The sequence below is a fragment of the Lathyrus oleraceus genome, chromosome 6 (genome assembly GCF_024323335.1).
Source record: "Lathyrus oleraceus cultivar Zhongwan6 chromosome 6, CAAS_Psat_ZW6_1.0, whole genome shotgun sequence".
NCBI classification, from domain to species: Eukaryota; Viridiplantae; Streptophyta; class Magnoliopsida; order Fabales; family Fabaceae; genus Lathyrus; species Lathyrus oleraceus.
Genome location: NC_066584.1, coordinates 93,687,838 through 93,759,926, shown reverse-complemented (window position 1 = coordinate 93,759,926; position 72,089 = coordinate 93,687,838). Strand labels below are relative to the sequence as shown.

General features: G+C 37.2%; 1 protein-coding gene across 4 annotated transcripts; it reads right to left on the bottom strand.

Annotated features, from left to right (window-relative positions):
• Positions 1-41,944: 41,944 nt before the first annotated feature.
• On the bottom strand, positions 41,945-57,277 carry LOC127098611 (nuclear pore complex protein NUP214). Of its 4 annotated transcripts, none has more exons than XM_051037247.1 (17): positions 56,820-57,277; positions 56,538-56,731; positions 54,982-55,150; positions 54,430-54,576; positions 53,650-53,774; positions 53,184-53,296; positions 52,458-52,606; positions 52,083-52,251; positions 50,793-50,928; positions 50,030-50,680; positions 49,555-49,707; positions 46,757-46,814; positions 45,935-46,068; positions 45,738-45,862; positions 44,725-45,067; positions 44,333-44,495; positions 41,945-44,232 (listed from the first exon to the last, which is right to left on the bottom strand). In XM_051037247.1, exons 1-17 carry the CDS (start codon positions 57,004-57,006, stop codon positions 42,164-42,166), a joined length of 5,085 nt encoding a protein of 1,694 aa, XP_050893204.1. In that variant the 5' UTR covers positions 57,007-57,277; the 3' UTR covers positions 41,945-42,163. The 4 variants fall into 4 exon arrangements, with proteins under 4 accessions (XP_050893204.1, XP_050893206.1, XP_050893203.1 ...); XM_051037249.1 differs by having other exon boundaries at positions 41,945-44,235; positions 50,087-50,680; XM_051037246.1 differs by having other exon boundaries at positions 41,945-44,235; positions 56,820-57,276.
• Positions 57,278-72,089: the final 14,812 nt, after the last annotated feature.

Here is a 72,089-nt window from a genome sequence, read left to right as displayed (position 1 = left end):
ACTAGGGAATATCTTCGATTCAATCACGATGTTGAACTCCTCGGAGTAACACCTCTTCACCTTTGGGCAAAACCACTTCTCGAACAGTAACCACGGTTTGAGACTAGCTTATGCTTGCAATGATGAATGATCGATTTTTCTCTGCGTAATGCTCCATAATTATGGAAATGCTACGCGATTATTATTTTTCTATGCAATATGCCATGCTATTTTTTCATGATGAATGCATAAAAAAGAAATATCCCCCTCAAGGGACTCCTTTGGGGAATACGAGACACTCTGCTGAGGAACTCGCCATTACTCCAACTCCACCCTGCTGGGGAATCACTGCTGCTGGGAAAAGGCAACCCTTGTTGGGGAAGAACCTTCTTTGCACCCAATCCACTCGAGAAGCCGCTGGGGATAAGCACCACCAACACTCTGTGGGGATACAACAATCTTGACTTGCTAGGGATATCAATCCCGACTCCGCTTCGGGAAGACCCTCACAGATACCTGCGGACTTCACTGGGGAAATGCTCACAGATACTCCGCTGGGAAATAGCAACCTCCAGGCTCAACTGGGGATGCATCACTCTATCATCTGCTGGAGATAACCATCCTGATCCCGCTAGGGAAACGCATACCACTCCGCTGGGGACAACCCATGCCATCCATAGGTAGAACCTACTCAGCTGGGCATGCAAAATCCGTCCACTACGGGAACTTGTTCAATCCACTGGTGGGATGAACACCGCTGGAGATATATTTCTTCGAAAAAGACCCGCTCCACTCGGGGAATAACAACCTTCTGGCCTGGCTGCTGAGGAAACACCGTCTTAACCTGTCCGGGATAACCATCCTGACTCGGCTGGAGCAGTCCACAGACCTTGTATCTGCTGGGGAGCTAGTCCTATGACTCTGCTTGGGGACTTAGCTGGGAAATGAGAAAAGTTGGTACAGAACACCCGCCGACTCGTCGAACCATGGTATCCACCTCCCAATCTCGTATCAGCTTTCCACTTTTGAGAACTCCCAGACTCGTCTGGACCTTTTCTGCTCCATCATCTTGTATTCCAACTCGTTCCGCGCTCGACGAGAACGTACTCCTGGAATTATACAGAAATTTCAATTTCTCGATTTTGAAGAGTCTTCTTGGTTAATTTCAAAGGTCATCGGACATCTCTCGTCGTCTCTCCGTCCTCTCTTTTACCCATTCATCTGTCCCTGATCGAACTCTGCGGGGAATTACATACTTTCAAGCCTTTCGACTTTGAAGAGTCTTCTTGATTACCATCAAGGATCGTTGTACGCTGCAACGTCTTCGTCATTCTTTCATTCATTAGTTCCTGAGCGAACTCTCTGGGGATCTGCTACAAAGCTTCCACATCACAACCTGCAAGTGAGTGAAAATATCCAACAGTTCCTGCAAAACAAATCATTAGATAAAACCGTGCCCCAGGCGTGTCAAGATTTCAACACTTGGGTCACTCAACCTTCCAAATAAGATTTCAGCTTCCAATCTTATAAACATGCATTGGAAGGGACCTGTATGTCTTAAAAATGCAAAATTCTTTATCAAAAATCTGGATGTTTTTGCAATCAAAGCGGTAATGAAAACAAAAAACAAAATTATTTGACTGAATATGCATTTTATTGATTTGGAAAAGTGTGGCTCAAATGAGCAATACAAAGGAAGCAATTCCTGAAAAGAGGTAACTGCACAAAAGGAAAAATCTATCCTAATGGCAATGTGAAACCCGTAATCTCATCGAGTTCCAACTCGGTTACACCCCATATGTCCTCAGACTCTCCATGCTTTCTGCCTTCTGAACAAGATGATTCCGACTGATCCCTACCGGGTATTATCCGTGATGCTTTAACCAAAGCGCAAACGATCATGCTGGACGCAGTTGTTCGTTTCAATCCCTCTTTTGCCTGGACCGCCCTTTCGGGTTTTCAGTCCACCGGGATACCCTTTTTTGCCCAAGTCGCCTTCTCAGGTTTCCGACTTGCCGGGTGTACAATTTTCTCATTTTATCCCTAATTTTTGCCCGAACCTTTTTCTGTTTTTGGTTCGCCGGGATGCCCATTTTTACCTGGACTATTTTGTTCTTTTCGTCCAGCGGGTCTCTTTTATACGAAGTATTTTTTAACTGCGTCCGCATTCACAGGGGATGGAAAATCCTCGCCATCCATGGTCGTTAACAACAAGGCTCCGCCAGAGAAAACCTTCTTGACCACGAATGGACCTTCATAATTCGGCGTCCATTGGCCCCTTCGATCGTTTTGAGGAGGAAGGATCCTTTTCAGCACCATATCACCCACGTGATATACCCGAGGTCGCACCTTTCTGTCAAAAGCACGCTTCATCCTTTGCTGGTATAACTGCCCATGACAAATGGCTGCTAGCCTCTTTTCCTCAATCAGGCTCAACTCTTCATACCGGGTCCTTACCCATTCAGCCTCTTGCAATTTCACATCCATCAGGACTCTCAAAGAGGGAATCTGAACCTCAACGGGTAATACAGCCTCCATCCCATATACCAATGAGAAAGGAGTTGCCCCAGTAGATGTACGTACCGACGTTCGATACCCATGCAATGCGAACGGCAACATCTCATGCCAATCTTTGTAGGTTACCACCATTTTCTGCACAATCTTCTTTATATTCTTGTTAGCTGCCTCAACCGCCCCATTCATCTTTGGACGATAGGGAGAAGAATTGTGATGCTCAATCTTGAATTCCCAGCACAGTTCTGCCATCATCTTATTGTTCAAATTAGAACCATTATCAGTAATGATTCTCTCGGGAACCCCATATCTACAAATGATGTCTCTTTTGAGAAACCGAGCAACGACTTGCTTCGTCACGTTCGTATAAGAGGCTGCTTCAACCCACTTGGTGAAGTAATCAATAGCCACCAATATGAATCTGTGCCCATTCGAAGCCGTAGGCTCAATCTTTCCAATCATATCAATGCCCCACATAGCAAACGGCCATGGAGACGACATTAAGCTCAAAGGATTTGGAGGTACGTGCACCTTATCAGCATAAATCTGGCATTTATGACACTTCCGCACGAAATTGAAACATTGAGCCTCCATTGTCATCCAGTAATAGCCTGCCCTCAGCAGCTTCTTCACCATTGCGTTCCCACTGGCATGGGTACCGAACGATCCCTCATGAACCTCTTTCATCAATTGGCTTGCTTCTGCATCATCCACACATCTGAGCAAGACCCAATCAAAATTTCTCTTATACAAGACCCCGTCCTTATTCAGGTAGAATACCATGGCTAACCTCCGCAGAGTCTTTCTATCTTTCTTGGATGCTCCCTCAGGATACTCTTGCGTCTCAAGATAGCGTTTGATATCATAATACCACGGCTTCTCATCATCAGGTGCTGTATCAACAGCAAACACATAAGCCGGCCTATCCAGACGTCCCACTTCCACACTGGGGAACTGATTCCACCTCTGCACCTTAATCAAGGCGGCCAGAGTAGCCAAAGCATCTGCCAAAGGATTCTCCTCTCTAGGCACATGATGCATCTTCACCTTGGTGAAAAACGTCAACAATCTCCTCGTATAATCTCGATACGGAACCAAATGAGACTGATGCGTATACCATTTTCCGTTAACCTGATTTATCACCAGACCTGAATCTCCATAAATGACAAGGTTCTTGATCCTCAAATCAATCGCCTCCTCAATCCCCAATATACAAGCTTCATATTCAGCTACGTTGTTGGTGCACTCAAATGTTAGCCGAGCAGCAAAAGGAATGTGGGATCCTTTCGGCGTAACCAAAACAGCACCAACACCGCTTCCATTCACGTTAACGGCCCCATCAAACATCAGAATCCATTCGGATTCAGGGTCAGGCCCCTCCTCCGGGATCGGTTCCTCGCAATCTTTCGATTTGAGAAACATGATGTCCTCATCAGGGAATTCAAACTTCATTGGTTGATAATCATCAATGGGTTGCTGGGCGAGGTAATCAGACAATACACTCCCCTTGATCGCTTTCTGAGAGGTATACTGTATATCGTATTCAGTCAAAATCATTTGCCACCTCGCAACCCGTCCGGTCAATGCTGGCTTCTCGAAAATGTACTTAATCGGATCCATCTTGGAAATCAATAAAGTGGTATGAACCAGCATGTACTGCCTTAGTCGGCGAGCAGCCCAGACCAAAGCACAGCAAGTTTTCTCGAGCAGTGAATATCTTGTTTCACAGTCGGTAAACTTTTTGCTAAGGTAGTATATGGCATGCTCTTTTCGACCAGACTCGTCATGCTGCCCCAATACACACCCCATAGACCCCTCGAGGACTGTCAGGTACAGAATTAACGGTCTTCCCTCCACAGGAGGCATCAGAATCGGAGGCTCCTGCAAATACTCTTTTATCTTTTCAAATGCCGCTTGGCAATCATCATTCCACCTGACCGTTTGATCTTTTCTCAACAATTTGAATATCGGTTCACACGTGGCTGTTAGATGAGATATGAACCGCGAAATGTAGTTCAATCTACCTAAGAAACCACGAACCTCCTTCTCTGTCCTCGGTTCAGGCATTTCTTTTATTGCTTTTACTTTTGCAGGATCAACCTCGATTCCTTTCTCACTTACAATGAACCCCAGCAATTTACCGGACCGCACTCCGAACGTGCACTTGTTCGGATTCAACCTCAGTCTGAACTGTCTCAGCCGGTCGAACAACTTAGCCAGATCTACCAAATGCCCCTCCTCTGTTTGGGACTTTGCTATCATGTCATCAACATAACATTCAATTTCATGATGAATCATATCATGAAACAAAGTCACCATGGCTCTCTGATAAGTAGCACCGGCGTTCTTGAGACCAAATGGCATCACCTTGTAACAAAAGGTACCCCACGGTGTAATGAACGTTGTTTTCTCCATATCATCTGGCGACATTTTGATTTGATTATAGCCAGAAAAGCCATCCATGAAGGAAAACACCGAGAATTGAGCTGTATTATCTACCAACACATCAATGTGAGGTAGTGGAAAATCATCCTTCGGACTAGCTCTGTTCAGATCTCGGTAGTCCACACACATTCTCACCTTACCATCTTTCTTCGGGACTGGCACAATATTCGCAACCCATGGCGGATAATTAGTGACAGCAAGGAAACCAGCATCCCACTGCTTTTGCACTTCTTCCTTAATCTTCATCGCCATGTCGGGTCGAGTTCTGCGCAACTTCTGCTTCACTGGAGGACAATCTGCTCTTAATGGTAGCTTGTGCACCACAATATCGGTATCCAACCCTGGCATATCTTGATAAGACCAGGCAAAGATGTCGACATACTCTTTCAACAATGCCACCATTCTGCTCTTTACACTTTCCTCCAAAGCAGCCCCGATTTTTACCTCTTTCTTAATCTCATCGGTACCCAGATTCACCATCTCAATCTGTTCTTCATGTGGCTGAATCACCTTCTCCTCTTGTTTTAACAACCTGGCTAATTCCCCTGGCAGTTCACAACCTTCTTCGTCTTCTTCTTCAGCAAGATAGAGTGGATTGTCGAAATCATACAAGGGTGTAACAGGATTGTTATCAATGAGATCCAGAGAGGAATCGCATCTGCATGAATGTTGATTCATGCATTGCTTTAGAACCGGTGTGAAAAATTGAAAAAGAAAAATGAAAACATTGCCATTTTTATTTGTTTTTATTTTTAAACTGCAAAAATAAATGAAAAACAGGGAACACCGCTTTTTGACTGAAAAACATCCATTTATTAATGATGCAAAATTCTGCAAATTTAAACATGAGGTGGCCCTTACAATGGACCATTACGTGTCGGGCAACACGCACGGCTTTCATGCATATAAACTGAAAACAAGAAAAATATTACTCTTCAAGGCGAGTGACCCGGATGATCTCTTCGGCCTTCCAGTTCTGGATTTCCATCCCTGGTGCGCACGGCTTTATCCATTGGTCGATGTCGCAGTCACTATCAGAATCTTCACCCATCATACAGATGTGATCCGGATCCAGCATTCCGGCGCTTGTGAAGGTTACCGACGTACGACGTCCTCTTCCTTGCCCTGAGCCTCGGTCGGGCTGATATCCAACTCCAAATCTGTCCTTCTTCTCAGGAACCTCCATCATTCTGCCCCAACTAGGAGCTCCTCCACTCTTAACCACCTCAGCAGCCTGCTTGTAGGAAGCAATGGATGGTTTCTCTTCCTCTTGCTTCGCGAACAGAGCGTTCTCCACCTTAACGGTTTCGAATGCCTGGCTAGGCGTCTCCCATATTTCACCATCCATCTCCACGTACTTGAATGAAGACAGGTGGCTGACAAATATATCCTCCTCTCCACAAACGGTGACAACTTGACCTTCCCAGATATACTTTAACTTCTGGTGCAAAGTCGATGTAACTGCTCCCGCAGCATGGATCCATGGCCTACCCAACAAGCAACTGTAAGCTGGCTGGATGTCCATAACATAGAAAGTCGACTTGAACACCTCAGGTCCAATCTTCACCGGCAATTCAACTTCCCCAAATACGGCTCGTTTTGACCCATCAAATGCCCGCACAATCAGATCAGTCGGGGTCAAAATCAGCCCATCACAGTTAAGCTTTGCCAAGGCTTTCTTTGGTAACACATTTAAGGAGGAACCGGTATCAACCAGCACATGCGAAAGCACGGCTCCTTTGCACTCCATAGCGATGTGCAGCGCCCTATTGTGCTTCCTTCCATCCACCGTCAGGTCCATATCCGTAAAGCCCAACCCATGGCTAGCATGCACATTGGATACAACCGTCTCCAGCTGATTGATGGTGATCTCCTGAGGAACATAAGCCTTCTTCAAAATTTTCAATAAGGCCTCCCTATGCCCCTCTGAGCTCAGCAGCAATGACAGAATTGAGATCTTGGACGGAGTTTGCTGCAAATGATCAACCAGTTTATACTCCGACTTTTTGATGATTCTTAAGAACTCTTCAGCCTCATCATCAAATTTGTTATCCGACCCCGCAGGCGCCGGTGTCATCACAGGAGTACCACCATTATCCACCACAGCCTTTCCCTTTGCCCTGGCTAAAGCCTCGGCCTTTTCTTTTTTATCTTTTTCTTCTTCCCCCCTCCTCAGAGTATCAGGAGCAAACAGCCTACCACTACGAGTGAAACCACTGGGACCGGCATTATCCACCTTTAGCACGGTGGTTTCACTTGCAGATTGCTCTTCCACCTTCTCGCCGTTGCAATACACCTCCCCACCATAATGCCACGGCACGGCATCATCTTTGTCATAGGGAATTGGCCCAGGTACCGTGATGGTAACTGGAGCCTCCTCCACAAGGTTTGACAAATCCACCGTGTCATAGTAAATGGTTATAGTGGAGACCTCCTCTTTCTCTTCATCAGTCCTTTCAATCAGAATATTACCACTGTCCATCAGACCCTGGACACACTTCCGCAGAAGCTCACAACCATTCACAGAAACAGTGCACTCAGCACACACACGACCGCAGCCCGGATAAACCCCATTTTTCAACAACTGCCTCTTGACCTCAGCCAAAGGCGTCTTCAGCTGATCAACATCAGACAGTCCGATTCTATTCTCCGCAGAAATGGCATTTACTCCCCTCTGACCATGCGCAGGCATGGGGTTTGCATTGACATTGGGAGATGGAGCAAAATTAATGGCCTTGGAATCCACTAAATCTTGAACTGTGTGCTTAAAAGCTTTACAGTTCTCAATATTATGCCCAGGCGCACCTGAGTGGAATTTACACTTCGCGTTCTCGTCATAGCTGGCTGGCCTTTGATCAGGTCTCAAAGGTGCCAGAGTTCTGGTTTGCACTAGGCCCAAATCCTGCAGCTTCTTGAACAAGAAAGCATAGGTCACCGGAGGCCTATCAAATTATCTGTCCTGTGCTCTGCCCCGAACTTGATAACCAGCCCTTTGCTGTCTCTGCTGAAAGGGTTGTTGTCTCTGTTGCTGTTGTTGCTGTTGTTGCGGTGCGGATTGCGGCTCAGCAGGGATTGTTACCGCAGCAGTGTGCTGAAAGTAACGGTCCCTACTGGGTCCACGTTGAGTATAAACAGCGCTGGTGTCTCCTTCCTTTTTCCTCTGCCCACCATTACCGAATGGCTTCTTTGAACCGGAAGAAGACGCAGACGCAGTACCCTGAATCTTACCCAGCTTTAACCAACTTTCTATTCTTTCCCCTGCCACCACAATATCAGAGAAATTGGTGACAGGACAACCCACCATCCTTTCCGCAAACGGCCCCTGCAGGGTCCCCATAAACAAGTCAGACATTTCTCGATCAACGAGAGGAGGTTGAACTCTCGCAGCCAATTCTCTCCACCGCTGAGCATACTCCTTGAATCCTTCATTATTTTTCTGAGACATACCCTGCAGCTGGGTACGGCTCGGAGCCATGTCAGCATTGAACTGGTACTGCTTGAAGAAAGCATCCCCAAGATCCTGCCAATTCTTTATATTGGACGATTTCAGCTTAGTATACCATTCCAGGGAGCCTCCGGACAGGCTGTCCTGGAAGAAGTACATCCACAATTTCTGGTCCGTTGTGTATGCAGAGATCTTGTGGACAAAAGCTTGTAAGTGAGTTTCCGGGCAGGAACTACCGTTATACTTGTCAAAACTGGGCGCCTTGAACTTCTGTGGGATCACAATCCCCTCCACCAGCCCCATGTTAGACATATTCACCACTCCAGGAGTGGCATAGCTCTCGAGCACCTTTATTTTCTCAGCCAGCAGCTGAATTTCCTTGTTCTGAGGAGGAACGTTGTAAGGCACAAAAGGTTCGTTCTGCATAGAGAATTGGTCAGCCTCTCTATCTTCCTCCTGATCTTCGTCAAAACCATAAAACGGAGGCACAAAATTGTCTTTCATATTCTGACCCGGCTGGCCACCAGCACCACCAAGACCGCCAGTATTGTTCACGAGACCCACAGTCGTCCTCTTTCCACCGTCTCGAGACCCTTGCCCCTGGTTGGAGACTCCATCCAGGTTAACCCCACTGTTTGCTGCAGAAGCCCGCTCGAGCTTTTCAACCTTGTCTGCCAGAGCCTTCTGACCAACTGCAAAGCCTTGCATTATGTTGATCAACTCATTCATTTTATCTTTTAGCTCAAGCATATCTGCACTGGGAAGCTCCATGAGTCTGGGTGTATTCCTTCTGGTATAATATCTGTGAGGGCGTGTTGAGTGCAAAGGGATGACTCTACGAGCGCGAGCAATGATTCCTGTAGCAAACAAGCACGTTAGTAACAGTTACCTGCAAAATAAAACACAAGTTATTATGATCAATGCATGAATGCAGTGTCTATCCATATGAAAGACACTTTGTCTCTCGATCCTGGCATCATTGAGACAGATAATAATCCGGCATCAATATTCTGATGTTCAGCATCTGATTTTGTCGTGCAGATCGGAGATATGTGATTTAGCATGATACCCCCAACCATGTGTGTGCTTGTGTGAGTGCATACGGTAAAGCAAATAAAGCTTGAAAACCAATCACTGAATGAAAAATCACCATAACATAACCAAATAGGGCACAATCAGTGCCATAGTCATACATCAAGTCAAATAAAGTCAAATACAATCCTCCAGAATAGGAAAGAAATACAAGCAAGTGAATTCCGTCAACAAGCCTGACGGTAATCCAAAACACAAATGAAAGATCTAGCTCGATGAGGGTCCCACAGATGGCCCTATCTCATCTTCCATCCTCGCGAACTCTGCGGCGAACCTGAGCTCGGTGTTCTCCTGCTGCAGTCTCCCCACTTCTTTCTGATGAATCTTCATCTGCCTGAAGTAGTGGTCTCTCTCTGCCATGTAGTGATCTCTCTCGGCGACGATCTTCAAATTTTCTGCTTCCTTGACCTTCAGCTTGGTCTCCCACTCAGCAATGAGACTTCTGACTCTGTCGTCCCTCTGATCCTTCACCAAGATTTGCCTTCTCTTCTCATCTTCAATCACCTTTGATGCTCTGAACAGCTTATCCTTAGTGATGTCATGCTCCCTGTTGGATGACGCCAAGGCTTGGCTTATCTTCCCATAGTAGGCCGTATCCATCTCAAAGCGTTTGGCTTCCAAGGCATGTCGCTTGTCTTGATCTTCCATCTTCACTTTGATCTCTTGATTAGCTGCCTGAAACCGAGCAACACTTCTCTCCAATTCAGCTTTCTCGGCAAGTAACCGATCTCTGGCTCTCTTCATCTCAAGGAATTCCTCCATGCTGACAGAAGCACTTGGACCCTCAATCATGGGACACACAGGATCACCTCCAGGAAATGGTAGAAATGTAGCCTCAATCCTCTTCCGCAACCAATCCTCGAACAAAGGAAAATACCGACTGTTGACTTTGCCAAATGGAACCTTACCCTTCCTCTGAATGTCTCGCCACTCATCCAATATCTGCCTCAGTTTGGTCTGATTACCATCAATCGGGAAATAGAAGGACTCCTGAATCTCTCGCTCGAGAGGAGGACCCTCTACAGCAAACCCCATCTGTCTCCTGAGAAGCGTTGGGTTGTAATTAATGCAACCCTGAACTCCCACCAAAGGCACATTAGGTAAACTCCCACAACTACATATAAAATCCCTTCCAGCCAAACCATTATGAGTCCAAGCAATATCATCAGCCCGCAAACCCATCAACCTGAAGGACCACTTGACACTGGGATCAATCTGAACAAAGGCACCTCGAGAAGGCAAATACCCCTTAAACCATTTGAAAAGCAACTGAGAACAGCATCTGATCAAACCACCACGCCTCTTCTCATTCCTATTATGCACCGAGTAGTAAACATCTCCGACCAGAGTAGGAATAGGGTTTCTCTGCATGAATAATCTGATAGCATTATGGTCCACAAAATTCTTCTGATTAGGAAGCAGAACAATCCCATAAATGCTCACAGCAATCAGAGCACAAACAGTCTTCCAGTTACCCATAGCAGCATGTTCCTTGGCATTAGCCTCCAAGAAACTCAAATGAAACCCGGGTAGCTTCCCCTTTTCCTTCAATCCTTCCTTGACCATTTCCGGACTCAAATAAAGAGTACGTGAAATTCCAAGGACATCTGGCTCTGATCTAGTGACGTGGAAAGGAATCTGATCATGGATCTGAATACCCAGGATGCTAGCATAGTCCTCCATCAGAGGTCCCAACAGATAATCTGGAAATACGAAACACCTCAGCCCCGGGTCATAAAACTGGAGAAGAGTATGAATGGCGCTTCTGTCACTATCAGTGAGTCTGAAAACCATCTTCAGGATACTACCGTATGCCTCTCTGAACATCCCCACATGGTCGGGAGTAATCAATGCTATCATCTCCTTCAGCACACCAATCTCAGGATCGAAGAAACTGTAGACAACATCGGGCTTCAAACCGGTCCTCATCTCTGAGCAAAGAAATCTCTCAACCAGGATCTCGATCAAAAATGTCCCTGCATATGGGTAAACATGTGTTAGATGCAATTAATGCAAAATGTAATGATGCTGATGAATGAATGTAATGCGTTGCCATCCCCCAAGCCATCTGATCATCTGCACTGAATCTGGCCTCTGAACTGATCATAACCATCTGAGGAATGTACAATCATCAATCAGACCCACGGGTTCCGAAATAAACGGAAGAAAGATACATCATCATCATCATCAGTCTCTGAGCAGACACCCACAACCATCTGAATCGGCCCGGGGAATCCTGAAATAAACGGATCCCCACTGATAAATATCTCGGCCCGGGGAATCCTGAAATAAACGGATCCCCACTGATAAATGTCCACGGACAGCACTCCGGCGTCTCGGCAATAAATGGCCATAAATCCGACTCATAAATAGGACTCTGATCCACGGAACAAAAAGTCACCATCTGAACATGCATCTGAAATAATCACCCTCCCCTCACATGTAAATTCTAATCAGGTCACCCTAAGGCGGATAATAGTCTCGACAATCGGGCAGAGATACTCAATGGGTTTGCCCTTTCGGGTGTGCCATTGCAGCTCTCCTGAGATCGTCTAAACCAAAGATCCGGGAAATGATCGGTCACCAGAGTCAACAGCTCAGATGGAGTAACTAAGCCAAAGTGGATACTCCACAGAGGAAAGCACTATCAAATGAACCTCGTCCGGCTTGTGGTACATCACGCCGCCAGGCACATGTTAACCTAACACGAAAGAGGCGACATGAGACCACACTAGTCCTAGGTGTATACTCGGGCCTGGGTTTTAGCCCCACTCAGAACACCCACCCCACACAGAGGAACCACCTGCATAGAGGACGGCAACAACATGATAGTATGATGCATGCAGACATTAATGCAAATATAAATACACACTGGTTAGAATAATAAATGCAATAAATAACACAATAAGCAACCCAAACCAATCCTAGAACGCTAGGAAGGACTCGCTTAGGGACGATGGACCAGCATAGGTCTACATCGTAGTCATCCCCAGCAGAGTCGCCAGCTGTCGCATCCGCGAAAATCAACCGGCGAAGCTCAAAAGAAAATACAACACACAGAGCCGCCACTGCGCGTTATTTATCCCAAGATAGGGAAAGGAAACGCTCAGAGAAACCTGGAAAGGAAATGGTCTTGCGACCAAAGAGAAAGGGTAAGGGAGTCGGTTACGCAAGGGGAAGGTATTAGCACCCCTCACGTCCGTCGTACTCGACGGGATCCACGTCCTAAGAAGGAAAAGGTTGCTAAAACATCACACACACACACAAGGGAACGCAAGTGGGGTTAAGAGAAGGGAGCTCGATAAGGTATCGCACCTTATGCCTACATATCTTGCCTGAAACAAGAATCAGAGCCACTGTAGTTCGGCTTACGCACGCCAAACAACACAAACAACACAAACAAACAAGGGTGGCAAACATGGAGCCCAACAACCACTTAATGGAATTACGTCGGCATCCGAACCCAAAACACACTCAAAAGGGCAAACGTGGAGCCCGACAGCCAATCACTGGACTTACGTCGGCATCCGAGCCAAAACATAATCAGATAACAAGTAAACACACACAAAAAAGAAAAAGGTTGCCCGGAGAGGTCTCGCACGACCCCCTGCCTACATACCTCGTCTGGAACGAGGATCAGGGCGATGTAGTTCCCCTGAAAGGGAAAAAGATTTCAGCCAGAAACCGGGGGAAGACGCACTACCAGGGAGCTGGACTCGAGCCTAGTGTTGTCATGCATCGTTACCCTAAGTTCAGTTTTCTATCCTACTTGCATAAGCAAACTACTCCTATCCAGGAAAGAAGCAAGCACACAAGCATACAGAATATAAGCATACATCAAATGAGAACAAGCATCTCAAACAAGCATGTCAATCAGATATCCACATAGCACGCACTATAGCCAAACAAGGGGGCTCAATCAATAGGTTTGACTGCCAAAGCGGGTCGTCTGTACGGGCTGGGTTTGCTCTTAACCTTGCCATTACGAGGCTAAGGTGAAGCAGATGAAAGGATGAAGTGAGGATGAGCTCACAGCTCTTATCCCTGACCAGGGAGAGCTTCTGACAAATGAGCATGGGTCCAGAATGGGGGAACCCTTCTATACTCAGAGACTCTGACACAATGTGCACTGCACGGATCTTGGGCTTGTGATCTCAATGCTACAACCATGTAATGGGAGCAAGGAGAAGACTCACAGAATAGTGGGGGATAGATTGCTTATCCCTAACTTCCACCAATTGCCTCTTTTAGAGGACTTTCACCTGCTTGGCACGAAAAATAAACAACCACAATCATTGCCTCTTAAGGAGGACTTCAGACATTTGCCCGGCCAAATAACAGACCGGGTCTCCAGACTACATGAAGTTAGGAAGTTATACCTCAATGCAAGTTGCTTAAGCAAAGCAAAGCAAAAGTTCACAAGGAACTGAGCAACTAAAAGTACCTGGAAACAGTCAAACACAGTTAGTACTCAGACAGACAAAAATAAACAGCAAGTATTAATCAGTCAGACTATACAAACTAATGCACAACAAAGGCAAGCTATGAGCTCAAGCCCAAACTTCACAACCTACAAAACAAAGTTATGTTAGTGTACAAACATCAAACAACATCAATTGAATTGACTTGGATCATTCTCCACACACATTGCACCTTTTCATCCTGAAAAATCAATCAAATGTTAGAAACTAGACCACTAGGCCAAGCCTAGGGTCCCAAGGCAAGAAAAATTCCTAAACAGCAAGGTATCTCTAACCAAAGTCAAATTAATGTCAAACAAAAGCCCACACAATTAGTCCCATGTCCATATCATTCATTATATTCATTTCATGATCAAAACATGTCAACTTATGTCAAATGGAACACAAAACATCCAAACAGAACTATTGCATTCAAATCCATATCAAAACAAATCCAAAAAATCTCAAATAAATTACACCTAAACAGGACCTAATCCAGGTATGGAACACCAAATTTCAGCTTAATTGGGCAAAGGGAACCATGTCAATAAAAATCAACAAAAACAGACACAATTATATGCTCCAAATCACAACATCAACACATGCATTCACTTCAAAAATTCACATGTCAATGAAAACAGTAAAGAAATGAGTGGGACCAAAACAGGGATGTCACATCATGTGTCTATTACAAGCATATCAAATTTCATGATCACACAATACCATATGAGCATTTCACATTGATTCTACCAACCTATGTCACATGAACTTGTAAATTCAACCACCAGAGATGAAAAATAGCAATCAATTTGAAAATGCCACATAAAATTCCACAAAAATTCACATAGCATCTTAACATGTTAATAAACCATCATGCAAAATTTCACATTAATCCAACAAGTATAGATCACTAAAAAAAATCCAGCAAGTTGACATAATAAGGTGTGACACACATTATCACACCTAAGTTCAAAAATTCACATCTCAATGGCCAGGTATCGAAAATCCATGAAATTTACATGTAAATAAACATTGATCAGTCCACAATCATCACAAAAATTTTCAAGAATTTATTTCACACTATGAGCATTTCACATTGGATGTGGTAGAATGTATCAAAAATGTGCACATGTGAAACAACCTTAGGGCAAACAAAATCATTACCAAGCACAACTTTGACCAATAGGTCAAAAAACATCTACAGTCAACAAGGAAGTCAAAGAAAAAATTCCTATATTTTTCTGATTTTTTATCAATTTTTTATGAATTATTTAAGGTGTTAATGATTTTTTAGGATTTTTTATGAATTAATTAAATTAATTGAAATTTGACAATGGCACATTCGTAATTACTGGACGCGGGGGAGGGAAACACGCCATTCAAATTTTCAAACAGATTTTTGGATCAAACGCTCAACTATCATCGTTCTCAACCCAGAAATCCACAAGAACACTCAAGAACATCAAAATCTCAAATCAACACCAAAATGGACAAGTGGATAACCGTTAGACTCGTCTAAGCACGTAGATCTCAAATACCAACTCAATTTAACCTAAAAGTTCCTCTATCTCATGAATCGCTCGCGTTAGGGTTTTGACACGAAACCTAATTTCCAGATTTCTTCACCTACAGTCATCCATTTGCAAAACCACAAGCATCACTATGATCTACCATCAATGAACTACAGAATGCATATAATAATCAAGTAATTCGTGAGATTCGAATTTTTGGAAACCTGGTATGGCAGTGATGTTCTTGATGGAATTCGAGCTACTTCTCCTCAAACAGATGCAGTGGATGCTTCAGGGAGTTGAATGATGTGATTATGTTTGATTGAAACAGCTCCTAATGCTCACAATCACGATTTGCCATTGATGATGCTTCTTTGAACAGTGGAGTTTCGAAGCTTGATTGATGATGAAATCCAAAAACAGCTCGAGCATATGATGATTGGAGATCAATGCAAAAAGAATTTCCCAGATTGAGCAAGAATTCAAAGAGTTTGATGAAGTTGAAGGTTTTGTGTTCTTGAGGAGTTTGAGAGAATTTGGAAAGTTTGAGATCTGATTTTGGAAAGTGATTTTTCTGTTATGATTATAATGTGATTAAGAATATATATGCCACCTTAATCCAAGCTTAAACATGTTAATTAACCAAATGCATTTGATTAGTGAAATGGCTAATTTTCAAGTAAGGGCAAAATGGTACTTTCCAAATCCAGCTCATTGCCACCTCATGGACAGCTCATACAACTTCCAAATACCTGTCATGAGCTATTGCAACTTGTTTCACTCTCATTGGATGTGTATTTTAGAAAATCACATGTGATGGCATTTTGTCCATTTTTGCAATTTCATTTTACAAGCCAAATTCCAAACCACAAGGCCTAGGCATGTTATGATGATTCCAACAACTTTCAAATACCATTTATGAAGTGTAGCAAAAATCCCCACTCAAAAATTCCAATTATTTCACAAGTTGGACAATTTTGCCCCTGGTCCATTTTAACTGTCCAGTTGAAATTTGACTTTTTGCATTGACCACTTTTGAGAAAATCCAATTATGCACCATGAAAGCACATGTCAAATGGAGTTTGTGCATATAAAGAACTTGCAATTTGGACAAACCATGTGGAAATTATGGCCTCCTGATTATGGGTCATTTTTGAATTTCACTGAGCCATAATTTTCCAACCATACATGGGATTTTCAAGTTCTTGGACTTTTTGGAAAGGTGAGAACAAGACCTACAACTTTCATGTTGAACAATTTTTCATTTGAAGCTTCCTTGGACACGTGGTCTTGAGGTCCAAAACTTTCCATTTTTGGAAACTTCAATTACAAGTCACTTTCTATTTTTGGCAGTTTTTGTCCTGACTTGATTTTCTCCATTCTTGAGCTTTGAGATGTCATATAACACTTGTCCCAACATGAATGAAGTGCATCCAACTCATTTCCACCTCCACATCCATCAGATCATGTATAGTTGACCACAGTTGACTTTTTCATTTGATAGATGAATCTGGCAATGCATAGATCAACCTGAGCTCCAATCTTCAACTGAAATGGCTCAAGGGTGAAACCCTAGCCTCAATTATCTCAATATAATCATAGAATGAACCCCACAACCATCATAAACCCCATCTCCTGATTATGCCCTGGCTGGCCCACTACAACTGATTAGGGTTGACCAGTGGTCAAAACCCTAATCTCAAGGGATCTGCTTCAACACTTGATTCTTCTGATGATAACAAGCCATAATGATGATGATGTATCATTTCAATCAAGATGAAGACCAATATCCTTTGAGAATCACAAAACCCTAATTCCAGCCCAATCCTCAGATGGCCAATGATCAGTCAATAAACCCTAGGCTTGCACTTTGACTTCCTCATCTTCTGATCAAGACTTGGGAGTATGGCTTGCACAATGTAACCACATGATATGCAATATGCAATGCCTAATGACCTAAAATAATATGCAATATATTAAGCTTAGTCCCAAGAGAGGAGGGCAAATTTTGAGGTGTTACACATAGCATCAAACATCTCATATGTGTATCTTTTATGCATTACCAACCTTATGAAAATACAAAAATATATTTTGTCTTGTTTGATTCTTTCACAAGGTAAATGTGTTGGTTTAAGGAGCTCAAGTGATTTGTCAAGATTATGGGCATTCCTCACTAATTCAATCTTATAATTCATTCATAATTGATTAAGAGAAACTGAGAAGTAAAATTTAACTAGAAATAATAATATAATTAAAGTATTTAATTAAGAGACATCGGTATGTAAATCAATCATTCTTGGAAGATTCGGTAAACAATTAACATTAAAATAAAGTAAATCACTTTTCAGTAGAAAATCAATTTAAAAGACTTCGCCTCACACTCCCGTGGTCTTGGCTCGAGCTATACTCTTAAGCCAAAATGTTTTGCTCTTGCTCACCCACCTGAATTAAAATTAATTTTTGGAAATTGATAAATCCTAATTAATCCTAAAGCGCTCTCGCTGTGTTTAGGATTAATGCCTAGAAACCACTATCCAGTTAAAATCTCAAACTCTCGCTCTGTTGATCTATAACCCTATTGACTTTTCACTCTCATGTAAAAACCTTTTTAAATTATAATTGGAAACCAGAACCAGAAAAATAACTCATAAAAATTATCATTAATTATTAGCGAATCCCGTCGGAACGACGGTCCTTACATACCGATGTCGGAAGGTTTAGTCGGACATGATTTTAAACTTAATCATACACATACAATTATTAGGCATAAACATAATCAAAATTCAAATTTGGGAATTAAAGCGAAAAGTAAAGAATTAAGCAATTAAAAGAAACCTAATGAATAATAGCAATTGGATTAAACTTCGGAGGATTCTTCAAGTGCAAATAATAACTGGAAAATTACAACGATGTCGGCGCGCTTGATCCAAGCAACTTGTAAAAGTAAAAACAATGGTGTAATAGCCTCTTGATGTGGAAGAACTATCACTACTTAGAGTGTTTCTGCTTAAAACTAAAAATCAAATTACATGATGAAAAACTTGGATCCTTTTTTCTTCTGATTCAGCCTTTTATATTGGTGAAGTAGGGTTGAACTTCCTTAAATTCGTGCGGGAGTGGTGGAGAGAAAATAGGGAGAATTCTTGACCATATTATGTGCAGTTGCTGGAAAACAGCACTGCGTGTCCGTGGCGAACGCCACAGGGCCATGGTGAACGTCATGGTACTTAAACTCTTAATGACGTGGCAAGGGGCGTGGCGAACACCACAAACCCAGAACTTGTAGTTTTCAACATTTTCTTCTTTTCTTTCCTTTCTCTTTATTTCTTCTCTTTTCTTTACTTCTTTCTCACACATGAGTTTTGCATCAACAAATACCTGAAACAAGGCACCAACATCGGCATAATACAATAAAACATACACAAAATTATACTACAATGCACGTGAATCAAGTAAAATAAATGGTATAGTTTCACGTTATCAAACTCCCACATACTTGAACATTTTCTTGTCCTCAAGCAAATACTCACTTGTGATATGAAAATTCGGAGACTCGTAGCATGTAGATCCATGAAAAAGCACATAAACAATCAATTAACCCCCATACTTGAACCTTTGCTTGTCCTCAAGCAAATACTCACTTGTGATATGAAAATTCGGAGACTCGTAGCATGTAGATCCATGAAAAAGCACATAAACAATCAATTAATCATTCTAAAGCTACAAACTTCGCTTTGGTTATAATTGCATAACTAGGTATTAATCGGTACACTAAAGAAAGATAGATTCAAAAGTAAGAATCACAAAAGGGAAAAGAGAGCATATGTAGCATGGGATGACAATGAAATAAGTTCAACTTCATATGAAAATCATATAAACGAGGCATTAGTAGCCTCACATCATTCATGTTATGAAGAACATGAGGTTTGTGATTCGGAAACTGATGATATTCCATCTTATGATGAATTACAAAGTGCTTTTCATGAATTACATGATGAACTTTTGAAACTTTCTTGAAATGTTCAAGTCAAAAGAAAACTATTTTAAATCTAGAAAGAAAGGCTAATAACACTCAAGTGGAGTTAGACTTAATCAAAAATTAAGTATACAATAAGTGTTCATCTCTTTTGTCTAAAATTGTTGAATTAAACCAAGTAATAATGAATTTTGAAAAAGGTCAAATTGATTTCGAAAATGTGTTAAGTAGTCAAAAAAATTCAAATGATAAATGTGTTATTGGCTTTACTAACTTTGATAAACCTAGTACAAGTCAAACTATTTTGTAAAGGCTACTAACAAAATCAACAATGAAGAATCAAAGATAGAACATGTTGTAAATGATTATAAAAGGCCTTATAAAATGAATCGTGTTTTTAGACCTACTTGTTTCTATTGTAAAGAAAAAGGTCATACTACTAATGCTTACCACATAAGAAATTATGGTATTCCATATAGTGAGTATGTATGGGTAAGGACGGTATCTAACCCAAAAGGACCTAAAGAAAATTGGGTACCTAGATATAACTAATTGTTTTGTAGGTACTTGAAGGCCATATGCTAGCATTGTCAAATCAAGATGGATCCTTCAAGACACAGGACCATATGATATAGTAGTTCTAAAAGTCTCATTTATTGAAAATATGTTTTTAAGAAGCATTACTATTGATATCAACTTTGATATTAAATCCTTATGAAGGAGATAAGTGTCTAATTTTTTGTTATTAATTTTCAATTATAATAAAATATCATTCCTATGTTATCACCTTGATTTGTACTTTATTTTGCTTTGTCTTATTTTTGGTAATGTCAAAAGGGGAAGAAATATTAGGTATTGTATTTGTTCTTTTTCATCATATTTTCAGGGGAGAAAGTCTTGAATTACAAAAGTAATGTGGAGATGCACAAGATATGGGAGATTCTAGTTGTCATTCAACATTTCAAAATCTTACATATTGAAGCAACTCATTGATGAACAAGTAAATTTTTAAAGGATGTTTTGTCATCATCAAAAACTGGGAGAATATGAAGAAGAGTTCTTCTTGTCCTTGGTTATTGTTTTGATGAAAACAGACGCATCAATAAAAAGAAGTCAAAGCTTGAAGACTATAGCAATCAAGATGGTTGAGTATTCTTTACAATTCAAGTATATATATATATATATATATATATATATATATATATATATATATATATATATATATATATATATATATATATATATATATATATATATATATATATATATATATATATATATATATATATATATATATATATATATATATATATATATATATATATATATATATATATATATATATATATATATATATATATATATATATATATATGTATATATATCTTAATTACTCATAATTATCATAATCATTTCATCTTGTACATGCATTCATTTTAACATCATGTGGAACTTGTTTTAAACCTAATTTTTAAATCTTTTTCACTTTCATATCAGGTGTAACCGGTTACATAAAAGTAAAAATTGTTTTTCAGAAGATTGTTTCAAAAATTCAGTTTTTGGTAAATTGTGGCATTTGAAACCTCCGTAACAACACTTTAAAACAGCCACAATTCGCACCGGTTAAAAATACCTTAATTTTTGAAAAAGTATCAGGTGTAACCGATTATACCTTTTTTGAAAATCGGTTACACGCTCGAAATTTTCAAATTTTCATGAAAATTCTGATTCCAACGTTTTGCAACTTTCATACTTCAAACATGGCAATGTTTCATGAATATACACTCTTTCAGAATGGTATATTGCATGTATATATACTTGTGGTTTAAGTTTTTAAAAGAGAAACTCTTAGACACAAAACTTTCATATTTCAAAATAGACTTTTTGACATACAACTTTCACATCTCATAATCCAAACAAGTTTTTAAACTTTCTGCGTGAACTTTCATACATATTCGTTAAAGTTTCATTCATATTATTCTGAGCACTTAGGTGTATATATTTGGATTATGACCAATACAAAGAGGAAATCAATTAATACACAATTGATTCAAGAGCTATAACTTTTATTACAAACTCAGATTTGTGTATACCTTGTTGTCCAGGATTGATGGAAACAAGAGAGTCAAAAAGAAAGGATTGTTTTCTTTTTTTTACTTGTGTTGGTTATGTTAGAAGATTGTAGGATTGGTCTAGCTTGAACATAAAGATATGATATAGTGGAAAATCTATCACGGGGAGTAAGGGGACTTGAGTACTCTCAGATTGTGAGGGGAACCATAATATATCGTTATGTCCTTTACTTTCTGCATTTATTTTTCAGCATATTTACTTTCATATCAACTCTGAAAAATAACAAAACCAGTGTTAAAGCTTCAAATAGAGAAAATTCCAATAAATCTAATTCAACCCCCCCCCCCCCCCCCCCCTTAGAGACTGCACATAAACTAACAATTGGTATCATAGCAGGTTCAAGTAATCTGCTCTTGTGATCCATAATGGCTTTCGCAAACTCGGTGTTTTAAGATGGTGGCAACAATAACAAGCCTCTATTATTTTGTGGTGTATACTTTGTTTTTTGGAAATTTTGCATGAAGGCTCGTCTAGAAGCACAAGGATATGATATATGGGATGTTGTACAAATTGGTTTGTTTGTTCCTACTAGTGCTGTCAATGGTGTTGGGACAACAAAGATTAAAAGTTCATGGAAAGAAAATGATAAGAAAAAGGTACTCTATGACTAGAAAGCAATCAATATACTTCAAAGTGCACTTAGCATGGATGAATTTATTTGTGTCTCTTCGTGTACAGCGACAAAACAAATATGGGATACATTGGTGGAAACTCATGAAGGAATCGTTGACGTAAAGAGATCAAGGTTGAATACATTGAGTCAAGAGTACGAGTTATTCGGAATACAGCCCAGAGAATCAATACTTACTCTAAAAAAGATATTTGTTCACTTAATTAATCACATGATTGCTCTCGACAAGACTTTTACTAACGATGAATTAAATCTTAAAGTTCTTAGGTCTTTAACCGGGGAATGGCAACCAAAGGTGACGGTGATATCAGAAAAGAAGAGTCTTTCTACCATGATATCCGCTTCCTTGTTCGGAAAACTTCAAAAGTATGAAATGGAACTTTAAAGGTTGGAGAAGCATGAAATACAAGTAAAAGATTCAAAAGATGTTGCCTTAAAGACATATTCAAATTTCATGATAGCAGTCAAAAGGAGGAATCAACTTATGATGTTGATGATCTTATCAAAAAGTTTGAAAAGTTCTTGAGAAAAGAAAGGAAAAAGGAGATCATTCTGAAAGAAGCACCAACGGGAAAGTTACATGTTTTGAATGTGTAAAAAGGGGACATGTCAAGAGTGAATGTCCTACACTTGAAAAGAAAGATAAATTCAAAAGCAAGAATCACAAAAGGGAAAAGAGAGCATATGTAGCATGGGATGACAATGAAATAAGTTCATCTTTAGATGAAATCATGCAAACAAGGCATTGGTATCCTCACATCATTCAAGTGATGAAGAACGTGAGATTTGTGATTCTGAAATTGATGATATTACATTTTATGATGAATTACAAAGTGCTTTTCATGAATTACATGATGAAATTTTGAAACTTTCTAGAAAATGTTCAGGTCAAAAGAAAACTATTTTAAATCTAGAAAGAAAGGTTAATAACACTTAAGTGGAGTTAGACTTAATCAAAAATTCAGCATATAATAATTGTTCATCTCATGAGTCTAAAATTGCTGAACTAAACAAAGTAATTATGAATTTTGAAAAAGGTCAAATTGATTTGGAAAATGTGTTAGATAAATATGGTCTTGGTTTTACTAACTTTGATAAACCTAGTACAAGTAAAACCATATTTGTAAAGGCTACTAACAACTTCAACAATGAAGATAAAACATGTTATAAATGATAATAAAAGGCCTTATAAAAGAAAACATGGTTTTAGACCTACTTGTTTGTATTATAAAGAAAAAGACCATACTACTAATGCTTGCCATATAAGAAATTATGGTATTCCTTATAGTGAGTATGTATGGGTGAGGAAGGTATCTAACCCAAAAGGACCTAAAGAAAATTGGGTATCTAGATGTAACTAATTATTTTGTAGGTACTTGAAGGTCATATGCTAGCATTGTCAAATCAAGATTGATCCTTAAAGACACAAGACCATATGATATGGTAGTTATAAAAGGTTCATTGATTGAAAATATGTTTTAAAGAAGCATCATTATTGATATCAACTTTTACGTTAAATCCTTATGAAGGAGATAAGTGTCTAATTTTGTGCTATTAATTTTCATTTGTAATAAAATATCCTTCCTATGTTATCACCTTGCTTTATACTTTATTTTTCTTTGTCTTAATTTTGATGATGTTAAAAGGGAGAGAAATAGTAGGTATTGTATTTGTTATTGTTCATAATGTGAGAAAATTCTTTACTTTGAATTAATTTTGAATGATAGCAAATTGTGTGATCATCATCCAAATGTTGGTTGTGCATTACATTACATGATACATTTGTGTTTTTATTGTGTTTTTATCCCATTCTATTGTTGCATAACTGTACATAAAGACCTACATTGATACATCTCTTAAAATAACACATAAAATCCATTTTGTGTCAGTATGCATCAACACATAAGCCTATGCATCGATCCATACAGCATGTGGTAAATCACAAAACTTTTTTTTGTTCAGTATGCATCGATGCATACGAGTCATGTATCGACACATGAAAGGCAAAATGCTCTATGGATCAATCCATACGATCCTTGCATCGATGCATGATCAGTTGAAACAGCCTATGTATCAATGCATACGTATTAGGCATCAATACATGTTAGTGGAAATGTCATATGCATCAATACATACGAATTATGCATCGATCCATGCTTAATTCAATTCACCAAAAACTCACTTATCTTACAGTATGCATCGATGCATACTCTCATGTATCAATGCATAAGTCTGTTTTGTGCTCTAACAGTTTCTGTTTTTCAGCATATATAAGAGATGTTGTGACAGCAGTGCAAAACACGAATTCTTAGAGGGAAAAACAATTGTACACAAGATCAAAGCAGTGTAGCAGCAGTTGTTTGAGAGCAGATAGAAACCTGAAAGATAGAAACCTGAAAGAGACTTCATCTTCTTCATCTTCTCAATCACTTTTCTTCAAGAACATCAAAACATAATCATTCTTGTTCTTCGGATTAAAGGATCAAAGAGATAACGTTCAGCGGTATGATCAAGGATCTAGCTGAGGTTTTCAGTGGAACGATCGAGGATCTTGCTGAGTTGAAGATTGAAGGGGGTTTCGAGGAAAAACCTACTGGTTTGTCCTTTAAGAACTGGAGTGTTCTTGCGGGTTTGTTAGTCACGTTTGCAGAACAGATTCAGCCGCAGCGTTGCGTTTAGAGATCGGGGGATTTCGCAAGCAGGTCGTGGAACCGGTGAATTGTTTGCAATTTCGTGCAGGAAATTATTGATCGTGCTCAGATCAAGTGGAGGTTTCATACAAGAAGAAGTTCTTGGAATTTAGAATTCTGTCTTTCTATCATAACCTTGTATCAACGAATTCGGCAATAATTGATAATCAAAGTTCTCAATTTCATTTGAAATTGAGAGGGAGACGTACCCACACGCGAGGACGACGTGGGGAACTTCCTTACCAAATCTCTGCGTATTGTATTCTTACCTTACTCCTCTTTACGTTTCAAACAGTTTTCGCAATTTCAGTTAGTGTGTTGTGATTGTACCTTTTGCAAGACAGCAGTGGCAAGAAAACTTCTTTAACTAAACTCCACTGCTGTTTATCATTGATCACATACACACCAACTATTTGACAAAATTGTTAGCTAGGTTTTATTCATTGGAAATAGACTTTAATGATAAGTGCATTCAATTAGCTAAAATTCTGGTGTTGATAGTTTCTGTCATTCTTATTCAAATCCAGCATTAAACTCGTGTGTCCGGTTTTCTAGTAGCGGTTCAGAATAGACGGATGTCGATTCGGGACTGATATTTTCCGCCAACTTTAAAAACTCTGATAAAACTTTAAATTCGTTAAATTTTAAAGAGGTGATCTATTCACCCCCCCCCCCCTCTCGATCACTAGCCACACCGTCTAACAAGTGGTATCAGAGCGCCGGTTCGCTGGTGCTCTGTGGCTGCCTGTAACAGTATGGATTCTGAACCAAAGGGGGCGTATAATAGAGCGCCTATTTTCAACGGTGAAAATTACGGGTACTGGAAAGACTGCATGCGAGTTCATATAAATTCTGTGGATAGGCTAGTATGGGCTGCCATTGAAAATGGTCTGTTTCAAATTACTATGACAAATGCGGCTGGCGCCATAGTACCTAAACCAGAAGATGATTGGAATGAGAAAGATGAGAAAAAGTGGTCGTGTGATTGGAGAGCTCGAAACATGCTAATTTCAGCACTTGGTGTTGATGAGTATTATCGAGTATCTCATTGCACGACAGCTAAAGAAATGTGGGATGCTTTAGAAGTTGCCCATGAGGGTACTACTGAAGTAAAACAGTCCCGGATTAACACACTCAATCAAGAGTTTGAGCTCTTTCGCATGAAACAAGGAGAATCTATCTCCGACATGCAAAAGAGATTCACTCATCTAACTAACCGATTGAATGCGCTTGGAAAACCTATTTCCAATGAAATTGCTACTAATAAAATTCTCAGGTGTCTTAGCAGGGAATGGCAACCTAAAGTAACAACAATTAAGGAAGCCAACGATCTAACGAGACTTACGATTACAACCTTGTTTGGAAAGCTGGAAGAACATCAGCAAGCATTGGAAAGTCTTGAAAAATATGAGAACAAAAGTAAGAAGGAAAAGGAGAAGAAAAGAGACAAAGAGGGAGAGAAGAAGCCAATAGCTCTTGTGGCCTCTAGCTCTAAGTCCTCACGAAAAGAGCAAAGTGAAAATGATTCTAGTAGTGACAAAGATTCGGATGATGAGGAAATGGGACTGTTTGTAAGGAGATATAATAGATTCATTCGAAAGAATGGAGTCAAGCATTCCGACAAAAATCTCATGAAGTTTCGAAGACAATCTACAGATTCGAAACAAGAAGAGAACAAGAAGAGTAGAGGAAGAGGATCTTGTTTTAATTGTGGTAAATCTGGACATTATAAAACGGACTGCCCTATGAAGTATAAGGATCAAAGAAAAGCTTCACCAAAAGGGTACAGCAAACAAAGAAGAGCGTACATTGCATGGGAAAGTGATAGTGATTCATCAAGCACACAAAGCTCAAGTGATGGTGATGAAGCCGCAAATCTGTGCCTTATGGCTCACACAAAAAATATGTCCTACCACAAGAAGAAAAACAATGACAAAAAGGTAAAACAAACCTATTACAATAATTTCTCTTCTATGTCTTTTTCCGAACTAAAAATAGCTTTTGAAAAACTACATAATGAAGTTGTAGATGCTTTTAAAAGACTATCTTCCGACAAACATATTTTTTCATTTTTGGAAGGTAAAGTATACAAAGCTCAAAATGATTTAGAAGCGTTGAAAGATAGTATTGCAGAAAATTCAAAAGATAGTGACATTGATGGATGTAGTAGAGTTAGGTATTGTGACGCTTGTCATATTTGACAAAAAGAGGTAAACACTCTTAAGGTCAAATTAGAAAAAGCGTTGCAACCTAAGGTCACTTATGTCGTTGACTCTAGGTTGTTTAAGAAGTCGTTAAATCCACCATATGCAAAATACTCTTTCATTCCAAAGGATTTAATGAACAAGAATAAACAACCACATCATCATGGTTTATGTCATTATTGTTGTCGTGCTGGCCATACCATTGAGAAATGCAAGTTTAGGAGATTTCTTGTTCCTAAAGGTATTTATCAATGGAAGCCAAAAGGCAACCATGTTAGCACTTACCCACTTGGACCCAATGAAAATTGGGTACCAACTTCTCTCTTTTGATATTGTAGGATGAGTGCCTTGCTTCCGCAGATATAAGGTGGTTTCTTGACAGCGGCTGCTCAAGGCACATGACCGGTGACATATCGCTTTTTATAGACTTCAAGGCAAAGAAGAAAGGATACGTTACTTATGGAGACAATAACAAAGGAGCTATACTCGGCAAAGGTAGTGTAGGTAATCCCTCCACCACTACTATTTCTAATGTCCATCTAGTAGAGGGACTTAAACACAATTTGTTAAGCATAAGTCAATTATGTGACATGGGCTATAAAGTTTCTTTTACAAAAACTTGCTGCATAATTGAACATGCTGAACAGGACGTTGTGTTTAAGGGTGTAAGAGTAAACAATATCTATATGCTTGACCTTTTTGATGTACCTTTAACAAGTACTAAATGTCTAGTCACCTTGAATGATGATTCTTGGCTTTGGCATAGACGTTTAGCGCATGTTAATTTCGATTTGCTTAATAAGGTTGTATCTAAGGATCTAGTAGTCGGTCTACCAAAAATAAAATTTTCAAAAGACCACCTATGTGACGCGTGCCAAATGGGAAAGCAAACGAGGGTCTCTTTTAAATCTAAAAATGTAATTTCAACTTCACGACCCCTTGAGCTTCTCCATATGGATCTCTTTGGACCTCCTAGGACAAAGAGCCTAGGTGGAAATTACTATGGTTTTGTAATCGTTGACGACTATTCTAGATTTACTTGGACTATATTCCTTCATAGCAAAGATGAAACTTTTTCTGCTTTTAAGAATTTTGCAAATCTGTCCCAAAACAAAATGAATTCCAAAATAGTTACAATTCGTAGCGATCATGGTGGTGAGTTTCAAAATTATCACTTTGAGAAGTACTGTGACAAGTATGGTATTGAGCATAATTTTTCAGCTCCTCGAACTCCACAACAAAATGGCGTTGTGGAGCGTAAAAATCGTGTTTTAGAGGAGTTGGCAAGAATAATGCTTAATGAGGGTGGATTACCAAAATACTTTTGGGCTGATGCTGTCAGCACAGCCTGTTATGTTTTAAACAGAATCTTAATTCGCCCTATTTTAAATAAAACTCCTTATGAACTTTTGAAAGGAAGAAAACCAAACTTGTCACATCTTCACGTATTCGGTTGTAAGTGTTTTGTTTTGAATAACGGTAAGGAAAATATTGGGAAGTTTGATGCAAAAGCGGATGAAGGTATCTTTCTTGGTTACTCACTGTCAAGTAAAGCATATAGAGTGTATAATAAGCGTTTACTTACTGTTGAAGAATCTGTTCATGTTTCTTTTGATGAGTCTTATCCGAAAAATGTCGGAAAAGGTATTTCTTTTGATGACGCAGGGGTATCTACATAAGACATACTCAAGGAAGCTGTTGAGGAAACTGATCAGTCCAAAACAGCTGCCCATGAGAAGGAGGAAGATACTAGTCATGAAGAAAATGAGGAAGAAAAGACAGCTGCAGTGAATGTTCTTCCAACAGCTTGGAAATCCTCAAAAGACCATCCCATTGACAACATCTTGGGAGACATTTCAAAGGGAGTAATGACCCGTTCTAAGATAAGTAATTTTTGTTCTCACTTCGCGTTTGTTTCACAAGTAGAACCTAAAAATGCCAAAGAGGCCTTGATTGATGAATTTTGGCTAATGGCCATGCAAGAAGAGCTTAATCAATTTAAAAGAAATGACGTTTGGGAACTTGTCCCTCGTCCGCGAGATCATCATATCATAGGCACTAAGTGGGTTTTTAGAAATAAGCTTGATGAAAACGGAGTGATTACTAGGAACAAGGCACGTTTAGTAGCACAAGGGTATAACCAAGAGGAGGGCATAGACTATGAGGAAACTTATGCTCCAGTTGCTCGCCTTGAAGCTATACGTCTTTTGCTTGCCTATGCGTGTTCTAATGATTTTAAGCTTTACCAAATGGACGTAAAGAGTGCTTTTCTTAATGGTGTCATAAATGAAGAGGTATATGTTTCACAACCTCCTGGTTTTGAAAATGCTGAAAATCCAGATCATGTTTACAAATTAAAACGAGCCTTGTATGGTCTTAAACAAGCCCCTCGGGTTTGGTATGAAAGGCTTAGCAAATTTCTAATTGATCATGGATATTCAAGAGGTAAAGTGGATAATACTCTCTTTATTAAACACAAAGGAAAGCACATTCTTTTAGTTCAAGTTTATGTAGACGATATAATTTTTGGTTCAACTAACATACACTTGGTCGAAGAATTTTCTAAGGTTATGCAGGGTGAATTTGAGATGAGTCTAATGGGGGAGCTGAATTACTTCCTAGGACTGCAAATTAAGCAACTTGATAAGGGTACAGCAGTATGTCAAACAAAATATTGCAGAGAACTACTCAAGCGCTTTGGAATGAATGACTCAAAATCAATTGACACTCCAATGCCTACCAACGGAAATCTAGATAAGGATGAGCATGGTAAGTGTGTAGATGTCAAAAAGTTCAGAGGTATGATCGGATCTCTCTTGTATCTTTCTGCTTCTAGACCTGACATCATGTTTAGTGTTTGTATGTGTGCACGCTATCAATCAAATCCTAAGGAATCACACCTAAAAGTTGTTAAACGCATATTTAGATATCTTCACGGAACACCTAAATATGGGTTTTGGTATTCCAAAGGAAGTGATTGTAGTTTAGTAGGGTACTCCGATTCTGATTTTGCTGGCTGCAAATCAGATAGGAAAAGCACAAGTGGTACATGTCACCTGTTTTCAAATTCCTTGGTAAGTTGGCATAGCAAAAAGCAGGTTTATGTGGCTTTGTCAACTGCAGAGGCAGAATACGTTGCAGCTGGTAGTTGTTGCGCTCAGATTTTATGGCTGAAGCAGCAACTACAAGATTTTAACATTCAACTCAAACGTATTCCTATAAAATGTAACAACACTAGTGCCATAAACCTTACTAAAAACCCTGTTTTACACTCACGCACTAAACACATAGAGATTAGACATCACTTTCTTCGCGACCATGTTGAAAAAGAAGACGTTGTATTTGAGCACGTTGACTCCAAAAATCAGCTTGCTGATATATTCACTAAACCTTTGGCAACAGAACCTTTCTTCAACATTCGTCGTGAATTAGGGATCTTAGATCTTTCTTATTTGATGTCTTAAGCATGTTGGCTCTTAATTATATTATGCCTCACCTTGGTTGATAAGATTCGTTTTAGATGTCAATTATCCATCACAAGATTACGCCAACAGAGGTAATATCACTCCTTTCTACAATTCTCTTACTGCTAAGTGGTTGTGTATGTTAGAACAAATGTTCTTACTCTCGTTGATATAAATTTGGTTGCATATATTGTTTGCCTATATTGTTTGCACATTAAAATTTGACTTATGAATCTTTCTTGGGCATAACCATCATGACATAGTGCATAATGCATATCCATACTGCATCAAAATTCATTAAAATCTGGTTTGGCATCAGTATGCATCGACACAAAACATGTATGCATCGATCCATATACTCTGGATTTCAACTTCTTTTAAAAACAACTGGTTCAGGATGCATCGATGCATCCATCGCATGTATCGATACACAGACCTGTTATAAACAAAAATGAATGATAGGCATCGATCCATGGCCATTTGCATCGACACATACTGATGCTATTTGAATTAAATGCATTTTTTTCTCTCTCATGCATCGACACATCAGCCAACCCTATCACTTCCTATCTCAAGACTTCATATCATCTGTCCTCAAAAACCCCAAAACTAGTGGCTAACCCTAATCTTCCTCATCTTCACTCTCTCTAAAACCATAAATCTCACATCACCATGCCTCCACGCACTATTCCAGCCAGAGCAAAAGGAAAAGGAAAAGGAAAGGAAACAGCCGGTACTTCTCAGCAACCACCAGATGTTCCTCCAAATGCCTTAGACTTACTTCATCCTGCTATTGCTGCTGAATTTGAGGAATCCTTCAAGACAAGGTTAGTTATGAAACCCCATGTCTTTGATAAAACAGATGCTATTCACCTGCATCTAAATGAGGTGGTTGAACTCCTACATGCACAAAGACTTGGGTCATTTCTGTCTATAAAGGATAATTACCATGAGGATTTCATCTGGGCCTTTTATGCTGGCTTACAAACTGGTAGAGGCTATATGTTCCGGTGTTCTATCGGTGTCAGAACATATACCTTTGAAGCCTCTGATTGGGAAACGGTGTTTCAAATTCCGCCTCCGTCGCTGAATTTCAAGTCCTGGCATGACCTGCATTTTGATACTGAATTTGACATGAAGGACTTTACTCCATCTATCCTAAAGATAGACAGACCGCTGAGTGAGGATGAACACGTCACGTCTGGTATGATTAAGCAAACTCTGCGTATTCTTCACTGGATTATCACACACATTCTGCGTCCAACAAACAGTGGACATTCTCGGTTGGATAGGCCAAGCATACATCTTCTCTACATTCTGCAAAATAAGGTTCTCTTAAATTGGGCAAACTACTTTGTAAAACGTCTATTTTTCATGTGAGACAGCTCCAAGAATGTGGCTCTAGGTTATGCTTCTCAAATAATGAAAATTCTTAAGTTTTGGAAAGTTGCAATACCTATTGTTCCTCTCCTATCTCCATCTGCTGCTCAAGAGTTTGACTCTTCCACTCTATCGCATATGGGATATCGGTGGGACAAGGACCGTAAATGTTTCTACTTCTTTGAAAGAAAATCCAAAACCAGAATCTACAACTTTGACGTGCCCTCGGAACGAATCCATGTTGCTGAAGATCAGCCTGATGAAGAAATGCAGGATGCGCCTGAAACAGATGTGCCTCCAGCTGAGGCCAATGCCGGTTGGGGTGATTGGGTGCCACGAAGGTGGTCTCCAACCAACGATGTGCCTGAACCTACGGCTCCTCCGTTCTCCGGTGGCACTTCAACCTCAACACCTTCTGCGGATATCACTCATATGCTTCAACAAATGGAACTTGCCAACAAAGAGCGTCATGAAGAGGCACGGTATTGGCATGTACAACAAAATGAGTGGCATCAGGAGCATCGTGACTGGCATGATGAGCATACACGGATGTATCAGAATCAACACTCTTGGCACCAAGACTTGGTTAAGTGGCACCAAGTTTTCTACAATGAAATGTCTGGCTTTATGGACGACTGCCGCGAAAATCCCGGTATTATGGACAGATTTAGAAGCATTGAAGTTCAGGACAGATTTAGGCAATACTCCTTCATGGGCCAAAATCCAGACACAATGCCTCCTCCTCCGCCTTTGCCAAGCTACAGAGATCCTGCCAGAGATGATGAGGAGTCCTGTGGTGGCCACAATCCCAATTAACCCACCATCATTTCATCTCACTGCATTTCATCTCATATTGCTCAAGTTTTTATTTTGTTGCACAATATATGGTTTAGCTTATGTAATTCTTAAACTCGTTCGAATCCTTAAATGCTTTTCACTTTCTGTTTATCTCTATTGTTATTGCCCTTATTTGTCATTCTTTGTGAATGATTCTTTACTTTGTGAATGATAGCTTTTTATCAATTTTTTGCCATGCCCTGCTACAACATGCTACCTTGATAAACCTGTTTCTTCCTCTTTTTGATGTTGACAAAGGGGGAGAAAATGCAGATATGCACAAACTCAGGGGGAGTATCACACATCTTGCCAAGAATTTGCCATCATCAAAAAGGGGGAGTTTGTGAGAAAATTCTTTACTTTGAATTAATTTTGAATGATAGCAAATTGTGTGATCATCATCCAAATGTTGGTTGTGCATTACATTACATGATACATTTGTGTTTTTATTGTGTTTTTATCCCATTCTATTGTTGCATAACTGTACATAAAGACCTACATTGATACATCTCTTAAAATAACACAAAATCCATTTTGTGTCAGTATGCATCAACACATAAGCCTATGCATCGATCCATACAGCATGTGGTAAATCACAAAACTTTTTTTTGTTCAGTATGAATCGATGCATACGAGTCATGTATCGACACATGAAAGGCAAAATGCTCTATGGATCGATCCATACGATCCTTGCATCGATGCATGATCAGTTGAAACAGCCTATGTATCAATGCATACGTATTAGGCATCGATACATGTTAGTGGAAATGTCATATGCATCAATACATACGAATTATGCATCGATCCATGCTTAATTCAATTCACCAAAAACTCACTTATCTTACAGTATGCATCGATGCATACTCTCATGTATCAATGCATAGGTATGTTTTGTGCTCTAACAGTTTCTGTTTTTCAGCATATATAAGAGATGTTGTGACAGCAGTGCAAAACACGAATTCTTAGAGGGAAAAACAATTGTACACAAGATCAAAGCAGTGTAGCAGCAGTTGTTTGAGAGCAGATAGAAACCTGAAAGAGACTTCATCTTCTTCATCTTCTCAATCACTTTTCTTCAAGAACATCAAAACATAATCATTCTTGTTCTTCGGATTAAAGGATCAAAGAGATAACGTTCAGCGGTACGATCAAGGATCTAGCTGAGGTTTTCAGTGGAACGATCGAGGATCTAGCTGAGTTGAAGATTGAAGGGGGTTTCGAGGAAAAACCTATTGGTTTGTCCTTCAAGAACTGGAGTGTTCTTGCGGGTTTGTTAGTCACGTTTGGAGAACAGATTCAGCCGCAGCGTTGCGTTTAGAGATCGGGGGATTTCGCAAGCAGGTCGTGGAACTGGTGAATTGTTTGCAATTTCGTGCAGGAAATTCTTGATCGTGCTCAGATCAAGTGGAGCTTTCATACAAGAAGAAGTTCTTGGAATTTAGAATTCTGTCTTTGTATCATAACCTTGTATCAACGAATTCGGCAATAATTGATAATCAAAGTTCTCAATTTCATTTGAAATTGAGAGGGAGACGTACCCACACGCGAGGACGACGTGGGGAACTTCCTTACCAAATCTCTGCGTATTGTATTCTTACCTTACTCCTCTTTACGTTTCAAACAGTTTTCGCAATTTCAGTTAGTGTATTGTGATTGTACCTTTTGCAAGACAGCAGTGGCAAGAAAACTTCTTTAACTAAACTCCACTGCTGTTTATCATTGATCACATACACACCAACTGTTTGACAAAATTGTTAGCTAGGTTTTATTCATTGGAAATAGACTTTAATGATAAGTGCATTCAATTAGCTAAAATTCTGGTGTTGATAGTTTCTGTCATTCTTATTCAAATCCAGCATTAAACTCGTGTGTCCGGTTTTCTAGTAGCGGTTCAGAATAGACGGAAGTCGATTCGGGACTGATATTTTTCGCCAACTTTAAAAACTCTGATAAAACTTTAAATCCGTTAAATTTTAAAGAGGTGATCTATTCACCCCCCCCCCCCCTCTCGATCACTAGCCACACCGTCTAACACATAATATTTTCAGGGGAAAAAGTCTTGAATTACAAAAGTAAGGAGGGGTATACAAGATAGGGGGAGATTCTAGTTGATACTCAACATTCCAAATCTCACATATTGAAGCAACTTATTGATGAACAAGAAAGTTTTCAAAGGATTTTTTGTCACCATCAAAAAGGGGGAGAATATGAAGAAGAGTTCTTATTGTCCTTGGTTATAGTTTTGATGAAGATAGACATGTCGACAAAAAGAAGTCAAAGTTTGAAGACTAGAGCAATCAAGTTCAAATGATCATAAGATTTGGAAAGTTAGTGAAAGAATTAATATGGTTGAGTATTCTTTACAATTAAAGTATATATATCTTAATTGCTCATAATTATCATAATCATTTCATCTTGTGCATGCATTCATTTTAACATCATGTGGAACTTGTTTTAAACTTAATTTTTAAGTATTTTTCACTTTCATAGCAAGTGTAACCGGTTACACCAATTGGTTAACCGGTTACATAAACGTAAAAAAGGTTTTTTAGAAGATTGTTTCAAACACTCAGTTTTTGGTAAATTATGGTATTTTCCTCCGTAAAAGCACTTTAAAACCGCCATAACTTGCACCGGTTAAAAATACCTAATTTTTGAAAATGAATCAGGTGTAACTGGTTACACCTTTTTTGGTAACCGGTTACACACTTGAAAATTTCAAATTTTCATGAAAAATTTGATTCCAACATTTTGCAACTTTCATACTTCAAACATGGCAATGTTTCATGAATATACAGTCTTTCAGAAGGGTATATTGCATGTGTATATACTAGTGGTTTCAGTTTTCAAAAGGGAAACTCTTAGAAATAAAAATTTCATATTTCAAAAGAGAATCTTTGACATGCATCTTCACATCTCATAATCCAAACGAGTTTCTAAACTTTTAAATATGTAACTTTCTGCATGAACTTTCATACGTATTCATTAAAGTTTCATTCATATTATTCTAAGCACTTAGGTGTATATTTTTGGATTGTGATCAATATAAAGAAGAAATCAATTAATACATAATTGATTCAAGGGTTATAACTTTTGTTACAAACTCAGACTAGTGTATACTTTGTTGTCCAGGATTGTTGGAAATAAGATAGTGAAAAAGAAAGGATTGTTTTCTTTTTTAGGTGTCTTGCTTATGTTAGAAGATTGCAGGATTGGTCTTGGTTGAAGACTTGTACAAAGATCTGACATAGTGGAAAATATCTCACGGGGAGTGAGGGTATTGGAGTACTCTCGGATTGTAAGGGGGACAAGGATATATCACTGTGTCTTTTACTTTTGACATTTATTTTTCAGTATATTTACTTCCATATCATTTCTAAAAAATAACAACAACAGTGTTAACGCTTGAAATAGAAAAAAGTCCAGTAAATCTAATTCACCCTCCCCCCCCCCCCCCCCCCTCTTAGAGACCGCGCATAAAATAACATTTACAATAAGCCTTATGTACTAAGCTGAAGTTGAGTTCTGCTTTTCACCCGCAAACTGATGGGCAAACAGAGAGGATTATCCAATCCTTTGAGGATATGTTAAGGGCTGGTATGATAGAACAAGTAATTGTTCGGGATAGTTACTTGTCCTTTATTGAGTTCACTTACAATAACAGTTTCCATTCGAGTATTGGGATGGCCCCGTTTGAGGTGTTGCATGGTATAAGGTGTAGGACACCTCTGTGTTGGTATGAATCTGGTGAGAGTGCAGTTATTGGACTTGAGATTATACAACAGACTTTTGAGAAGATCAAGATGATTCAAGAGAAGATGAAAGCTTCACAGAGTCTCCAGAAGAGTTACCATGATAAGAGGAAAAAGGCACTTAAGTTCCAAGAGGAAGATCATGTGTTTTTTAGAGTTACCTCATTAACCGGTGTTGGTCGAGCCTTGAAGTCTCGAAATCCTATGCCATGTTTTGTTGGTCCATATCATATCTTGCAGAAGATATGATAGGTGGCCTATCAGATTGCCTTGTCACCGCCGTTTGTTAATCTTCATGATGTGTTTCATGTATCTCAGTTGAGGAGATACATTCTGGATCCATCTCATGTTATCCAAGTTGACGATATGCAGGTGAGAGAGAACCTGACTGTGGAGGCATCGCCAATACGGATAGAGGATCAGGAAGTGAAGAAGTTGTGTGGTAAGGATATTGCCTTGGTAAAGGTAGTGTGGGGAGGACCAGCCGGTGGAAGCATAACTTGGGAGCAGGAGAGTCGTATGAGAGAGTCATATCCAACATTGTTTTCTTCAAGTAGTTTTTTAGGGTGAAAATTCTTGAAGTGGGGGAGAGTTGTAACACCCTGGTTCTTATTTTTTCCTGAATTAATTAAATTTATAATTTTGTATGTTGGTGAAATTGTTGATTATTTTGTTGAATTATAGAAATAGGATTATATGATATATGTCCTTGAGATGGGAAAATAATTAAGGGTTTGTGACCATAGGATTAATCTAGAATAATTTAGTTAATTTAGATATTTAATATAATAATGATTTAATGGATTATTTAATTAAATGATAAAAATAAGGACTTCGGGTTAAAAGTGGAATTTTAAAGGAATGAGAGAGAGTAAGGAGTAAGAGGGAATTAGTGGTGAGGTTACGTTCTAATTTTAGAAAGATGGGAACCTAACTATTTAAGTTAAAAACAGTTTAGGTTAGATTTATTTTTGTCATATCGTACGAACTTGGGAAAAGAGAGAAAAAAGGCAAAGGCGGGAGGTTGGGACTTAAAGCTTTAGGAAGGAAGAACACATCAAAACCAGAATTTTCTGCTAAGGATGGGAAATTGTTTCAATAATAAGGGGTATGATGGAAGGGTAGAGTGGAGGGACCCATAACCTTCCATAGGATTTGTTGTTCTTTTGATTGATGATGATAGTACTGTTTTTATATGCAATGATATGAATTATAACCATGTGTATTAATATGTTGTTGTTGTGATGTGCTTGAATCAAATGAATCATGTTGAATTAAATGGAAATTGGATGATTTAAAGATGTTGAATATGATGATATTGTTATAATGTGTTGTTGATCCATGAACCCATGAAATAATAGATGAGTTTAGGATGTTATAGCAATAGAAATTGGGATTAATATGATAGATTTTCGGAAAAATAAGTTATTATTATATAAGGTAATATTTGGATGATTAAAAACTGATTTTATACACACAAAAATTAAAGTATGTGTCGACCTATGTAAGTCATGTGTAGACCTGTTTGATGCATGTGTCGACCTGTATAGGTCATGAATCGACACATGCAATCGACACATCAAACAAAAGTTATAGGCTTTAAAAATGAGGTACATGAATCGACCTGTAACTCGTATGTGTCGGCACATAGGAAAAAATTTCTTCTATTTGTCGACCTATAAAACGTATGTGTCGGCACATAGACTGCTTTTCCCATAAAAACTTGTTTTTCAAGCATGTAACCTTTTCTAACTTATTTTAAAATATTTTTATGCTTTATAATGCTAATTTGTACTAGCCGTAGTTAATTATCTACTGTAGAGATGTTTGTGATGACTTGTATGATTGATTAGTGAATCATTATATTTATACGATGATGTGTTGTTGTTTTTGGTGAAGTAACATGAATGAATGCCTATGGAATCATGTTTGATGAGTTATTGTTGTTTGTTGATGTTATTGGTGTTGTAACATAAATTGATTGTTGCGCATGATGAATGACGTGATGCATAAATGGTGGTATGTGTATGGGGATCCTCTTGGTGAACCTTGTTGTGATAATGCATGTTGTTGAGAGTCATGTATCATGTGTATGGGATTCGGTCCAGTTTTGATGTGCTCTGGTGCTATGATGGGGATCAGGAGCGAGTAGCCGGTTTTAGGTGGGAATTGGTGAAGTGTTACCTATGGTGGTGGTAACGATTTGGTGTGATTTGTTCCTATGGTAGGGATCAGGATCGAGATGAACCTGAACATTCATGAATGGTACCACATGCATATGAGTCGTTATCGTTGTCATAAGTCGCATAGCATGAATGAAATATATGTGTGACATATGACTATGTGTGATGATAATGTTGTTGCATATGATGTTGATGATAATTGAGATGTTGTTGTGCGTGATGTATATGATGATTTGGGTGTTAGAATATGATATGTTGTTGTGCATGATTGTGTAGATGTTGCACTCTATTTTACATTCTATACCATTTGTTATTGAAATAAATTTTCACCCCTTCTGTTTGAATGTTGCCCTTACATGGAAGCTAGCTCCTGGAGTTGCTTCTTAATTTATCGTTTTAATTTAAAATGTATTGCTCTGATTATGTAACATCGGGTTGGGAACGCTTGTTTAGCTTCTTATGTCATGTTAATGTTGAAGTATTACGATTGATGTGATGGTTAAGTTGATTTATTTAAACTCTTTTATTTATTATGAAAATTGAAGTTGAGAATAAATGGTATGAGTGCAATATAGTTTTTGATTGCTTTAATTATATTTCAGCTGCGATAGTACCAAATGAGTTAGATGTCGCGTAAACATCCTAAGTGCAAATGTATGCATTAAGATATTTTGTTGTAACCCGTGTTACGGAGCAGGATGTATTTGTGATGTGTGTGACACCCTTGTGGTTGTGATCTTAATTAAAATATTTGATAATTGTATGTGGGGTTTAGAAGAGTGTTACATTTCGTGTTTCTAAGTGGAAAAAACTTATGTGAGTGAAGCAGTTATGAGACGTGCAAAAGCATGATCTCCTAGAAAATATGAGCAGTGATGGATTCTGAGAGGATTTTCTGAAAAATGGCAATGCGCGGTAAAGTGGTAACGATGACGATGACGCCAGCGTAAGAATATGAACAATGTCAAAAATGTGTTCAAAAATGTCACATTTCTAATTTTTATTCAAAATCGAGACATGGCATTATGGGGGACAATTTGTTGTGTTAGATTTTCGACACCAGCATTAAATTACAGGAATGTGATAAGAAACATGTAATATTGATTTTAGTGAAAAGTCAAAATGGTTAGTTATGGCCATAAAGATTTCGAAAAACTTGATTTTTCGAAAAGAAAAAAAAAACACTAACTATGGTTGAAATTGTAGTCAGACAAAGACAAGGGAGTTTTTCTGGGACTTAGTGAAATTCAGAATTTTCAATACGTGCTCTATGCAGTTGAATGAGGTGTATAGAGGATAAGATCAAACAGTTATTTAAGGACATATGGAAGCTTGTCGAAGACGGAAGTTGCATGGAGGCAAAGACGTGCAATACTCTACTTAGTTGACCGTTATAGACTGTTAATTTAGGATTAGTATATAAGTAGCATTCACTTTGAGTTTTAGGGATCCGCAATTGTACGTAAATTCTACAAAATTCAAAGTATCTGTGTGATTTTGAAAAGAGTTGAGAATGTATGTATGCGTTCCATTTTTTACAAATTAAATTCTTTACCTTCAAATCATTTTATACAATTAAATTATTTTTAGTCACTTTATTTTAAATTCTTTTGCATTTTGATTTCAATTTAAATTTCAATCATTATTCTCAAACTTTACATTTCGCATTGATATCAAAATCACTTAAAAATTTATGATACACACAAATATATTCCTTTTCGAATTTAATCCTTTAAATAAAATCAAATTTACTTTTATTTTTTAAATTTTACTGTAAACAACGCCTTCACAATTCCCCCCTCTAAGTTATAAATGTTACTACTAAATATTGCTTAGTACTCTCTTTGTAGCAACCAACATAAGTTAATACAAAACGTGGAATTTATGTCATTTTACAGTAAATCAGTAAAATAATGTTTCTTCTATACTATTCATTACATTATCTTATTTCAATTGTTATAATTTGGTTTCCTACATTGGAACGAAAATAATCGGGTGTAAAAATATTTTACACTATCAGTTAATTACAAATTAATTTATCAAATAAGTTTGACTTTTATTATAATTATATATAAAGTAATACAAACAGATGATTGTGATGTATTAACAGTCTAAAAAAATTTACACTGATACTGCATAACAATTAATCTCATCATTTATTCCCTCTGATTTAAAATAAATATGGTTTTAATAAATAAATTTTATTTAAAATGTCTTCTATTTTTATTTTTTAATGTAAAAGAGATTTATACTTTTTGAATTAGGTCATTTAATTATTACTTTTATTCTAAAATATTAATAAATTAATTTAATAAATCTTATAAGAATATTATATTCTTGTTTAATCTCTATACAAAAATCTTAAATATTTTGTAATAATATTATTGCATTCTTTAGTTTATATAAAAAAAAAAATTAAACGAAGTCATTTTTGAAACATTCTTTAATTTATATAAATAAAAAATTTAAACAAAGTCATTTTTGAAACAGAGGAGTAGTAATTCTTTTATATTAATTATATCTTAGGATTGTCAACCATCAAATCAAATAGTCATCGTAAAAAAGAAAATCACAAAACTACTGAGGTTCTGATTGGCAAGATATTTTTTTGAGGGTATAACTTATATACTCATGCAATATAACATATTTTGTAATTTATTTTACTAACTTATAATTTATTTTCTAGATGCTACACTTAATAATTTATTTTAATTTAAAATAAAATAATTATATATTAAATATCTATTTTATCATTTTAATTTATCAACTAGAACAATTCATTTTCTATTTTTGATAATATTAGAAAATATAATAATTGTGATATGAAAAAGAAAAATTATGAAGAATTTTACAAAATTATTCTTCATTAATGGTATTGAAAAGAGAAATTGACATAATTAAAAAGAGAGAATAATAAATATTTAATAATATCATAAATATCATTAATGATTCATTGATATAATAAAATAACTTTTATTATTGTACAAAATCAACTTATATTATAGTACAAAATATTTTTTCAAATCGACTTATAATAAAACCGGAGATAGAATATCTTTCAATTAACTTATCAACGATCCGCTATTTTTACCATTTTTCCCGGAGAGCCTAAGGATTCAACAACAACAATATCTCACCTATGTGGATCAACTCCATAGAATTAAAGTATTTTTACTATGCCTCAGATTTTATTTTATTTTGATAAGCACTATGCTTCAGATGTAATTTCAAAGCAGAACAGAGCATCATACCATAACCATGACTACATATTTCTCATGCATTGCTCCAGAAAAGTTTTACATCGTAGTGCTAAGGATAAAACAAAATTCTACACTTCAATATTGCAAAATTTACTCTTCTAGAAGATATGTGTTCATGCTTCTTTTTCGAAAACCACAATTGAGTTCACCGCGAGTTGTTTTGGGGGAAGAACTTCCAAGTAATAAGATGTGCAATACAATGCAATACTACTTTCTCATCTGCGTGAACAACTCAGGTGGTTTGTTACCTCCAGCATTACTAAAAGCAGAAAAACCACCACTTCCTTGGCTGTTAAATGCTCCGAACCCACCACCAGAACCGGCTCCTGCAAATCCACCAGTTGAAGTAGCAGCAGCACCAAAACCACCACCAGCGGGAGCAGCACCGGCAAATCCACCACCAGCTGGAGCAGCACCGGCAAACCCACCACCAGCGGGAGCAGCACCGGCAAATCCACCACCAGCTGGAGCAGCACCGGCAAATCCACCACCAGCAGGAGCAGCACCGGCAAATCCACCAAATCCACTACCTGTGGATGTAACGCTTGCAAAGCCTCCACCTGTGGATGCTATGGCAGCAAACCCTCCACCTGCTGATGTTCTACCAGCAAACCCTCCACCAACAGCAGCATTTGAAAATCCACCAGTATTATTACTGGCAGCAAATCCACCACCAAAACCAGGGGGAGATGCAAAACCACTTCCAGGAAGAGCACTGCCAAGTTGCCTTGATTGTCCAAAAGAACCAAGAACTGATCCAAGAACCTGCTGCCCTGATCCAACTTGTGCTGGTTGCCCAAATGGACTTGGAGCTTGTGCAGGAACAGTTGCCCCAACACCAAAACCCCCAGAAAATGCACCTGAATTTGTTGACAGAGCTGGCGCAGATGCTGGAGTGCTTGGGAATGTAAAAGATGCTGGTCGAAACAACTCTCCACTGGGAACTGATAATGGATTTGTAGAGCTTGATAAACTTGTTGATACATTATTAAATGAACCCCCAAATGGATTTGATTTAGGAACTGATGGGTTAGGGGTTGAGCCAATTCCGAAACCGCCAAGGCTTCCCAAACTAAGTTCCGTTGAGTTACTTGTCTCAGGAGCTTCTTCCTCCATCTCATCTTCCTGAGAAAGTCCAAAATCCAAGCCCCCATTTTTCCCGCTTGAAACACTAGCAGAAGTAAGAAAAGAAGTTGAAAGTTGCAGAGGTGCATCTGAAGGCCTTTCTGATTGAGAAACTGAGGCAATATTGATATCAGAACTAGTTATATTCTTGGCAGGCTGTTCATTAGTAGGACTGAAGTTTCTTGAAGATCCAAGCTTCATTTCAGATTGACCATTTAGAGGCTCATTTAGCTGAGTGGCCACTTTTGCAGCAACATCTGAATTAGTCTTTAAATCAGGTACAGCAGATGGTTGAATCTCCGATTTAGGCGACTCCAAAGTTGAGTTCAAGGAAAGGGGATTAGGTAACGGGGACAACGTTTGTTTAGGGACCTGATTAGATAAGTGAAGAGAATTTGATGCTGAAGATGTTGACATGTGATTAGAATCTATACTAAAGTTTGAACTAGTCATAGTATTGCTTAATGTCGCTGACACTGCTGCTGTAGGCAAAGCTAAGGACGAGACAGATAATGATGCTGAAGAAACCGATGGTGTTTTAATAGTAGGAGGAGACAGAGAATCACGAGAACTACTAAACTTGGGCACTGCTGGAACATTATTTTCAGGCCAGCTTTTATCAAAATTGAACCCGGAAACTTTTCCAACCGTATTTGAAGTGGCAGAAATAGAGGACGAGTGTGACTCTGAGAATGGGATGTTTTTTTTCCAAGATTCAGGAGTAAATGCACTTGAAAGTTTGTCTCCCGTTGTGAAACTTGTACCCGTAGCCATTGTACTGTTTGTAATGGGCACTGCACTTGATTTAAACAAAGATGAAGGTGTTTCTGTGGTTGAGCGGGTAGATATTGAGAACTTTTGGGGCATTTCCGTGAGTGAAAAAGGCTTGCTCTCACTATTCGAACTTGAATCAAATTTTTTAACATTCAATTTTTCGGCAGCAAATTCTCTCGATTCTGTAGCATGACCATGCACAATTGTAGGTGACAAGGGGAATGCAGGACGTGGGGGAACTGCAGAGATATTACTTCTTTGCAAAACATGAGACTTGGAATCTGAAACTCTAAAGTGTGCTTTGAGGTCGCCATCCTGCATAAATGCCTTTGAGTGTTCTGACACGTCTTTAAGTGCTGGATGGGAATCCAGAAAGCCTGCTGCAAGTATATTATTAATAAATAAAAACGAGTGTCATTCATTATAAACCATGAGTCTGAATCAGGTTAACAATTGATTTCAGAAGCAGGAAGGCACCTGAGGGAATTCTGGCATTCATTTGATGAGGAGCGGATTGCACTGGCATGGAAGCTTTAATTTTTTCTTTTGAAAATGGTGATTCTTTCCACTTCGGTTTCTGGAGGTCTTGCAGCAGCATCCTTTTGATGATAGTTTTAGGAGGTTCAGAACAGGTCCAACTCTGCATCAAAGTTGTTTAAACATGCAATAACCTATCAGAAACACACCTGGTGTAGCCATTAAATAAGAGAGATCATTGACTCGTGACATTCAACAGTATAAAATACAAAGTAGAAATATATCAACAAATTATTTACTCAAGCAACAAACTGAGCAGAGCACAAATCAATCTGTCCACTTAATCCTGTGGCATATATTTGTATAACAAGCAAAGCTAGAGTAACAAATACCTGGTCAAGTGAGTCTCTCCTCCTCCTAGCTGTTTCTGGTTCACAACTCTTCATATAACTGCCTTGAACTCTCTTGGATTTTTCTTTACTACTAGTCAAATCAGAAAACAAGAGCTTCTTACTAGAAGGAGTCTTCATAAGAACTTTTGTATCTGGAGAGCCAAAAGAAGCGTCATAGGGAATTCCTATTGTTTCAAAGAGCTCTTTCACATTCTTTTGCTCCTCAGTTGGGGACCTTAAACTCAATGTAGTCATCTGTTTTGAAAGGCATTCAGAGAGACTCTCTGCAGCTACAAGTTGCGACCTGATTGCATTCTGTAAACTATGCAGTGACTGAATGTGCCTGCAAATAAATTAAAGACACTAGTAAAACAGTTAAAAATTGAAAAGGCTAGAATCTAATGCTTATCTAGCAACGCGTCTCTATATCCAATCCATTGTATTTTATACCGATCAACAAATTAAATATTGGCAAAATAAGAGAGCAAGAGACTCCACAACCCAACCTGATATGAAATATCTTAATGAATTAATATAAGTATTGAACATAGTAGTAGCAGCCTTGTTGCATTATATATATAATTATGTTCTATATTCTACCACAATAAAACAACCTTCAACCTCTCTAAATTCACAAGAGGAACACATCAAAACAAGACATACACTAATAACTAAGTCCTAGAGTAAAACAGGAACTAAGGAATGGCCTTTCAACATACTAGCATTAGGCACAACCCAAAGGATCTATACTAGCTTTGAATGGTAAGGCAAAATAACAGATAAAATAAAAATACACCAAAGAAATATAAAAGAGAAATTGGTTAAGAAACAAAACCTAATGCCTATGCCTAATGATCAGTGTATGTAAATGATCTATACTAGTATATTGCGGCAAACAAGCAAATTGATCTAGATGAAACCAACATCTATACAATTCAAATTACAAGAACTGCATTAGGTTAACTGATCATTAGATAGTACTAAGTGCAAAAGCCACAGCAAGTTAAGCATACCTTGAAGGTCCATATCTATTTTGTGAAGCTCCGCGACCAATGTGATGGCCACCATATTGACTGAATTTGTTCAGTTCAAGGGCATTGAAATGTCTCTCCAATTCAACTAACTGATTAGTTAAATCCTGAAATAATTATTGAGAAAACTTGTTAAACCCCAGGCTACAAACATTTTGTTGGAAAATTAACCCACATACCTGATTCAGACTCAGTATATGCTGTCGCTTTAGCTCTAGTTCTGAATTCAACTTTTGCCTATTCCATAGGTCCCAATATCGGCTATCACAGGCTTGCTTATATATGTCTTCCAAGTATACTTTTCTTGCCACGACTGATACTCAACCAGATAAACATTTAGGTCAAACCGAGAAAAGCTGATTTGTTAATTTGACCAGAAAAAGAGAAGACTTTAACAATTAAAACTAGCATGTCTGGGACTCATGATAACAAATGTGGTTTTTTATATATAAAAAATTGAGTTTTTATTGTGTAACAAATAAAATACGTGAGGCTAAATTGAAATTTGAGCCGTGAATAATTATTATACAAATCACACAGTATCCTCGGGTCCAATGATTGAAATTGTGGACTTGGAAGCCAAGCAATTGTTTAGCAATTAATATGGTCCAGTGCTTTGAGAATGTGGCTGTCAACTTCTTCCATAGATGGAAAGGAAACTTTTTAAGAACCTAATTGAAGCTAAAATGTTTCATGGACCCAAAATTTGGCCAAGGCTAAATATAATTGAAAAGAATAAAAGAGAAAGAGACTTCACCACCCAACCCGAGATAAATATTCCAAACGTGAATTTAATAATGAGACGGACGGAATATGTGAGAATAAAATTATTAATGAAAAAAGTATTCAAAAAAAAGTATTTCACCATTTATTTTTTAATATACTCTCATTACTATTGCTGGATTGATGCAATTTTATAACTTCTTTTGAGAACAATTCAATAAAAAGCAAATTACATACTAAAATTAAAGAATAAAAACACGCCTATTAAAGAATAGAACCTTGTATTGTATTGTTAAGAAGATAATGAACCTCCTCAAGATGTTGATCCACTTGGCCCTGAAAATTGAAACAGGCAAAGTTCCATGAGAACAAAAACAGAACAAAGTAAAATACATTTAAATAAAATAGGCATTTAATACACAAATAAAATGCAGAACTAGAAACATCAATCAGTTGTAAACTATAATCAAATTGAAACTTCAAGTATACTCTAGATAAGCATATATACTACAAGATCAAAAGGAAGAGGTTGGAGTTTTGACTATTTCAGCTTGACTTGAAGTGTTGGTTGGTTTTCATGGGTATGGGCTTCGAACATGTCACATTTCTTGTAGACCAAGTAAACCGTAGGACGTTGTCCGACCCGCGAGTCTACGTAGACTTAGACTCGTAAATTTGTGAGTCTTATGAAAAATAAATAATTACGGTAAAAACCTTAAAATGACACAAAGGACACATTTACATAATATAACACCAATTAACATAAAAAAATCAATTTAAAACTATAACAAATACAGAGACATTTTGAGACATCTCAACAGAATGGGGTGACCAAACACAAAATCAGCATCTCATTAAAACACTTGAACCCTCTTTCTCCGTGGTATTGTCCTATCTCTATTTTTGGGGATGCTTTTTTAATAGCATGTTATCTTATAAATTGCATGACCTCTTTTGTCCTTGATGGCATTATCCCGGTCCTCTATCCCCAAACCCATCTTCACCCCCTTTCCTTCCTGTGTCATTGGGTCAACACGTTTTGTTCATAATCTCTCCCTTGGTCTTGATAAATTGTTTTCTCGATGACTCAAGTGTGTGTTTCTAAGTTATCATCAGTCCCAAAAGAGTTGTCATTGTTATTCTCCTACACAACAATGATAACTCCATATTTTGAGTTGACCCATGTAGGTCCTGAACTTCTTCAAGTAGTAATCCATGTTCCTCCTATTATTGTTGCATAGGGAGAGTCATCTACCATCGTTTGTCGGCTATACAGGTCCCTTTTATGGTCTAAAAGGGTCTCTTCAAGCTTAGTTTGACGGATTTCGTATAAAAGTACAACGGTTTGGTATGATCCGTAGTGAAGCTAACATTTTTGTTTTTCATCGTACTCAGCCCAAGGATGCATTTATCTTAATGTTTTTGTAGATAAATGGGCCTGAATCGATAGACTCTAATACCATATTAGAATTGAGTTAGGCCTAAATCAATCTTACAAAACTAACTTGTAAGGTATTGTAAGGTGAGTAGTGTCTCTTTTTAGACTATATCTTTAATTTATATAGGACTAGGATTTTTCTCATTACACCCTCAAGCCCAACACTATAAGGCTTGGTGCATGGATATGAATGGTGGGCGGCCTGGATCGATATGTGGGTGGGACTTGGTTTTTCCAATAGAATGTATTTATCAACGGTGATCTAGAAGAAGTATATATGGACATTCCTGTTGGCTTTGAAGACAAATTTGGATCAAATGTATGCAAATTGGATAAGTCTTTGTGTGGATTAAAGTTGTCTCCTAGAGCTTGGTTTGAAAAGTTCACTCAATCCATGAAGAAATAACGATACATTCAAGGACAGACTCACCACACCTTGTTAAGAAAATGTGGTTGGACCTAACTCAACCCTACAAAACCGGTTGCTAGAGTGAGGACTGCCCCCACTTATAAACACATGTTCAGGCCATATATTATCCGATGTGGGACTCTTAACACACACCCTCACGCACAAAACTGGACATCTAGAGCGTGGAAATAAATGGTGGGTGGCCCGATAGCGGAAACCATAGTAGGTGGCCCACCGGATCTTAAACGAGGCTCTAATACCATTTTAAGAAAATGTGGTTGGACCTAATTCAACCCTACAAAACCGGTTGGTAGAGTGAGGACTGTCCCCACTTATAAACATATGTATAGGCCATATATTATCCGATGTGGGACTTTTAACACACCTTGTTCACAAAGCTCTCCTGTGATAGGAAATTTGGTGCCCTAATTGTTTGTGTTGATACTATCATCCTTATCGGAGGTGATACAATTAAGAGAAACTAGTTGTAGACTTTGAAATCAAGGATTTGGGACTCATGAGAAATTTCAAGCGAAACTAGTTGTAGACTTTGAAATCAAGAACTAGGAATTCTTGCGATATTTTCTTGGTATGGAGGTTGCTCAATCAAAGAAAGGAATTATGGTTTCACAGCAAAAATATATTCTATATTTATTGAAAGAAAAGTGGTTGTCGACCAACACATACCCGATGGACCCTAATGCAAAACTTATGGGAGAAGGTAATGTTTTCGTTGATACTGGTAATGTTTTCGTTGATACTGGAAATTACTAGAGATTGGTTGGTAAACTGATCTGTCACCAGACTTGACATCGCCTTCTCAGACAGTGTAGTAAGCCAGTTTATACACTCTTTTTAAGAAACATCTTGAGGCAATTTATAGAATACCGAGATATCTAAGGTCAAATCCAGAAAGAGGCCTATTCTTTAAAAAGACTAATGAAAGGAGTGTCCGTGTATATTTATTTATTATTATTTCTAGGTGCTTCTAGATATTTCCATATGTTTCCTTTTATTTTTCTTTTGTAACTATTTACTCCTTGATTCAAGAAAAAGAATTAATTGTACCCACTCTATTTAAACCAACCTTGGGCAAGGTTGAGGAATAAATCATTATCGCATTCACCTCTTATTTTCTAATAAGAACAAATAATCTAAGAAAGTGAAACAAATAATCCAAAGTTTTAACAAGTCGGTGAAATGATTTCAAGCAACGAAAGAAACATCACCATCCGTATTTTGCATTGTTTAGATAGAGTGTCCATGTTGCGCTCCACTTCCTCAATTGAACTTTGTAGCGACCTGGTGCAAGCATCTCTAAAGCCTCCAGCCTCTTCTACTGACTTTAAAAGCAGATCCAGTTCTTTGGTCATCTCATTAATCTAGGGTAGAGGCAAAAGTAAATAACACAATAAGAACAAGGAAAGGGATATAAGAGTCTTTGTCATCGTACTCTATACATTTCTATCCATCTAATTTAATAATACATCATCTATTTAATAACTATTGAGGAATTTAATAGCAGTAAGAAAAATACAGAACAGAGCGATGAGGACTCCTTGCAGAAGAAAAGACAAAAAGGATAAATTAATATATTTTCATCAGTTTTATAAAAATAAAAATATCTTCATCGGGAGTGCCCATTATGGGGAAAGATCTACCATCAATTATGCCAAAACTAAGAAAGATTTCAAGAAATAATACATTGCCAAACTGCTTTGACAAATCAGAACTTGAAATCCCAGGCTTGGATGAATTTACATGCTGCTCATCAGAAGGATGAAACTTTCGTATAGATGACTTTCCAGTTGTAGAGTTTCCGAGTAATGACAAATGTGAACTTTCTGCTCCTACGGAAGTTAGTTGTCCACCACTCTGAACAGGCCTACTGGCAGAGTAGACGCCAGGAGATTCAACATTCACATCCTTTACATGAAAAGGCTTTCCACCAGTGCTACCAGGAACATTTGCAGCAGAATAGGTAGCAGGAGATTCAACATTTGCATCCTTTACAAAAAAAGGCTTTCCACCTATGCTACCAGGAACGTTTGGAGTGTTGGCATTTGTAGCACCCATGGTATATTTTTTATTTTGATAACCACTACCATCAACATAACTTGAACCTGAAACTGAAGTCACATTAGAGTTTTTGGAGAACGAAAATGTTCCACCAGGCAATAGATGAGAAGCTCTTTGCGAGTCTCGTGAACTATTATCGTGATTATCATTAACTTGCTTCACATCTACACTTAGAACCCTTTGCAGCACATCAGACTTCAAAGACTGTACACTTGTTGCTGATCCCACTTCAGGGTACTCAGTATAACCTTCAGCAAAAGGCCTAACTTCAACATCCTGCAAATAATATTTTTAAGAACTGTCATTGACAGAAGGCAAAAACAATCTGTATTCAGTGGACCAACTCTTTCCCTTTTCATACTCAAAAACTAAAGACCCAAAAAAATACCTGACCCAATTCATGTTCCTTTTTCTGCAATCCATGAGAAAAGATGGAGCTTTCATCAACAGGTAGCTTTACAGGAGCGTCTTTCTCATCATGCTCAGTAGAATCAACCTCAGGTGAAACTTTACCTCCTGCAAGACTAAAGGAAAAAACCCATCAGCCTTTGAAGTTTGAAACTTTGAAGCACGTAGAGAAGATTAAATTTTGGTGGCTTTTAGAATGGGCTATTTTGTCCTTTCTCAACCTGTATACCATGGACAAAAATGGAATTCCTCATCTCTTGCTTTTCACCAATCCCCAGGCTCTCTTTATCTCCCATCTCACCATCACAACTATATGATCGAACTGAGATTATGTGGGACAAAAACTTGCTCCCATCCCACCTATGAAACCCATTGCTGAAGCATTCAATGGCAACCACACCTCTTATGTGAGACTGCATTGTGCTTAATTAACCAGCCTGGTTCCAGTGTAGCGGTTGTAATAACGGGTGTGGGTGGGTGTCTAAAAGTTCATCACTTCATCTTGCCCTTTTTATTTTGTGGTTTTTTATCTTGAATCATCATTATCATCATCATCACTTTGATTTACACAACCACAATCTTCTCTTTGATTTTCCTTTATTTCAAGTCATTTTAAAATTTCTTCCATTTCTAATTATTTTATCAAAAAACCAGTGTTCCCTTTTGTTAATTTGTAGCAAATCCAAGTTGAAAGATGTAAATGATTCAATTTTTATCAGTACGACTTTTCCTTGGAACTATTTTTAGCAATTTTATAGCACTCAGCCTGTTCAAGTTTTGATCTTCTTTCTAATGTTTGTTTGAGGTATCGATCCAAAATCTCTTATTTATCTTAATCTCTAAAAGGTATATCTGTGTTGAGTATATTGGGTTTTACACGCTAACAGTGGTAAATGATGTTTGGACACGTTCCTTTCTCATATAGCTATGATAGTGAATGGTTATGTATTGTGGAGCAGCCATTGGCGTGACCTGGAGATGGCGGTGGACCAAAAGGAAGGGGAACACAGAGGGGCATGGGAGAAGTGAAGAAGAAAGAAGAGAAATGAACAATTTTACACATGTCAATCAGGACCCTTGGTGAAGTAAAAATTCAAAAAGTGGTGCATCAATACATCATGTTTTAGATGGTACACCTTAAACGTTGCATTGAATCTCCGACCACTTTTATTGCCAAAGTTCATCTTACATTTTTGTTTTTATCCAACACAATTATTCATATATTGTTCATGAAATGGAAGAGCAATAGCAATAAACTTCAAATACTTACCTGGCAACATGAAACAAAACAAGTTTCCCATCCAGTGTGAGACACATAAGAACACAATAAGGTGAGAGCTCAGTTTTTTCCTCATTTGCACCAAGTTGAATTCCAACTTTTTGATATATTGAAACTTTATCAATACATAATCCCAAGAGAAGATTATCATCTTCATTTGCTGAAAAAGAAGCATGTAAGATAAGTTGTGTAAAATATAAAACTCAATCCAAGATATAGGTCAATAAAAATTTACTTTACTGCTGTATTAGGTCAAGAAAGAGAGTATTGAGTTCTATAAACATACAATGTAGACACGCCATGGATTGAAAGGAGGATAAAGGGAGAGACAGAATGCAACCAGTATTATTATCAATTCTGAAGTACCTTGAAGCTCAATTTTTGGAATCCACTTTGATCGGTCAATTTCAAGTTTATCAACAATTGCTGCTTCACTCTTATCATCATCTTCTGACCAACCAAGCAAGCTAATGTGGTTATCTGTATTCTTCATGTTGGCATTGATCACAAGTTGGCTGTTGTTATTAAAAACAATTAGCCATCAATTTGCATTCTGTTTGGTTTCATGGAGAAATAAATTTAACAAAATTCTTGGAAGATAAAGAATGATGCTGATAACAGATAGACATGTTTAAAAGATGTAGATAGTAAAAAATAAAAGGCGAAAACCAATTTTTTGACTATAAACAAATATGTTTAAAATCTTACTTAAAAGATGATCAGGTGACAAAACTAACAAAATCCGTTATTTAAGATCTCGCAATGAAACATTAAGATAGAAACAGAAAAATAACTAATAGGACAGTATTATTCATGAATAATTAATTCCGGTATTTATAAACAGATTCTTGGCTATAGACTTTTTAGCCTAAAGGAGGTTTTGTCATATAGTTGGAGAAATCCATAATGTAAGGAACCCAGGATAACACATCAGATTGCATGCATGCTTATAATAGCCAACTTTACAGCATTAAAACCATAAAACATGGAAGATGTAAGGACATATTAAGAAAAAAAATAGGCCAAGGAACAGGGAAATATATATAAGGAGACAAGATTAGTACTTTGGAACATGAAATGGAAAATATTTACCATTGTTCTAAATAAGCCAATAAAAGGTAGGGCCCACTTCCAGGGGATACAATATCATCAACAAGTAGTGGGTAATTATCATAGAATGATTGGACAACTAATTCAGAACAATCCTGCAAGAGAAAATACAAATTCAGAGTTTAATGCTACATGAGAAGAAACAACTGCAATTTTCTTGGGCTACACAGCTTTTTAAATACTGCATTCTATGAACACAATTGTTAGAAATTATCTAATAAGTAGTTGTTATTTTGACCTTCTGAGGTTTACTTCAACTGTAATAAGTAGCTGTTAGAAATTAGGTTTACTTCACCAAAAACCAAACAATATGACAAGCAAATATTCAGTTTCAATAGGAGAGCATATGGTTTTTATTTTGACCTTCTGAGGTCTCATTAAATGTTAAGGTGTACATGTAGGTAGAAATTCGTTCTTAACGAGGCACCTGCAGAGATCTTGCACTTACATCAGAAATTTCACCAAGCTTGCTGCTAATAACTTGGATAAGATAATTTTCCTCCTGTCCATCTTCAGTAAGTTGAAAGCATCCAATTATAATGGAGTCCGGTCGAACACACTTGACAGAATCAACTGGTACAATTGTTCAAGAAAGACTCAGATTAGATGCATGCACGACATACAAACAATTTAATGTGTTCATTCTAAATTGTTATCTGTCCCAGATAGCAGAGAGGGGTGGCCGACCCCAAAACTAGGATTGCTAGATAGCGAGGTGTTGGGTGACTTGGATGACTGCTATTCTATTTATACTTATTATGTAATAAGATTAATAAATAATCATGTAAATAATAAAAATACTATTCATTAAATAATTAAGACCATAAATGGTTTTTTTAAAGAATTATAAATAGTTAAGACTATATATAAATATTGTACTATTTCTATACTTATGTTACTGTTATAAATATGACTTACCATCCTTTTGACTTCTCTTACTAGGCAGCTATTTTTAATTGTTTTTGCAAGTAGAGATATTAAATTTTGCTTTCTAGTTTAAAAAGGGATTGGCAAATAGAAAATTACTTTTATTAAATAGTTATTTAGTCTTCATTTTGATAGCTCTGCCAGCATTCATTTTGATAGCTTTGAGAAACCATTCTTTTAATTGATCCATTGGCCCAAAATAGCATTTAACAAATCTATGAATAGGAAGAACTTACAAGTGGAAGTGTAATATAAGTACACACGTACTAAAAAAGAAAAAAATTAAAGAAAAAATGCAAACCTTTTACACTGACATTTTCCTCAGAGTCGCCAATCCAAGATCTGAAGGGTAGTGGAATTGAAACCTTTTCTTCAAACTTAGTGGATAAAATGCTCAGAACATTTTTTCTAGCCACGGCAACTAGTGTCCCTTTTACACACCAATCAACTTCACAAAGAAACAAATTAAAACAAATAACTGAGAATGTCAAAATACATTGAACCAAACATATGATTGGATTCCAATACACAACGAACACCCAATGGCCCTACCCCTATTCAGATATGAGGTGACTGAGAATTCAAGGGAGGAAGAAATTGAGAAGCATCTTGACAGTGTATAGACAATATCATAACCACCTCCAAAGCACGATGATGAAAATAAATAAACTATAATAATTAAATAATGGTGCACGCCACACACAGAGTATAATGAACCGTAATTCAAATTTTAACATCTGTCAATTGGTACCCTTTGACCATTCAAATCCAAAAACATCAAACATGCTACATATTGATAATGACGCATGAACATGTTCAACTGGTGAGTTAAAAACAGAAGAATAAAGCATACCAGCTTCAACACTGTCTATCACGTGTTTAAGAGGAAAACCAGCCTCGCCATGGTATAATTGCCCAGTATTTGAAAGAACAACATAAGAACTTTTTGATGATGTTGTCCATCGCATGTCCTTGACAAAGGCTGAATCATTGAGTGAACAGGAAAAGGATAGCTTCACTTCCTGGGAAATGATAATACAAAAAAATATATCAATGTCATGTGTCCTTGGCAAAGGTCAAATCATTGATTTGCTTCAGTTCATAAAGTGATTATAGAATACAAATAGGTTTTTTGAAGTTGTGGTGTTTTAGATAAAAGGAGGAGAGAAAATAATAAGAACTATGAGTATTATTGATAATAACTTGATAATGACTTTATACCAAAGACTAAACAATTATCCCTATTTATAGGGATGGATAGACTCAATCCTAAACAAATAGGGAATTCAAGAAGTATTAATAATAACAAGTAATAATTATGGAAATAAATACTAGGAGATAATCTAAAATAAGTTAAAGATTGAAAACTTATCCTAGCTTGTTACAAGAAAATAACGTATTGCTCCACACAAAAGAAAATGAAAAGGATGGAAAGCCAACTCAGGGGTGCATATGAAATCGGAAAGAATTACTAGATAGATAGTCTAGCCAGATAGAGGGAATGGTCATCTTTCTGCGAGAAATTCATGGCAAGCAATTGAACAACTTCTCAAAACTACGTTTGGAAGCTTCAAACCAATAATATTAGACCCAAAACATTTTACTTGAAAATAAATCTGAGAACTGCTTATGTGACAGAAACAAAGTCCATGCATCTGGAACAAAGATGGGCTCAATGCATCTAGGAAGAAAGTTGAGGCAAGTGCAACAGGGCGAAGATGGGGGACAGTGCCTATGGGACGAAATCTAAAGCCAGAGCATTTGGAACGAAAGCTAAGGCCAGAGCATTTGGAACGAAAGCTAAGGCCAGAGCATTTGGAACGAAAGCTAAGGCCAGAGCATTTGGAACGAAAGCTAAGGCCAGAGCATTTGGAACGAAAGTTAAGGCCAGAGTATTTGGAACGAAAACGGGATTAGCAAAAACAGCCAAGACACATTACTCTGAAAACGCATACAAAACAAAGTTCCAGCAACAATAGAACATCTACTTTGTTAACTAATTGAGGACACGGAAGCATTTTATGAAATATGGAATTTTGCTACATCATCACTTAGCATAACCATTTTACATGCAATAATTGAAAATTGGCCACCTTCAAACAAAAAAAAAGGGGGAAAACTAAACCCAAATTAAAGTTGAACCAAACAGAAATCTAACCTATTTGTATTTGAATTTGTATGGACTACAAACATATTCAAAGCATACAAATCAATAGTATAAGCTTATTTGAAACAAAACATTCCAAGCATGCAAAGTTCTATTCTAATTTGAGATATCGCGCATACAAACAATGTCAAAATTCATAGTGCTGCTTTGTTGCATTTCATAATTGATCTTAATAAAACAAGATTGTGTTTACTTGTATGAAACGAGAATGCCGAGTAAAGTAAAGACATTGTTCATCAAACCTTATTGAGAAAGCTATCAACAGAGTAAAACCTAATATCACCGGCAACAGCAGCAGCAAGCAATGAATTATCAGTAGAAACAGCCAATATACGAACTCTACCAATAGGAACATCAACAAGACTCAACTCTTCCACGGAAGAGCCACTTCCTTTAGCAGAATCAATAAGGTCTTTCGTCTTCACAACATAAAAACCTAAAAAACAAAGAAAAAATCGCTTAAACGTGATTTATAACTGATAATGAAGAGCGTGTTACTGTTAGATTAGTTAGGTTTAGTTTACCGGAAGAATGAGCAACAAAAGTGAGACGAAAGCGTTCGGAGAGTGAGAGAGGTTGAGAAGGTGGAGTTTGGAGATCAAAGTTAGAGTCATCGGAGTTCAAAGGAACAGGTTCTCCAATCTTGACGAAGAAGTGGTCGGTAGTTGGAACTACGTCTCCTTCGAACTCTTCGATCTTGACGGCCGTCATGGCTGCTAACACCGTCTTTCTGCGAATTCCGGTGCGAGCACACTTCAATTTCACGGCGCGTTAAAATGCCGCTATCTAAAATCAAATTGCTTCGGTTCTTTTGGAAAATAAAAAACTACTAGTACAATCAACAAACCAAACCGAACGGTTTAGAAGGTTCGCCCGGTTAAACCTTGAAGATGCTTTTTACTTTTTTTATGAAGAAAAAAGAGGGAGACGTGAGTTGCAATTGCAATTGCAATTGCAAGTTTGCAATAGTTCAAAAACTTTTGAAATTATGTCCATGCCCTTAAAATGTCTCCCATTATTTTCCCCTTGTTTTTTTTAATAAGGTTATAATATAAAAGTAAACATAATAACACAAAAAGAAAAGAGAGGGGACTATATTAAAACTCTCTCATAAAGAAATAAATTTAAAGAAAGACAAATTAAATCTATTATTTATAAAATTTGTCCTTATACAAAGGTATAGAGATAAAATGAGTAGTATTAGTCAAAGTTAATCTTAGATTAAGCTGCACAACTATTCTCTTCTTTAAAAATGTGAGAAAGAACAAAATTTTAATGAAAGACTAATTAATACATCTATTTATAATCAAACAAGGCACATTATAGAAAGCTTTAACCACCGTCGTCGAGTCTGTTTTCAACCAAATATTGTGTCAATTCTTATCATGAGTGAATTCAATTGCTAGCAGAGCACCCAAGAGTTCGACAATGAGATAATTCGAGACACCTAAAAAATAAGCAAAGGCACCCAAAAAACATTTATCATTGTCTCTAGCAATGCCCCCGCAGGCTGAGATTCCCTAATGGGAGGCGGAAGTTCCATCACAATTCAACTCTATCTAATCTCTTAGAGGTGGCTGCCATAAGACCTCAAAAATATTTGGAGCTTTTAAAGGTCGGATTATAACCATAAATCTCTTAAGGATCACAAAATCGTGCATACTAAGATGGGAACCAACAGAAACTACATTACCAACAATAGAGGCACCAATCATAATAAAAGAAATAAAAGTTAAAGTATCATTAAATCTAACCATGTTCTGAGCCTTCCAAATCGAGTTGAAAATGAAAATGATTGCTACTTTATAAATCATCTTGCAATGATCAACACTTGTTATGCCAAAAATACTTCAAATATCTGACTAACCAAGAATAGAGAAAGTGATATTAAACATATTCTTCAACCAACTTCACGGCTTCGAAGCATAACGACAGTCAAAGAATAAATGAGTTTTCATTTCATCTGTCAAACCACAAAGATCACATCTAGAAGGGAACGAGAAACTTCTTCCTTTGTATTGGTCATCCTTATGCAACTTATTATGAATAAGCATCCACGCCATAAAATACTTAGACTGAGGAATCGACTTGGTCCAAATCCAACTCCATCACTCCTTTTGAATGCATATATGAAGTTTAAAGTCGTAAGCAGTCTTAAAGGATAAATCACCATTATTGGAGAGGTTCCAACATCTCTTGTCTGAACGAAGATCGAAATGAATACGACAACTACTAATATGCACCTGAATAGATAGGGGAATATTGGTAGAAGACTTAGAAAAATCCCAAGTACCATTGACAATAATGTTGTTGACCGTGTGATCTTCAATCAAAATTGGGGCATCACCATCGAGAAAAAACAGGAGAACAACACCAATTATCGAACCATGAACTAATAGAGCTACCATTCTCAAGACACCTGTAGCGGTAAAACACTTGTATCGGTAAATTCATGACCATCAAGCTATGGATAAGCTTAACGTCAATAAAATCAGAGTCGTCACCGCGCTTTTATTGTTTCCAAAGGAAAATGGAAAAGTACGAACAAACCCCAAAGGTAAGAAGTTTTCAAATCAAAACTAATAAAATGCCAGAGATTACAGGTAAGGGGGTTGGTTACACAGAGGGAAGGTGTTAGCACCCAGAGTGTCCTAGGTACTCTTAGGGAGCCCTTTTTTATGTGTGTATGTGTTTTTGTATAAAAAGATGTTTGCAATAAGTAGAGTGTGGGGTGAGAAAATAATTCATTCATTATATTTTGTGTTTAACAAGATCTTCGAACTTGTGCCTACGTACCAACATAAAAATGAGGGATCAAAACCTCGTAGTTCGTGGTATCAATTTCAAAGCGAGTGGATTGTTTTTAATCAAAAAATTAAGCTTAAAAGAGACATAAAGGAACCTAAAAGAGTTTAAATGGGTATTAGTTCTTTTTGTCTTTTGAAATTTTAAGTCAATAGGGTTAAGTTCGTTTACAAGTTTGATTTAGAAAAGAGTTTTAAAATGCAATGGCATAAGACCAAAGTTTCTAATTTGCAATAAGGTCTACGTTTAGAAATCACAGGCAAAGAAGATTTTTGAAAAGGGGGAGAGGTTTTGAAATTTAAGAAGTGGGAGGAGATGAAGAGACTAATCCTAAGCATAAAATTAAAAGTTAAGAGTTGAAAAGATCTGAACAATGGGATGCAATCCAACAGACAAGAATGTCATATAGAAAACTCATTTTCCCTTTGGACTTTGAATCAAGCAATAATCAGCAAGCCATTAGCAATATCAAGAGCAAGACATCAAATAAAGATGGTCATATCCAAGCGAGTAACTTCACAGCTAAAAGTCTTCTTTATCTTCTCAAGTATTAGATGACATACTCCTTGACTTTGCTCAGAATAAGGCATTAGATATAGGTTCAAAGTAACAATTGCATTAAGACTATGTAGCAGATGAAATCAAATGAATTCAAAGACTTGCATCAGATAAAAGCTCAAATACAACAACTTGGTCTCAAAAATGTTGGCATTGGCCAAGTCCTTTTGTATAGGGGATGTTGCCTAATTCTAAGTCTAAAAGCTCAGATCAAATCCAACAGTCCACACAAACATTTTTTAGAGTTTTTGTTGTTTATTAAGTATTTTAAGGTCCTAAGACCATAAACACAAACAAATATATACAATCACAATATATGGCTCAAGTGAGCAAAGTGAAAATGACATAAACATAAACAAGTTAAATGATATGTAAATGACAAATGAAATGGTAAATGACTTGAATTTAAATTGCATAAAGTAAATGCTTGAAAATAAAAGCAACAATGATAAAAGTTAGTCAAATGTAAGTTGATTAGATGTTAGTGATGTTTTGCTTTTCAATTGATTAAGTCATTCTTTGGAGAACACTCAACCCTCTATTCACAAGCATGGACCCTTGAACCAAGAAATATTCCAAAGGAGGGAAAAAAGGCCAAGTTTCCACAGAATACCATGAAAGGGGGAGACTTACAATCTCGCTTACTAGAATGTTATGCCTTTAGGGTCAGAATTTAGCTTTATGTTAAGCAATCGTAATTGGACTTATGTAGAAGTCACAACTATCTGAGGTCGGGCAATAGAAGTTTTGGTGTTAATGCATGTTAGAGATATGGTATAATGAACCATACTCCTAAAATATACCACATACAAAAAGAAAAAAAAGATCAAAGGATGGACATATCTCATCCATACCTGTATTGGTTCATCTAACACAAGGTAATTGATTAACCAATTAGCCTTAGGATATCGAGACTTCATTGGTCAATAGAAAGGATGAGAGAGAATGGGATTAAAGATGAAGAGGGAGGGGAGATGAGAGAAACACAAATTGGTCATGGGAGGAATTTTATCAAATTAAAATCATTCATTCATTTTGGGAGATGAAATGTACATTTCATCAATCCCCTAAATCCAATGATTTTAACTTAACAAAAGTCAAATCAACTTTGACCAAGACCCAAACAAATAGTCAAACATCACAAGTCAATAAAAATGACTCAACACAATTTCTACACAATTAAACAATTAAAAATCAAATTAAAAATGCATTTAAATTAAATTTAGATTGGTCAAAACCTAAAACCTCTTCAAAACACCAAATAAATGGCCAAGAGATTTATCTTAGGTCAAACAAGGTCAAAGGACCTTAGACAAAAAAATTCATAATTTTTGAAAAGTCAGAAGTATTTTTAAACAATTAAAAATATGTACAAAAATAATTAATTCATGAAAAATATCAAAATTAATCCAAAAAATAATTTTAATTCAGACATTGAAAGAGGAAAATATTTAAAGATTTTTGGTGAAAGTCCCATATTTTTGGGATTACAAATGAAATTAATATGAAATAATCAAAATAAAAGGATAAAATGAAAAATCAGAAAATAAAAAGAAATTCAAAAAAACAAGGGTCATCCTATTTCCCTCATTAATTGAGGTGGCATATCTGATGGCCAAGCGTGCGCTTCCACCAAACACTGCAGTCAATGTGTGCACACGTATGGTAATCAATTTGAACGTGTGGGATTAGAACATGGGAACCAGACCAGATGGCCTAGATTGATCCAGCGCACCACCGGAGTCCTAGCTCCGATCATCTTCTCCGGTGATCACCATCGGTCTGGTTCAGGCTCAACTTCATGAAAAATGAAAAGTGAATACACTAATTTGAAGAAAAAATGCTCAAGAGCACGAATCTGGCCTCAATATTCTCCAATTCCAAGTATATAAAAAGATACAGGGATTTGAATTATGAGGATCATGAACTGAGTTACTTCGATTTGACCTCAAAGCAACTCAATCCTCTTGCCTACATTGATAGGACTTCAGACAACCAAAAATCACAAAGAATAGTGAAGAATTGAGGGAGAATCAAAGAGATGAAGTTTCTGAAAATTCACCTTCAATGGAGCTTCAAACTTGCTCCATCTTGATTCCAATTGTGTTTGTCCTTGCTTCAGAAGCTTGTTGGAAGTGATTAGGATTAAGAAATGGTTTGGACTCTTGGATTTTCAATCTCAAAATAGATGGAGATTTGAAACTCGATTTTCAAATGAAAACCTTCAAGATTATCCTTTAATGGATAAGGTTTGGATTGCAGGTTCAAAGTTTGGGCATGAGGTCCTTAATTCTGAGCAATGAGGGTTGTATTTATAGCCAAAGAGATTCATTTCCACACACTTCCAAAAATGGCAAAATTTGAGTAATTCTCTTGCATGCTTGCATGGGCGTGTGATGGGCACATCAAGTGATGTATTCAGGTCCAAAAATGAGTGAGAATCATGTTGATATCATGTTGTGTGGCCATGCATTTGTGTATGAAATGTGGAAGTGAAAATTATCCAAATGGTATCTCACATTTCACCCATGCGTAAGTCCTTCATCCTTTGGCCAAATGAGATGATTTTAGACTTTTTAGATAGGTGACATCAAGGGGAACAACTTTTATGTTGAACACTTTTTAATTTGAAGCTTGAATCATGATGAATTTTAAGCTGGAAGTTTGGGAAATCAAACATATTTGAAAATTTTCTAAGTCCCAAGTCAAATGGTCATTTCTTCTACCTTAAATAACTTTTTCTATGGACTTCAAATGAGACAAGTTCCTTCATAAAAGTTATAGCTCGTTAAAACCTATTCAATTTAGTCATAAATTTTAACTTATTTGGATTTGGCATACAGGAGTTATGCATTTTAGAAGTTGAGGAAAATCATTTGTTCAATGGTATTGGCCCAAAATGACCTATAATGTTTCCTCTTGGCACATGCATTTGCAAGTTGAATTTGAACTTACTACAAAGATAAAAATTGAAGTAGACATATTTAATTTGATCATGTAATTTTAATGGCTTTATATCATAAAAAATGAGCAACTTATGGTCTTGGGAAGTTGACCTCCAAACTAGGGTTCAGACAAAATGACCTATAATCTTTCACCATAAAAAATGACTTTACAAGAAAAACTAGATCTTTACTTCAAAATGAAAGTTGTTTGGAATATCACTGTGAGTAACTTGATCTTGGAATCATTTTCATATGACAAAAATTGTAGGAGAAGGGTCTAGGGAACCCCAGTTTTGACCAGTTGACTTTCTCTAGTCAACCACCATAAACCATCTTGCTAACTTGATATTCTCTTGATTTTTGGGACTCATGGAAGATTATATATGTGTAGGATGATATAATATGAAGTATACCTTGAAATATTTGATCAAATGCTAAAGAAACTTGTTGAAGAAGTCACACAAGATACCTAGATGAATTAGGGTTTCCGAGGCAAACAAGCTTCAAACTCTTGATGATTTCTTGATCAAAATGATATGTGAAGACCATGGGGATACATATATGATGCCTAAAATCAATGTGAACCAATTATTGATTGAGCTCCTTGCATTGAGGGTCTTAAACCCTATATATGAGCTTGATAGGGCATAGGTGAGCATGCACACACTACCTACAAAAGTAACAAACTATACATTGACATATTTTTGGTATTTTGGTTAGTAAATAATGAAAAAAGAAAGCATGATACAATCAAAAATGTGCTTGGTGATCTCTCCCAATGCAAACCCAATGAATGGATGGGTAAGAAGGATGCCAAGGTGTGATCCCAATGTTAATGCATATGATGAGATGGCATGAGGGATCTTAGGGTCAAAAATTAGGGTCTTACAGCTGCCCCTATTTAAGGACGTCATAGCTAAGGAGATGAAGGTTAAAATCTTAGTATTGACTCAGTATAATTGACTTAAATAATAACATAGAAACAAACTTTGGTCCCTAAGAGACCTCGTGATGCATATGATATGGATGTTAAAAGGAATCTCTGTGGGGGAAATATTGCCACAAAGGAAAAGAATCCGGAAGAGACTAAAGGTCCCCAGGAGCATAATGCATTCTGTAAGGAAAAAATCGCTGGGGGGACAAAGACTCTAGGGATAAAAAGTTGTGCGTAGGCCAAGCTACGACTTAAAAACTACTAGGGATACGAGGGTAATTCCATGAAAATAAATCAATGGAAAGACTCAGTCGGGGATAAAGGGAAAATCTATAGGGGAAGCGGGTAAATCCGAACAAAACGGAAATACTCGAACCAAATAGGGGATTGGCGACTTCACTGAGGAAATATGCATTCAAACTCAACTGAGGAAGAATGAACTTCAACACAGGAGTACTAGAAGTATATTATCCATTACCAGTTACTGGGTAGGAGGATAACATAATCTGACAGGGAGACATCTGTTACCGATTAGGGTAAACATATTAAGGATGACTCACTGAGGAAATAAGGTATGTTCATTACCAACTACTTGGCAAGAACAACCTGCGAGGGAAAATATCAAATAGGATTTACAACTATCGGTTACTGGGCAGAAGACCAAAGAGAGAATATTCGTCACTGGTTAAAGTGAACATATTAAGGATAAACTCAAAGGAAGAATATCTATCATCAGTTAAGATGAACATATCAAGGATATACTGCCGGGGAGAAAATAGGAATTATATCTATCGGTTACTGGATAAAATACCAAAAAAGAGAATACCCGTCACCGGTTAGGATGAACATATCAGGGATAGACTCGGCGGGGGAAAACAGGATTTACAACTACCGGTTAGTGGGCAGAAGACCGTAAAGAGGAGAAAACCCGTCATCGGTTAGGATGAACATATCAAGAATTAACTCTCTAGGGGGAAGCAATATGGATTACAACGACCTTTTACTGGGTAGAAAACCAAAAAGGGGAGAATATCTGTCATCGGTTAAGATGAACATATCAAGGATAAACTCAAAGAAAAGAATATCTGTCATCGGTTAGGATGAACATATCAAGGATAGACTACCTGGGGAAACATATGGATTATATATATCAGTTACTGAATAGAATACCAAAAAAGAGAATACTTGTCACTGGTTAGGATGAACATATTAAGGATAGACTCAAAAGGGGAAACGTAATATCAATCCGCTAGGGAAAGGTATGAGGAAGTAGATTACTTTTACCGGGTATTGGGTAAGAGTAAGGTACTCACAAATCGAGAAGAATATTACCAGTTATTGGGTAATAGGCTCTCAAGGGACCAAAGCATCTATCTAGGTAAGAGCTATAAATAAATGGTCAAATAAAGACTCGACCCGGTGAGGATATAACTCATGGAGAGTGGTTCCAACTAGATAATCAACTAGGGAGGAAGCTAAAATAATAATCATCCACGAGAAAATAACTCAGTGGGGAATGAGAAAGGTTAAATTCTTTCTGCTTAAGGGGATGACACTATAATTGAGGGAGGACAGACACACTAAATCTGTATGGGGAAGAATAATGTCGCCATAGTAGAGGATCAGAAAAATAAGGAATCAAATGCAATATCATGCATAACGGAATATCTGATGTATGAATGTATATGTATATGTATATAAACCGATGATTATGCTGACAAAACAATCGCGAAGGATATAAATATCACTGATCTGAATCACCACTACAACACTCGGCTAATCTCGACAGGATGGAGGTATCAACTGGAGAAACACTAGGGATGAACATAAATAATTCATCACAAATAACTCGACCCTGACTGGGGAGATAGAAAAGATGTGCTGAATTGTCAACTCTGTGGGAAATTTTAGGTCAACACCATATTAAAATGGGAGACAACCTTGCAGAGGACCAAAAATATTTCTCAAGAATCAGTGCTGGCATGGGTCAGGAGTGAACTCTACTGGCGACTTGGGGGGAACAAAATCCTGTGCTGGACTTATGCAAACTGTTGAGAATATGCGCCTACAACTCAGCTGGGGAGGCGATCACAAAACTCGGCTGGAGAAATTGAATTGCCATTGGGGAGAAAAAAAGTGATCAAACCAACTGCTTGGGGAAGACTAACAATGTTCCACATTTTTAAGACTTACTTGTTCTCAGGCTGCTGTTCATATTCCTTACTGAAATCGATTGCTTTTTAGAAGTAATTGATTTTACTATTTTAAGAAAAATGGTTTTTATTTTTATTGATTTAAATATTTCAAAATTATCATCATAAAAATTCAATTCTATTTAGCTGAAAAATAAGAGTAGAAACAATTGGATAAAAAACTCAACTTTATTTGATAGAATGGTAGCCTGTAAATGACAAGACTCCATAAATCTTTACAAAAGTTGAAAAAATGGTAATTCACATGGAAAAGGTCTACATTGAATACAATGATCACTAATCCTTCTACCAACTTCAATATCCACTGTGTTCTTGGCTTTGGATGAAAACGGTGAATCTGAGTTGACTGACTTACTCAAGACCGGAGATCAACCAAATGCAGTTACTTGCCATAATCCCTATTTTTGCATAAATTTCCCCAAGGTGGGGTACTCAATCTATCGGGATAAATTTTTTGTTTTATGTCTTTAATTTTTGCCTGGATCACCCTTTCGGGTTTTCAATCCACCGAGACGCTCATTTTTGCCTAAGCCGCCCTTTCGGGTTTTCAACTTAGCGATTTGTTCTTTTATTTTTAGGCGAAGTATTTCTTGACTGCATCGGTATTCACAGGACGTGTGAACTCTTCACCATCCATAGTTGTAAGAATCAGAGCACTGCCTGAAAAGGCTCTCTTAACAACATACGGGCATTCATAATTAGGGGTCCATTTGCCCATAGCATTAGGTTTGAAAGATAGAATCTTCTTGAGCACAAGGTCACCTTCTCTAAACACACGAGGCTTGACCATCTTATCAAATTCTTTCTTCATTCCATGTTGATATAATTGACCATGACACATGGAAGTCAACCTCTTCTCTTCAATCAAATTCAGCTGGTCATATCTGGTCTGACACCATTCAACTTCTGCAAACTTGGCTTTCATCAAGACACGCAATGATGGGATCTCAAGCTATACTAGGAGCACAACTTCCATACCATAAACAAGTGAGAAAGGTGTTGCCCCTATTGAAGTATGGATGGATGTACGATACCCGTGCAAAGCAAATGGGAGCATTTCATGTCAATCCTTGTAGGTCACAACCATCTTCTGAATGATCTTCTTGATGTTCTTATTAGCAACTTCAACAATCTCATTCATCTTAGATCTGTAAGGAGAAGAATTATGGTGTGCAATCCTGAAGTCTTTGCAAAGAGCTTCCATCATATTGTTATTCAAGTTAGATCCATTATCAGTAATGATCTTACTTGGCATACCATATCGGTATATAATCTGATTCTTGATAAACCTCACAACAACTTACTTGGTTACATTTGCTTATGATTCCGCTTCAACCCACTTTGTAAAGTAATCAATAGCCACCAGAATAAAACGATGTTCGTTCGAAGCTTTAGGCTCAATCATGTCATTCATATCAATTCCCCACATGGAGAAGGGCCATGGAGAGGAACATGAATCTTATCTGCATAAATTTGACACTTGTGAAAGCTTCAAGATTGAGCACCGTAACTCTTCACCATATCGTCTAAAGATGAATGGCGTTATTGAAGCCGCTAATAAAACCATCAAGAAGACCCTGCAGAAAATGGTGAAAACCTATAAGGATTGGCATGAAATGCTACCCTTTGCACTGCATAGATATCAGACTTTCGTCTGCACTTCAACAAGGGTAACCCCATTCTCTTTGGTATATGGGATGGAAGAGGTTCTCCTAATTGAAGTGGAGATACCTTCAATGAGAATCTTGATGGAGACCAAGTTAGAAGAGGCTGAATGGATCCAAAACATATTCGATCAATTAAACCTCATAAATGAGAAGCGAATGACTTATTTGTGCTATGGGCAATTATACCAAAAATGGCTCAAGAGGGCTTTTGAAAAGAAAGTACGTGTTCGGGAATTCAGAGAAGGAGACCTCGTGCTCAAGAAGATCTTGCCAATATACAAGGACTCACGTGGGAAATGGACTCCTAATTATGAAAGCCCATATGTTGTGAAGAAAGCCTTATCCGGAGGTGCCCTGATTCTTACAACTATGGATGATGAAGAGCTCTCACACCCTGTGAACTCTGATGCAATTAAAAAATATTATGCCTAATAAAAACCCGCTAAGTCGAAAACCTGAAAGGGCGGTTTAGGAAAAAAAGGTATTTCGGTGGATCGAAAACCCGAAGGGACGATCCAGGTAGAAGTTAGGGATGAATAATAAATGATAGCTCGCTAAGTTGAAAACCCGGAAGGGCGACTTAGGCAAAAAAGAGCGTCCCGGTGGATTGAAAACCCGAAAGGACGATCCAGGCAAAAGCTAGGGGCAAAAGGCATAAACTGCATCAGTTGTTACTGATCGTCATAGAAGAATCAGAGGTGGAAGATCAATCCAATTACTCCCCTCAAAAGCAAGGTTTTGGGGAATCATGTCTATTAGGGATGGCAGTACTCATTGGATTCAATATAAACCTTTCCTTTATTGCCATTTTCAAAATTGTAACATTCCATGAAGCTACGCCATTTGCGTGCTATCATTCCAAATAAAATATTTTGCCTATCAATCATTGTTAATTGTGTTCTTTTATGTTTTCTTTGTTATGCAAAGTGCCATTTATTTGTTAATAATGAAATTTTGAAACTTGAAAAGAATTAAAAACATATTGAAAAGAAACAAAATTGCTTTGATGTAGGTGAAAATCAAGAGAAAATCATTTGTTTTCCCGAAAGTCTCAAGGTTGCATAAATACTCCTGGATCACCAACAAAAAAATCTCCATGTAACACAACTTATTAATCCTCTGGAAGGATGGCCCTTTGGTTAGTTATAACTGTCAATCTTGATAGATTCTCCTCTGGATACGCATATTACTTGTACTGGTTTGAGTTATTTGTGTTGAGGAATCAAAATCTATATAAACAGTCCCTACAAACTCCCAGTTTGCCTATCGTCAGCATTACATATCATGATCATTCATATATCATGCATAAAATTAAAAAAATTAAATCATGCATGGTTCAAAATGTACTTTGTACTCATTTGTGTTGCCCCTTCGGTCTCGTCGTTGATTGTTATCCCTTGACTCGAAGACCATTTGTCGCTAGCACTCCATCCAAAGTCCAATCATCATTAGCATCCTGTAAAGTCCAGTTGTCACTGGTGTTATTTCCAATCTGATTTTCATTGGTTTGTCAAGTTCATTTGTCACTAATATCTTAGCAGAAATCCAATTGTTATTTGGTACCCTTAAAATCTAGTTGTCACTAGTATCATTTCAAGAGTTCAATTGTCATTGGCATCTCCAAAATTCAGTTGTTACCGGCATTATCATCAAAAATCCAGTGGTTACTAGTATCTTTTCAAATTCCCATGGTCATTGGAGTTTATTTAGAGTCCAGTAGTAACTGGCACTTTGGTCTTAAAAACCAATTATTGTTGGCTTTCTCTAAAAGTCCAGTTATAACTGGCACTCCGTTTGAAAATCCAATCGTAATTGGTACCTGAAGTTTGGTTGTTGCCAACATCATTTAAAGTTCAGTTGAAGTTGTCACCAGTCCGTTAGAAGCTGGTTGTAATCCATTGCTTACAGTCCAAGTCCAATTGTTGGCATATATAGAAAGTTTGATTACCCTATTTTTCCTGATGGTTCGTAGAAAGTCATGAGTGACTCTTAAGGAATTCACAGAAGCTTGAATGTTATTCTTGTTGAAAACCCCAAATGATGTTTGGTTTTGATTGATTTCTTTGTAAAGAGTCATCATACCCTTTTTGCATTGATGATCTTATCGTAAGAAGACTCATAATCTAGTTTGTGTGGATGATTTTCTAGTAAGAAAACTCCAATGTGTTATATGGATAATCTTCTCATAAGAAGACTCCCGTCTATTTTTTTGTTTTTGGTAAATTTTATGTTAGAAATCTCCAAAGTCTTTGATTGAATATGTTTCTTACAAGAGATCCCCATAATTGTCAGAAGCATTCTAAAAGGCTAGGTCATGTTTGAACCTGTTTGATAAAACATACTTTGAATATTTCTTATGAGAAATCTTAAGAACTGTCAAATACATTCTAAAGTGTCGGGTCATGTTTAGACCTATTAATAATTTGTACTTTGGATGTTCCCCCATTATCTTTTCCCCAGCAAATTGTCATCCCCAATGAGTCTCCACCCATTGCCTTTAACATTTCCTATGAAATACCGCTACCGTATTCCCATCATTCCCCACAGGTATGTCCATCATCCATCATAAAAATCACACTAGGGTCCATCATATCCCCAACAAACCAAAAAGAGGTCCTTTAACTCATAGCACAATATGTCATCACATCTAGGGACAAAATTCGGGTCTTTTGTATCTAAATATATTTCACTTTGGATACCATGAGTATTATCATCATTCATGCCATATGGTAAAGATATTTAAATAGGGGCAACTGTTATACCCTAAATTTTTCCCCGCCTAAAGGCATTCATTTGCATTTCAAGCATTTGTATTTATCAATTTGCATCCACTCATTGATATAAATTATTCCTTTAAAAAAAAAATTCACTGACATTTATTTAATTTTTATTAGAATTTTTTCTATTTACCAATTCACATTAAAAAACATGACCTTCATTCATAAACATACATGACCTTCATTCATAAGCATTCATATTCATAAATTATTCCATTTTTTAATTTCATTTTAATGACATTTATTTAATTTTCATTAGAATTTTTTCTATTTATCAATTCACATTAAAAACATGACCTTTATTCATAAACATTCCTATTCATAAATCATTCCATTTTTTAATTTTATTTTAATGCCATTTATTTAATTTTCATTAAATTTTTTTCTATTTTACCAATTCACATAAAAAATAGGATTCATTCATAATCATTCATATTCATAAATTATTCCATTTCAATTTTATTTTAATGTCATTTATTTAATTTTCATTAGAATTTTTTTTTCTATTTACCAATTCACATAAAAAAAAATAAGATCTTCATTTACTATGTCATTCATACATTTGTTTTTTATAAGTTTTCTATCGTACACTACATAGAGTTATATCTTTGCATTTTCAAAAAATAGGTTCTTTTTGGTTTACCTTGGTTTTGCTTTTAAGATTTTAACAAAAGTTTTTAGGTTGGTTAATAGTGACAACAATTTCATTTGACTTATAATTTAGATTGAGTCAAAAGTAATAATGTTGATAATAATGTGTTTGCTTCTACCAATTTGGATTAAATAAATTGAACCACATAGTCATAATATTATATTTACATTAAAAAATGTAAATAAATTACATTTTTTTCTACTTTACAGTAACATTATATTTACATTAAAAAGTGCAAATAAATTATATTTTTTTCTACTTTACAGTAATATTATATTTACATTAAAAAGTGCAAATAAATTATATATTTACATTCTTTTTTCTACTTTTCAGTAATATTATACAAAAAAACAAATTAAATAGTGTCAAAAACAAAAAGGAGAAGAAAATAAATTGATATTGCTGTTAGGACTTCATGGCAGCATGTTTTGTCCTGTTATGTTCAAACAATAAACAAGGAAAATAGTGTATAGCAAAGTTACACTAAATCAACAGGACACAATGAAGCATCTCATAAAGTTTTCCATTTTCACTACTATGAATGAATTTCAGCAACATCACAAAAAAACTATTATAGTGATATAAAAAGAGGAAGCAATAAGGAAAAAAAGGAGGCTAGGAGCACAAAAATCATACAGATAGAAAAAAAAAACATAATAAAAAAATCACAAAAATTTCAAACCGAGCCAAGCATGAATCTACATCATAGCAAAAATTGAAATTATCAACAACATCATGACAATAAATCCATCATAGGCATCTATAGCAGTAAGAAGAATTTATTTTGAATGAGTTAATAACTTACCCGAAATCTTATTTCTCTTGATCGAAAAATTTGCATGCCTTTTATTCATTGTTGCTTGGTAATCTTACTTACCCTCTTCAATAACTGATATATGCTTTTGTTGTCGTAACTCTAGAACGAACCATTTTTCCGCTTGAGAACCTTAAGAGTCGAGCTTTCACGAAGGCGATTTGGTGGCCTCGTTCTTCCTGGCTAGAAGGCAACCACGCGCCTGTTCCTAGCCGATGTGTCGTTCTCAGTGACACACATTTTCGTCGGGTTATCGGTTTCTGAACCGTGACCCATCATTAACATGTGTTAGGATGTTGTTGTTTTCGTAAATTTTTCTTGTATTTTGAAAAAACAATGGTTTAACAGAGAGAGTTAACATGACCCATTGATTTAGATTAATCATTTTTTGTATCCCCTATTTAATTCAAATTATTTTAAAATCCTTGT

Bases quoted from the DNA above. Each gene is read 5' to 3' on its own strand.
- LOC127098611 (XM_051037246.1), bottom strand. From the start codon at position 57,006: ATGACGGCCGTCAAGATCGAAGAGTTCGAAGGAGACGTAGTTCCAACT. The intron at 46,815-49,554 runs GTGATGTTTCTT...TTCAATTTTCAG, and splicing joins AACAATGCAAAATACGGATG to GGCCAAGTGGATCAACATCT. The intron at 45,863-45,934 runs GTATGTGGGTTA...TAATTATTTCAG, and splicing joins ATATACTGAGTCTGAATCAG to GATTTAACTAATCAGTTAGT.